The 72,089-nt window shown below is 36.4% G+C and overlaps 1 protein-coding gene across 1 annotated transcript; it reads right to left on the reverse strand.

The window, feature by feature from the left end:
- Positions 1 to 9,718: 9,718 nt before the first annotated feature.
- On the reverse strand, positions 9,719 to 55,365 carry LOC137772152 (ankyrin repeat domain-containing protein 17-like). The gene is given in 21 exon segments (XM_068556055.1): positions 9,719 to 9,734; positions 12,679 to 12,794; positions 16,070 to 16,215; positions 16,348 to 16,459; positions 24,659 to 24,807; positions 29,125 to 29,646; positions 29,649 to 29,876; positions 31,371 to 31,473; positions 32,011 to 32,154; positions 32,408 to 32,535; positions 34,072 to 34,159; positions 36,671 to 36,780; positions 37,158 to 37,349; positions 38,707 to 38,944; positions 40,884 to 40,901; positions 40,903 to 40,979; positions 43,768 to 44,001; positions 45,179 to 45,326; positions 45,589 to 45,736; positions 49,315 to 49,471; positions 55,218 to 55,365. Coding segments are annotated over 21 exon segments (3,186 nt in total). The 5' UTR covers positions 55,330 to 55,365.
- Between the last annotated feature and the right edge of the window lie 16,724 nt (positions 55,366 to 72,089).

Genomic DNA, 72,089 nt, shown 5'->3' on the forward strand with positions numbered 1-72,089 from the left:
CCCCCACCAGGCTCTGGGGGGCTCCCTACTTCACGTTTACATTATCACATGTATTCTTCTCAGTAGTCCTGGAACATATGCGTTGTTGGCGGCATTTCTCAGATGAGGAAGCTACGTCTTAGAAAAATTAAGAAACTTGACCACGGTCACCCAGCTAGCAGAAGTTGGAGGCCAGATTCAATGCCAGGGAAGTTCCCAAAGCCTATGACTTTTCCTTTATATTACACTGAATCAGGTGGCACCTCAGCATCTAAAACCTCAGATTTTCTATAGGTCTGTAAGGCCATCAACCCTTAGTAGGGACCTGAGGGAACAAAGAACGTGACTGGGATGCCCCAGCAAACATTGCTCCAGCACACGGCAGGCTCCGAGTGGAAGATTTCCTTGAGTCACTCCCATGAAGAATGTTCTGTGGGAACACAGCACTACCGATGTCACCGATATATGAAATGGCTGAGCCAGGAGTGAAAGTGTGTTCTTAAAAATAAAGAAAGTCAATGCATCAAAGCCTGCCACCGGGAAGTGGGAGAATGAGAAAGAATTAGATGATCTGCCCCAAACCTTCTTTATCTCATTTGTAAAACGGGCACAGTAAATGCTCACGTTGAGAAAATGTTCTGAGACTGACATAAGCTCACATGTGCAGAGCTCCCAGCGCAGTCTGTGATATGGGGCAGGTGCATGAGTGAGGTTTGCTGGATCCAAGTCCAAAAAGCCATTTTACTGCAAATTAGTAGAACTCAGTGCGTCATCCTTATTTTCAAAATGTCTTTTGCAAGGCTTTCCGGTGTTTATCAGGAGACATTCATCATTGTCTCAGCATGACCTGCAGCAAATCTAGGCCACATGAAGGTAAAATGTATCTTGTATTCCAATGTCACAACCCCTTGTCCGGTTCTAAGGCAAGAAGAAAAATATACATATATTCCTAAATGAACACATCAACCTAACAGAGCCAAACGGTTGCAAGCCAGAAGGTAGTGAAGGAAACGGACTTCTTTGTTCTGCAAGAATAATATTGTGAGCATGAGGAATGCCCAGAGGTGACAAAGGAGAAACAGAACGGGCACTGGGGTCATGTAACAGGGTGACAGCAGGCGTGATTTATGACACAGCTGCACGAGGGTACAGACTCACGGGGCTTTGTAGGACAAAGCAGGGAAGGGAGGCGAGATGCCCTCACACCCCTCGCTGCAGCCAGGGAAGAGATGAAGATAAATGGACCCAGACACAGAAGGAAAGAAATCTGATTAAACATGAGTGATAAAATTTTCAGGATAGAGTTGGGATTTCAGAGAAAAACAAACTGATGTTTTGTGAGATTCTAGCATGTTAACCAAGGAAATCTATCTATCAGGGGAAAAAAATAATTGAGACAGGGAAGATATGTTTGAGATACAGACACCTAAAAAGAGGAGACACAGCAGAAAGGGAGGAGAGAGCTGCAAATCCCAGCTGTCCCGTGCCAGCGAGTCACCTGTGCCTGGAGGCTCTTGTGTACCCATGCTACCTACCCCCAAAAAAGCCAACATAGAAACTAACATTTTAGAGCAACATAGAAACTAACATTTCAGAGCTGAAATCAGCTGGAGAGAGACTATCACAGATCAAACAGCTCTTTGGCAATCTGTGGTCACCAGAATTCTTTAATTCAAACTACCCTAAACAAAAATATCTTTCGATTCATTTTCAAGGGCCCAAGTGGTGTGCAAGGTAAGAAGACACACACTAGGGAATTTGATCCATACCCTTCCAAGTCTTAAGGTCACCCAGGAGGCATTCTCGACCTCTTCACCCCTGAGGCAGCACCAGATTGTCCTCTAGAGAAGGACTTCCTATCATGTCCCTTTTGTCTTATGGCTGAAAGGGGGTTGGGATCTGGGAAGGACATCTACCTCTGTGAGCTGCACACCAACTCCGGCTCACACAGCCTTGATTTCTGGTAAAATAGGATCAAGCCTCCAAAAGCAGACAGGTGAAGGCAGGCAATGCCTAGCAGCAGAGGTGTCCAGTGAGAGGGCAGTAGGGTTTGCCAAGGGGGAAGATGGAGTCAGGACGTGTAGATGGTTATCAGAAGCAACTGCCGGAGGGACCAGCTTGTGCTGTGAGAGCACGCCCTCCAAGGACCTGCCTCTCCCTTTCTTTGGGTTTTTCCTATTTGAATGTGACCCCCATGGGACCAAGAACCTGGTCAAGATTCTTGTGGAAACTGTCCATAACCCTCAGATTTTCTTGAACAAAGCCAATTTCACAAAATATTCTTTTAAAACAAGGCCACTTTGATAGGTGTATAACTAAACTATGATTTCATGGAAATGTTCTAGAAGACTTTCTATGCAAATGATCATTTTTTTATTAAAACTATTGTTTAAAGTCTTAATTGTTTTAAAGAAAAAACAATGGGGCAATAGCTTATTATGAAGATATGAACAATCATTTATGGAACCCGTCTGTGTGAGGTGCTAAGGTACAAAAGGTGAGTAAGCAAAGCCCATGCACTCAAGAAGTCTAAAATCGTGCTCTCTGGGTCCTACCATCTCTGCCTTTTAAACAAAGGAGGAACGGGATGGACCCCCTGGGAATCACTGGACCTAGGTCCCGAGACCACATCTAAACTGTTCCCACCTTTTAAATAATCCAGTCCTCCTGCTAGAGGCGTATCATCCAACTACTGCCAACTTCCGTGTCCCCTCTGGACGCCTGCAATGACTTCCTGCTGGTATCCTTCATTCAGGGTACCGGGGTTCTGGTAACTGTCCTGTCCCCAGCCCCTCCCTTGGTGACTGTCTTGAACTCACTCAACGCACTGTCCTGCCTTTGGATATCAGCACACCAGGAGGGCACCTCTAGCCCGTGCCTCTCTGGGCTCCATGCCCTGGGCTGGCCCCTGGGTGTCCTCACCCTCCATCAGAGAGGTAGAAAGCTTGATTGGGAAGAAGCTCTGAGGACAAAGCCCCCCGGTCCCTCTCCCTTGCTGCCCCATAACCCTTGGCTGGGGGCAAATTCACCTCTACGCCACTTTAGCTCTGCTCAGCCTGGAGCAACATGGACAAAGGGTTTCGGCACGTCCTTCCCTGCTTCTCAGATCTTTCTGCTCTCTGGGTCACAACCTCAAGGTTATTGTGGCGGGGGGGGGGGGGTAGGGTGGAGGTGGGTGGGAGCGGCCACCATCCAGTGGTGTAAGTTCTAAACTTGGAAGTCATTCAGAAACCACCTTCTCTTTCACACCCATTATCCACTTCATCCATTTTTACCTACTTCATTGTCCCTCAGATCTATTTGTTGCTCATTTTTCTCCACTGCCGTCACCCTCATCCAAGGCCATACTCTTTCAGTTGGTAAAAGAAATGTTCACATACTGAGGTATGGGGCAGTCATTCTGGCTTAATTTGAATTTTATGCTAACTAGAACAGCCTGTTTGTGGCTATCAAACCTACTTTATACATCTGCTTTAGTTATTAAAGAAAAGGGTGCACTGACCAGAAGTAAAGAATGTCCATGTTAAAAATAAAGATGAAAAATAAAAAATAAAAAATAAAGATGAAATGCCCCCCCTTCCTGGGACGCCACTTCCATGATAAGACCCCCTTCCCAGGTGCCAAGGTCATACTGACTCGCTGTGTGCGTGCTGATCTGGTTTTTTGAAAACCTAAAGGAATGTATCCCTGACTTGTTTGATGTTCTTTGTTCTGACAAGACATAAAACTGTGCTGAAATCCATGCTTCTCCAGAGCAGTTTCTCAGAGTAACCTAAGAAGCTGTCTTCTGGGCTACAGCCCTCAGTTTGGCTCAAATAAAACTCTTTTCTACTCCTATTATAGACTGTTTATGGATGATTTTCATCAACACAGGAAACAATTGAAAGTCTGATACTTGACAGTTCAAAATAGACGAGACTCTTCTTTCCATCAGTCCATTCTCTGCACCTCACCGCACGGCTTCCAGCCATGCTGGCTTTCTTGTTATTCCTTAAACGCTGTGATTTCTCTGACTGCAGACACTTTGCATATGCTGTTCCATCTGCCTGGAATTCTCCTGTCTCCCCTCACTGCTCTGACTAATCCTTACTCAGAGAAGACTTCCCTGATGCCAAAGACCTTGTGATTTCCCCATTCTCTACTTCTCCATTACGTTCCTTCATTTAGATATTTGTATGATTTTTTAAATTAGTGTCCATTTCCCACACTATCCTGTAAACACTGTAAACAGAAACTGTATCTGTTTCATTTGCTATTAAATTCTCCGTAATTAACACAGCACCTGACTCTTGGTAGACAGCCAATTAATATGAAAGATTAAGTAAATGAAGAATATATAGTAATTCAGAGCTCAGATTCGAGAGCTAAACTGCACTGTGTTTGAACCTTGGCTGTATCACTTACAAGGTGTACGATGTTGGATGAGATACTTGACCTAAGCTTCAGCTTTCACATCTTTTTAAGATGGAGGCAATGAAGATTCCTACTTGCACTTGTAAAGTTCAAATGAAATAAATACCAAGTATTTAGTAAAAGGCCTGACACATAAAAAGGGCTTAATAAGTCATCTGCTAAGGAGAGGATATATCCAATGATAACAATATAATAATGGGATTACAGAGTACAGGAGGAGGCCACAAGGCTTACAGTAATCAAACACCCATGACACTACCTCCACCTTAAAAAAATTACTTTCATAGCTGTCATTTTGGGGAATTCTTTCCTCTCCTCTGAATCAGATTCTAGAAGGAAGTAATGACTATGATATATATTTTTTAGTATAAATGAGCTTCAGAACCAGACTCCCAAGCTACAGATCTTGTCGCAGGCCTAGGAAGTTGTATAAAGCTCAAGTGCCATACTACACATTCATATCTGTTTTTTAATTTAAATTATCATCTGTGTGTTTGTATAACAAAAGTGTTACTCCCCTGTTGGGTACAGTTTGGAGAGGAAATATTAGATTTTTCAGGACATATCATTGATCTGCAGTGACAAGAAAAAATATTCTGCATCAGGGCTGTCTCAGAAAACTCAGGAGTCCTGGTTACCATAAATTCAGTTTGGTGGGAAGATGGCAAAAGAAACAAACCATCCTCATTGTTTCCACAGTGTGGCAGACTTCAAACTGATTCTTACAACATAACCTGTTCATAAATTTCAATCTAATTGAAAGAAACAAAGCAAAATAGCAACAAAGTTCCTGTTCAGGGGTTGGGAATGATACTTCTTATTCCCTACAACCTTCAACCTGCTGGGCCCTAAAAAAACGAAACTCTGGAAATGAACAGAAGACAAGGCAGCTTTAGAGTCTGGAATGTTCCAAAGGGATCATTCCTATGAGTAGGGAGACAGCCACCCAGAGGGATGACAACTCACCTCCTCCTTCACCAGAATCATCCACTTCACACAGGGGTGGGCAAACATTTCCTGTGTGGCGGCCAGAGAGTAAACATTGCAGGCTTCGTGGGACAAAGAGTCCTCCACTGCAACTACTCAATTCTGCTCTGTGATGTGAGGAGAGCTCTAGACAGTATGGAGAGGATTGAGTATGGCTGTGTTCCAATAAGGCTTTATTTATGAGCATTAATTTTTGAACTCCATGTAATTTTCATGTCACGATGTATTATTCTTCTTTTGATTTTTTCCAAACATTTAAAAACGTAAAAACCATTCTTCGCTTGCAGACCTTACAAAATAAGTAGGGGCTGCATTTGGCCGGTGGCTGTGTTCTGACCCCTGGCTTAAGACACATAAATAAATATTAAGTCACACCTACGGATTTCCTAATTGCTCTTCGAGTCTTCTGGATGTGAACAGTAGGCCTGCCCCTAACTGGAAGATAGAAGTTGTATACTGCACTGCAGCGATGAAAGAATGGAACTAATAGACAAATAATTTTTTTTTAATCCCATGAAGGAACATTTTACACACACTTTACAGTTTATTGCACAGCTTCGCAAACAGGAAGCTTCTAAACAAGCAGGGCAGTCATTGTAATCCCTGATTATAAAACCACGGCAGTGAAGGTTTAGAAAGTTCAAAGCAATGCTGTAAAACTACTAGGCAGCTGAGCCAGGGACAGAATCCCCGCTTCTAGCTCTGAATGTGCAACTGGAAGCCAAGGCACCGCATCCTCAGTAGATGCACCCCTCTTGGAGAATTCCCCACGAATTCGGCAGCAGACCAGTCAAGAAAATGGAAAACGTTGACAAAGTAAATGTCAATATTATGCACACTATGGGTCTGTACCTTTGTCTACCATTCAATCCCCACTTTTGTCTCTACTGCTGTGCTGGGAGAATACTGTTCCCCCAAATTGAGGTCCACCTCGGACATGTGACCTTATTTGGAAATAGGGTCTTTTCAGGTGTAATTACGATGATGTCACACTGGATTATAATAAGTGCTGAATCTAATGACTGGGGTCTTTTTTCAGAGAGGAGAGGACACCCAGAGATACACACGGGGAAGAGAGCAGGCTGGCGTGACTCAGCTGCAAGCCAGGGAACAACAAGCGTTCTCAGCAGCCACCAGCAGCGAGGAGAGAAGCGGGGACCTGACTTTCAATCAGAGCCTCCAGAGGGAAGTCCTGCCTACACCTTGACTTCAGATTTGTAGCCTCCAGAACTGTGAGAGAATAAATTTCTATTGTCGTAAGCCAAGCAGTTTGTGGTCATTTGTTACAGAATCCCAAGGAGACGAACACAGCCTCCCGCTACCACTTTGCATCTAGAAAAACCTTTGAATTTTGTTTCCCTGAAGACATCACTCACGTCGAGGCCACACTCAGGAGAGGCCTTTCCCACCCTTCTTCACGGGCACCATCCACATCCCACCCTTCAAGAATCAGCTCAGGGTCACTTTCTCCAGGAAACACTGTCCTGCCCCGTCCTGCCAGGAGAGATCAGGGACCCCTCCCCCGTGCCCAGATGGTAGTGAGAAAAGAAATTTTCACATATTAAGTTATGGGAAAGTCATTCTGGCTTATACAGGAGTTAACTTGAATTTTATGCTAACTAAAACAGCCTGTTTGTGGCCTGTCAAACCTACACTGTACATCTGCTTTAATTATTAAAGAAAAGGGCACAGGGACCAAAAGTAAAGAATGTCCATGTTAAAAATAAAGATGAAATGTCTCCCTTCCTGGGACACCAATGCTCGTGCTCCTTCCATGATAAGACTCACTTCCCAGGCGCCAAGGCCATATTGACTCACTGTGGTATGTGGTGGTGGGTTTTCTTCATTTGTATTTTATTTTTTTCTGAAACCTTGAAGGAAGGTATCCTGATTTGTTTGATGCTCTTAGTTCTGACAAGACATAAAACTGTGCTGAAAACCAAGCTTCTCTGGAGCAGTTCCTCAGAGTTGTCTGAGAGGCTGTCTTCTGGGCTCAAATAAAACTCTTTGCTATTCCTATTATAGATTGTTTATTGATTATTGTTGTTGATGGTAGCCTGGACATATGTTTAGGGTAGTGCCTAGCACGGTGTATGAAAAGACATGATTTGCACATTGAAGCCCCGACTAGATCCTGATTTCTGTTGAGGAAGGTTCCATGCCCTTCCATCTTTGTGCCCCCAGCGCTTAGTAGATGCTCACCACCCGTCTCTGGGAGTGGCACGGTCAGCTAGTTTGCAGGGCCAGAGGGAATTTTATTTTGTTGTGTTTCATGTTTTCCCAGCCTTGTCTCTGCCACTCATCAGCTGCAGGACCAGAGTCAAATGCCTTCATCTCGATTTCAGTGTGCTTCTTGTGGGGATAATGCTAGCTCCTGCCTTACACAGGAGGGGTGAGGATTCAATGTGTTGATGTATATAAAGCATTTAGAACTTAAGTGGGAAGCACCTGATAAGTGCCAGTTACTATTATTACTTTGCCCCAGAACAGCAATATTCTCTGGCTATGGACCCAGCAATGGCTTCCATGACTGCAAATAAGATGCCATTTCAAGATACGTGGAAGAAGCCCAGGAATAGGATTTAGGGAAGCCGGGAGGGTCTTATTCTCAGGCCTGACAAATTTGGACAAGTCATGGTACTTCTTTGGGCCTTATTTTCACCTTTGTAATTATGGGGTGGGAGGCAGGTTATATCAAGTCCTCCCAACCTGAAACCCAGGATATTTAGGGACCTGTGAACGTGATAATGGAGGTTCTCAAGCTGCGCTGAATATTTCAGACCTAAGGGAAACCATATAAATATTTAGGAGTGATAAGTTCTATCACACTAACCAAATGTCAAGTTTCCCCACTTAGAAGAAATGACATTAATTCCATGTAAAAACACTGTTTATTTAATACCAAGGGGCAATTTGGGTTGGCAGTTACTTATCTTTACAGAATGAAAATAAAAGTAAAATTAAATCACCTTTTTAACTTAAAAGTGCTGTTTCCCAAGCAGACAATTTTTTTTTCAAAGCATGTGAGCCGTGAGTGAGAAGATAATAAAAAGGACCATTGGTAGAAAACCGAGGCTCTCGATGGACTAGATAATCTTTAAAGTCCTTTTTGGCTCTAATGCCCGTGGGATTCCTGAACATTTCTCTAAGGCAATCAACTCTAACAATTTATTTCGCATTTAATTGTACTCTGTGGCCTCAAGGGGAAAATGTCTTGCTCTAAAATTTCAGGGAAAAAAACACAGAAGACCCAAATGAGGATTCTTAAAGAGGAAAGCAGGGAATTTAAAAAGCTGGAAAGGCCAGAAGACAGAAATGAATTTAAGTTTTTAAAAAGCAACAACGACAACAAAAGGTCAAATGACCTGGAATAGAAATGGCAATGGCCCTGGGAAAAATAACAGGCACTTCTGTTCATCTGTAGGTAAATTCAGAGTTACTGTGTATTCCCAGGATGCCATTATCCATCAGTTTTAGGGATCACTGTGGGCCCAAGGTTCATGTGTGGTCAGGGTTTGGGAAATCAACAACAAGTTTTCTATTTTCAGAAACACTCCTTTTGTTGGATATTCGGGGCAGCCATAAAAGTGTTCTCGATCAAGTAACACTACGATGCAAACCACAGACCCTGGGAGCAGGGGAGGTGGGAGAATGGGCAAGACTGGAGAGGCAAGTGGACCAAAATATTACATCCTCCCAAGATCACAGGTGCTGGTGGAGAGAGGCTCAGTAATAATAATGCCTGCAGAGGGACTTCCCTGGTGGTCCAGTGGTTAAGAGTCCGCCTTCCAATGCAGGGGGACGCGGGTTCGACCCCTGGTTGGGGAACTAGGATCCCTCATGCCGCGGGGCAACTAAGCCCATGCGCTGCAACTAGAGAGCTCACGTGCCACAACTAGAGAGAAGCCCGTGCACTGCAAGCACCACTAAGACCCAACGCAGCCAAATAAATAAATAAATAAAAAGTAATAATGCCTGCAGAAAGCACTTCGAAAACAAAGTGCTATATAAACGGGTTAGTTCAGTCGAGTCTTAGGATGAACCTGTACTTTAGAGATTCTTCTTCTCATCCCCATTTTACCACCCTGTGGAAATAAACAACAACCAAATGGGAACAAGAAAGGCTATTTATGTAGAGCTTGCTGTAGCAAGACAGCCAGCCAACATCACCTGCATTTGGAGGAGACTCAAAGGCAAGCAGAGAAGTGGAGGAGCTTCATAATGGAAAAGGGGTAGGTTTCATCCGTGCCCTGATTGGAGGCTGTTGGCCTGGGGAAACTGCAGGTGGGCCTCCTAGAATGGGACAGCCTATGTGATTGGTTAGGGGTACATATTTGGCTTATTTCTGGTTGGTCCTAAGTTGGAAACAGGGACAGAAATTACGGAAGCTGTCAGCTATTCATCAAGCCTGGCCATTCGAGGCCTATTGTTACAGGGCTATTTTTTGACTCCCTGGGTTGTCACTAGAGACGGTGGTCTGACTTCCTACAAGTCTGACTCACAGCAGGCAGGCTTCTAGGCCGGTTACTGGATAGCAATGGGTTGGTTTTCTGGACTGGTTGCTGCAGGTTGTGGGTCAAAGTTCTACTTTTAGATACGTTCTGGCCATTGTCGATTTGTGTATTTAGTCTTTCAACCCTTAGGTGTGAGTCTGTACCAGAGAAAATTGGTCCAAATAGTTACCAACATCAACTCTCAGGGCCCTGGAGAGGGGCTGGGGGTACCTTCCACACAGCATCCGATGCATCAAGACGCTTAATGGAAATGATCTATTACTCCTGTGAAATGTCCATACAGCCTGTTAAGGCATCAACCATCTCTTTTAAAAAGTAAGATCATTATGTTGCTTTTCCTACTTACTTATTTGCTTCCAGACAATGATTAACAAGTCATAGAAAATGATTCAATCAACAAATCGCTGGTAGAGCTAAGTTTTCAAAATCCAGGAAAAAGTTCTCAAAGGGGCCTTTGGTAAAGAACCCTTGCAAACACTTCTTTCTGTAAAATCTGAACCTCTTCCCCTCTATCAACTGACCCCAAGGAGTCTGGCAGAACCGGAGCCTGAGTGGTGTGAAACATGGATCTGACCAGAGCAGCAAAGTTCATGTCCTCAAGGTCACAGCTGGAGTCACAGTGCCCCTTTCTGTTTGCTTGTGAAGGGGAGCAGAAATAAGCCCACCCCAAAATAAGCCACTTTGGCATATTGATTTTTTTAATGAAGTTACTTAAGAAACAGCAAGGTCCAAGAAGGATACTCTGACCATCCTTTGTCCCCCTGAAAGCAGGAAATAAATCTCCCATGTAAAAGGCACCTTCCCTGTACCAGGAGGTAGACAGACATCCGTATCACCAAAGATACGGAATTCAGTGGGGGGAGAAGCCTGCATAAACCAACCTTGTTATTCCTTCACTAATTTGCTACCCCAAGTCCAAAAGCCTTTGTCGTGTCAATTCCTCAAAAATTTATTGCTTTGCTTCTTTGTCTAAAAAGCATAAAAGTTGCCTGTTTCGTTCACCTCCTTGAGTCTCCTATCTTTGGGGCTCCCACATGTATGAAATGAAATTTGTTCTTCTTCTGTTCATGTGTTTTATGTCAGTTTAATTATTAGACCAGCCAAGGAACCTAGAAAGGAAAGGTTTTCCTCCCCTACACCTGATGGATCACTCGCTAGGAGCTCAGATATAAGTGCAACATTCATGATTAGAATTTGAGTGGATAGAAAATAATCTGTGTTCAAAGAGCTAACTGTTAAATGTCCGTGAATCCTATTGTTTCTGACTCTTAGGATTAGACACGAAATGGCTATTGAATAAAGGGATACATCGCTGGATAATTTCAAGAGGAAATAAAAAACCTAATTCTGTTCTCTCTGTTAACAGACAGCTGATGGAGGGCGGGACTCCAGCGTGGTTACAGGATTCTGAGATCACATAAAAGCTGACTTAGGCCAACTTTCCTGTGTCTTAATAGGTTCTTTTGCTAGGGATGCACCCAAGAAAACACCTGTCCTCCCCTCACTCTCATGCCTCCATCTGGTACCACCCATCCAAGCCCAAAGAGCCCAGCTCACATGCCAACTCCGCAGTAACACGTTCCCTGGGCGGATGGCCCTGGCATGACTCACCCGCCCTTTGTCTCCATGGGGCTTTGTACAAATGTTAACAAACACCTACACTGTGGCATCAGAGCTATTTTTTATACAATGTTAACCTCTCTCACTATATTTAAGTCTCTTTAAAGCCACAGGTCTGTGGCTTATGTGTCTCTGTTTCCTCAGTGGGCAGTAAAGAAAAATCCACAGCATCCAGATGAGTCTGTACGTGAGCAGCCCATCTTGTGATGCTGAGACCTGGGCTTGGAATCTGTGGACCCTGCCCGCTCCGCTGCTCGCTGCCTCTGGTCACATGCAGTTACCTTTCTCTCTCTGTTTCTTCTGTGACAACAAACAAGTACAGTTTTTGTCCAGTCTCTTTGATGATCACGTATTAATTTTTAATGAGACTGGCATCAATATGGCAGCAGAAGGAAAACAGGATCACAAGCACAGCGAGAGTGTGGGGTGTGAATTCTACATCCTCAGCCTCTCAGCCCGCAAAGGGGGAGGAGTTTCTGTGTTTCATCGGCAGTTTTTATCATGGAGGGTCTCTGCCACGGGTGGATAAGAATATTCCACTCATTAGGAAAAGGGTCCCCTGCTGGGAGGAAGCAGTATTTCTCTCATCAGTCTTGGCCTTGGCCTAGCTAAGGGAACCCCTTTGCTCTGACATTAAACCCTCAAAACAACTTTCTAATTGTCATTTGTCTTCCTAAGTAAACATTCCCTCAGGGAAAAGTGACACTGATCAAAGCCCTGAATATTTTTATTTGCAAGATGTGCACAGCTTTCATTATAAATGAACAAATGGCATTCTGTTTTACACACCAAAGGAAACATACATTATGTAGAAAGCAAAGCATCTGATCTTTCTGACAGGTTTGCCCTTAGGTCATGTCTTCTGAAGGTGCCCGCCTCCCCGCAGCCAGCCTCTGTCTGTCTCAGCCCCTCTGTCTGTTCTTTTCTCTGTGAGGTCCCAGCACAGTATCATCAAAAAGTCTCCCAACCCCATACTGGCAAGTTCTGGCAGGAAAAAAGGAAAAGACTTGCTTACATGTCATATTTTCTGTAATACTTAATGCGAACGATTTCAACTCACTTAGCTTTCCCACTAAGCTGGATATAACTGCAATTCCCAGACCTGCAAATTTTTTAGCAAACAGAACAAATTATCCAAGGATAACACGTGGCATCAGATACTCACATTCTCTGATCGGAGCCTCTTTGCGGGACACCCACCATCCCTGGGGTGAAGCATGTAATATAGTCGGACTTTACTGGCATGTTTTCAACTCTGGGAAGAAAAAGCAGAAGCAGATACTGTGAAAGAGAAGGCATTCTGAATCCTTGGACACATAGCCAGTGACTGCAAATGCCCAAAAGGACTTTGCTTAGAAAACACTTGAAACAACAAGGTCTTCACTGCAGTTGTTGGGATTTTAGTCAACAAATGATACAGGTTATTTACAAACTTGACCTTTTGACAACATATATATTTTTTAAACTTAAAATCAAAAACTAAATGTTAAAAACATTTTTGGAATAAAGCTAACACTTATCTTCCCCCAACATTTTACCACAAAAACTTTTAAGCACACAGAAAAGTTGAAAAAAATTTACATACAATCATCACCTAGATCCTACCATTAACATTCTCCTCTACTTACTTTATCACATTTATTCGTCTGTCCATCATTTTTTGATGCATTTTATTTCTAAGTAAATTGTAGACACCTGCAATTTCCCTTAAACACATCAGCATGTGTACCATGAACTAAACTCTTATTTGTTTTTAGGCTTTTTAGGTTTTTTTTAGGTGAAATTTGTAACTTTCAATAAATGCACAAAACTTAAGTGTATGTTCACTGAGTATCGACAAATGAATAAACCTAATTTAAATCTGTTATTTACTCATGTTCTTTCTCAGTCAATCCTACCCAAAGATTAGTTTCATTTACCATAGATCTTCATATAAATCAATCACACAGTGTTTGAGAGTCATCTGTGTGTATTGCGTAGCATTCCATTATGTGAATATGCTGCTTTATTTATTCTATTGATAAACATCTCTACTGTTTCTAGTTTTGGGCAATTCTGAATAAAGTTGCTATGAACAATTCTTGTGGAAATATATTTTCATTGCTCATGGGCTCCACCTAGTAGCAGAATTTCTGGGTGCATGTTTAGTTAAGAAATTGCCAAACCTGTTCCTAAAGTGGTTGTACTATTTACATGCTCATCAACAAGGAGTTCTGGTTGCTCCACATCCTCAGCAAAACTTGGTATTGTCAATCTTTATAATTTTAGCCATTCTAGTGGATGTGGTTGGTGGTATCTCACTGGGGTCTTAATTTGCATTCCCTGATAGCTGAGAATATTTAGCATTTATTTAAGTGCCATTCATAGATCTTTTGTCCATTATGCCATTTAATGCACAAAACAACTCTTTGACACAGGTACTAGCATCTTCATCTTCATTTTACAAATGAGGCATAAGGAAGTTAAGGATTGTTAAGATCATAGCACTTATCCTTGCTCTTACCGTTATAAATATATCTAACTGGGAAATAAATAAATGTTAATGAACAGTGCTTTGCCTTACTACCAGCTAAAACTTTACTCGTTTGAATAAAGCTATGACCAATTTCATTTTTTTTTGTTTTTTGGGTTTTTTTAAGTTCACATTCATAAGCATTTTCTTTTTTAAATTTCATTAAAAAAATTTTTTTTTGAAGTATAGTTGATTTACAAAGTTGTGTTAGTTTCAGGTGTACAGCAAAGTGATTCAATTATACATACATATACATACTTTTTTTTTTCAGATTCTTTTTCCTTAGAGGTTACTATAAAATATTGAGTCTAGTTCCCTGTGCTGTACAGTAGGTCCTTGTTGCTCATCTATTCCATACACAGCAGTGTGTATACGTTAATCCCAACCTCCTAATTTATCCCTCCCCCACTCCTTTCCCCTTTGGTAACCATAAGTTTGTTTTCTGTGTCTGTGGGTCTATTTCTGTTTTGTATATAAGTTCATTTGTTTTTTTTTTTTAAGATTCCATGTATAAGCGATATGATTCTTATCTTTCTCTGAAGCTATGACTAATCTTAGATGACTTTCTATCACATTTTTGCTTTTAGAGCCAGTAAGACTGACTGGCTTATGTAACAAGATCATAAAAACAAGCCCCCAAATTGGCATTAGGCTATTTTATTTTACAAACAGTCCCTTAAGCAATAAAGTAGAAAACCCTAATCACATTTCTATAGTTTTCTTAATTCCTTTATGCAAAGATAACTGACCCTAGTTATCTCTCAGAGGGAGTGGTCTATTCCCCAAAAGTAATAAACATTCAATATAAAAGAATTATTTTGTGATTTTATAGTAAAATGACTTTCTAATATTTTATTAATTACTTCAAAATACTTTACTGTTCTAATGACACCAAATAAAAGCAAGAGTGTTATAGGCAAAATTATTACCCTAAAAGACTTCTATAATTATTATAACCTCATCTGTTACATTTTAGTAAGAATACATAAAGATTACAGTAGGCTTTACCATTGCTTTGAAAGGAAGAAAATCAACTGATTTCTTTTTGATTCAATATTGAAAAATGCTATGAGACAAGTATTATTTCAAACCACACAGTGATTGAAAATTTCAGTTAAGTCAAAATTTTACTTTCATTATATACCAAAAACAGAACATTTACATTTCTGACTGATAGAATCACCTCCACTGTGGAATACAGAAAATAATTAGAATGGTGAAATAAAAAAGAAAAAGATTTTTAAGCTGAGAGTAGGAAACTCACCTGGAATGACCTAGAGTGCTTCCTAAATATAAGATTCAACAACTCCCTAATTGAGAAGTTACCAATCCAGAGAGATAGCACGACTGGTGAATAGAACTGGATTTAAAAAACTGATTTAAAATGAGGTTATCCAACTAATTATTAAATGCCAGCAGAATGAGGTTATTCAACTGATTATTAAATGTCCGAAGAAGACACACAATGGAGCAAAGCTATGACCTCTTGGGCCTACACCTAAGCACACCAGCTGTTCTACCTAAAGAAACTAAAAGGTCATATAATATAACGGAGAACCTTTCCTCCAGAGTTGAGAAGGGCGGGGGAACAATTAAAAGACAAAAGTACTCAGGACAACTAAAAATTGAACACTCTTAATTCCCTACTAATCTTATACATAGAGAGCAACAGAGGCTGAGCTTAAGTACCTTTCACACTAAGTACTCTGGGACAGGAAAAGATGAGTGAATATAGGCCCCACTTATCAGGAGCTTGCTGATTTGATTTGGGATGTCTTAATCATTCTCTTAGCCTGAATGCAATATAGAGCGATTCCTATGGCAGTTCGTACTTTTACATGAGTAGGATAATAAACAATGTATGATTTTTCTGGCAAGACAGCTTATGCTAACACTAATTCTTATCCTTTTGCTAAAAGATTATAGTTTCAGTTACTGTGATAAATCTTAATGTCTGTCCACTGTTACCACAAAATCATATAAATTGAAGTGCACATCTGTTAAACAGAGAGAGAAAAAAAATTACACTTGGGGACAATAATACCTCCTGTCTTCCCCCAGAACAAGCCAAAGATAGTGGTGTGTCCTTGGTTCTTTCTGACTGGGCTTCAATGTCTGCACCATTGTCCAGCAATATTTCCACAACACCAACATGACCAGCTGTAGCAGCCAAGATGAGCGGAGTAAAACCTGGAGTAAAATAAAGGTCTTCTTAGCTAAGCAAAGAAACAGTGCTGTTTTCCATCAAAATAGGGCTACAAGTAGTATTTCGTCACAGAACACAAATAATTCAGAAGAAAAGTTAACAAAAGTAGGCCTTACCTTTCTTGTCTCTGTGCTCAATACTAGCTCCTCTCTCTAGCAATGTCTGTACCAGTTCCTCATGACCACCAGCACAGGCAAGCGTTAGCGCCGTGTCATGATTACTCTCAGTCTGTAAAAAATTGTTAATTAGCTCATTAGACAATTTAAAATGTTAACATCAATTACATACTATGTACATATACCAAATACACACACACACACACACACACACATATATACCATTCTACTATATCAAACATTTGGATAGTAAGTTTCTTTTTTTTTTTCCACTAATGCTCAACTTGTGATTTTTTTAAAGACTACAAATAATATTTGAACTTTATGGGCAATTCTTAAAGCAAGCAAGAAGAAAAAAAAGTATGATTTTCAACATATGCTATTTTCAACTACATGCTTTAAGAAATACTACTGTGGAAAAAAAAAAAAAAAAAGAAATACTACTGTGGACTCACTTTCCCTTCTACCCATAAATGGAGTAACATAGACAAGATTTATCTTCCTATCCCAAACGACAAAAAAAGACAAACTATTTGAAATGATGTTAGTTAGACAGGCAACACATGACAGTGATCACTGAGGACAGAAATGATTAACTTATTGTATTGCCTGGAGAGTTTCCAGGCTAAAGTGCAGGAAGAGGGTACCCAAACAGAGCCTGGCATTCTCCCTGAGTTGAAAAGAGAGTTTGGAGAAGTGAAGGTGGCTAGAATTCATGGGGTAGACTACTGGAGAGGAAGGCACTACATACAGAGAGTACTCCAGAGATCTGCAGAGGGCTCCCCTTGAGTCTTCAGCTGAGTTCTGATCAACACACGTGCATAAGAAAAATTACTGGAGGCCAGGGAAAGACTACCAGAAGGGACTGAACAACACCTAGAGCTTACACAGAACTGGGAATAGTTTGGTTCCCACAGCCAGAGCAGAAAGACCCTCAAAACACACAGAATATCAAGAAAAATCCTCAGCCATTAGGCCAAATTAGCTACTCTGGACCCATCTAACAAAGCTGAAAAACAAGGCTTGAAATGGAAAAATTATTTCCAAGTAACTTAACTGCATTCGAGGAACAAAGCCCCTAAAAATTTAAAGGAACAAAAAAATATAACATACAATGTATATTGAAAGACAAACACAATTATAATTGAGACATGACACTGTTTATATACAGTTTACTTCTGACTTATGCCAGTGATAGTGACCAATAATAGATTTAACCAGTGGTCACACTCTATCATAGTTTAAATACTTATTTAGTGAACTAAGTCCTCATGCTTTTAGTACTCTAAGCTTGTGCTATACCAAAAAGGTAACTACTAGCTACATGTGGCTATTAGTACTTGAAATATGGCTAGTGTGACTGAGGAACTAAATTTTAAATTTTATTTACTTTTAATTAATTTAAATTTAAAATGTGATACTCGATTTGGTTATTGGAAACCATTCCTGTATGTCTGGAGCAAATTGAGTAATGAAATCTACTTTTTAGCCATACATTTAATCAAATCTAAATACAAAACAAGTATTTCCAATGAAGTCCAAGTTGAGATATATTTTAAACAGGGTGGCAAACCATCTGGATTTGCCCAGGATGGAACGGATTACTGGGATGAGACACTTTTGGTGCTAGAGTCAGGAAAGTCCTGGGAAAACCAGGATGATCTGACCACTCTAACCTGTAACTGTAACATACACACTGAATTTTGAAGACTTTTAGTATGAAATAAAAATGAAAAATACCTTAGTAACTTTTAAGTTTTGATTACATGTTTAAACAATATTATGGATATATTAGGTTAAATAAAATATTCTTTAAATGAATTCCTATTTCTTTTTGCTTTTTATTAAAATAAATTTATTTATTTATTATGGCTGTGTTGGGTCTTCATCGCTATGCGCGGTTATTTCTCTAGTTGCGGTGAGCAGGGGCTACTCTTCGTTGCTGTGCGCGGGCTTCTCATTGCGGTGGCTTCTCTTGTTGCAGAGCACGGGCTCTAGGCACGCGGGCTTCAGCAGTTGTGGTGCATCGGCTCAGTAGTTGTGACTCGCGGGCTCTAGAGCACAGGCTCAGTTGTTGTGGCACACAGGCTTCGATGCTCCGCGGCATGTGGGATCTTCCCGGACCAGGGGTCGAACCTGTATTTCCTGCATTGGCAGGCGGATTCTTAACCACTGAGCCACCAGGGAGGTCCCTCTTTTTGCTTTTTTTAAGGTGGCTACCAGAAAACATAAAATTATATGAGTCTTGCATTATTTTTTTATTGCATAGCTCTGTCTAAGCCATCTTCCCGCTTTTACATATTCACCTCTATTACAGCATTTATCACCAATCTTCCTTATGTTAATGTTACTTATGTGTCTATCACCCTCAGGGGACTATAAATTCCTGGAAGGTAATGAACATGTCTTATTTATGTTTGCATTCTCTACGTATTAGTGATGTCTTGCCTAGGAAACAATAAATGATAGTTAAGTTGAATGAATGATAGTAGCTGTAAGGGTCGTAGAATAAAAGACTATCACTAATAAAACAAAGGATTACATATATGAAATATATATTTACTGTGTTATATAATATTATATTTATTTCAGGTTTATAAGGAAGGAATTATTACGTCTGATTTCAGAGAAAAGGAGACAAAGGTCAGAGAAATAACTTTCCGATGGTCACACATGCTAACAACTGGTAAAGACTGGTGTAAAAAAACCCAAGAGGATCATGGATAACAAAATGCTGCTTACCCTCTTACATCAGAGAGCAGCCCTAAGGCACAGCTGACTGAGGTGAACAGAATGCTAAGTCTATCTGTATTATGTGCTCTCTATGTTAGTGTATAGACAATCAGTAGAAGAGTAATCTTTATGATGAAGAGTCAACTTTATGATGAAGTTTATCAGGTTTCTAGAAGTCTTCTAGGGGTTAAAGAGTAATTTAGGAAACTGGTGCCAATCGTAATAGAGAATGAAGAGACAAACAAAACTTGGAAAAGGTAAGCATGGAAAATTTTAGAGGATCAGTAAAATTTGGGTTTTTTCCACATTATAAAACATCAATTCAATTGACATTTATTAAGCACCTTTTATATTCAAAGTACTCTGCTAGGTACTCTAGGGCTGACAAAGATAAGTAAATATAGTCTCTGCTCACTAGGAGTTTACAGGTTACTGTACAGGGCAAATTTAGGTTGAAACAAAGAGAGAAATACGAACAATGTGAGAGTTGAAGGAAAAGATATTTAAAGCTGAAGAAGAGGGGGAGGTTAGTCAAATTCCCTGGGCAACGTGAAAGTAGGTAACTTCACTATATTTCTGCATTAAGGTGAAATTAAAGCAACTAATATTTTACAACAATCTTTTAAAGACAATAATGAAAGAATTTAAAGATTCTGAAGTGAGACTTTCACCGCCCCCCCCCAAATACATACTACACATTCCCAAAATGGTAAGAAATATCCTGATTTGTAATATATCAAGAAACAACTTAACTGAAGTAGGAGTTTGGGTTAAAATTCACTACTGATAAGATACAGGTAGCTTTGAATTAAAGAAAACAGGTGTTTTGAATATTTCTAATCAAGGAAATGAAATGTAGGTGATGACTTTCTAGAAGGCAAAGTAACACTAAAGTTATGTTATTATACTGGTTACCAAGTCACATTCTTGGTCATATATCTAAGAGAAACCTGGAAAGGAAAAAGATGCCCAGAGCTTTGTTAAGAGCTTTCCAGGTTTATATTCTAAAGAAAATTTCCATTTAGCTCACAATATCATAAAATATACCATTCTGTATCATAACATGTTATGATGATTCAGGCTTATAAAAAATGGTAAAATTATATTCAATGTAAAAATATTCTGTAAATTACCAGTATGACTATTCAATTTTACAAGATAAAAAAACAAGCAAGAATCATAAGACAAATACAATATTAAAGGAAAAGGCAACTTTGAATGAGCTAGAATATAAGTGAAAAAAACATATCTGAACTATAAAAAAGGAAGTATATCTATTAATTTCATTTAAAGTAATTAAATAAATTATTTTGAAAACTATTAGGATTTAAAGGGCTGAATATTTTTAGACCTCCATAGTCCCAAATATCTCATTCTCTAACCATGTTAGGGGTCATATATAAGATTAAAAAGGATGGCACTTTAGGGCATTCAATAAATGAGAAAAATCAGTAAGATAGTAAATAACCTATTTAAAACACTTCATATAAACAAGTAGAATGCATGCATTTTAAAGTAGAATGCTTTAATGGCAGAGTATTTCATATTACTATTATGAGTTAAATAAGTTTTTTCCTGGTCTCCCTAATTTCTCATTAAATCGTGGTGAAACTGTTTTCCACATTGCAAAAACAGAAGAAAAGAGAAATACCAATGATATTTATACCATTAAAGGTAAAACATAATTTTACATACTCTACAATTTCAGTCTTGATATGTAGGTTAAATTTAACATCTACCTTCTTTAAACGATAATGGAGGGCTTCCCTGGTGGCACCGTGGTTGAGAATCCGCCTGCCAATGCGGGGAACACGGGTTCGAGCCCTGGTCTGGGAAGATCCCACATGCCGCGGAGCAACTAGGCCCGTGAGCCACAACTACTGAGCCTGCGCGTCTGGAACCTGTGCTCCACAACGAGAGGCCGCGACAGTGAGAGGCCCGCGCACTGCGATGAAGAGTGGCTCCCGCTTGCCGCAACTAGGGAAAGCCCTTGCACAGAAACGAAGAGCCAACACAGCCAAAAATAAATAGATAAATAAATAAATTTAAAAAAGAAAAGATGACTACTATCTTTAAAAAAAAAAAAAGATAATGGATACATGTTAATTATTAAAAACAGGAAAAAAAGGCAAAATTACATGAGGAGGTATTTATTTTTCTCATTTTTGAGATGTGCTACAATAAGTTACTCCAAGTTCAAGGAAAGCCTTTAGAAATTTGAGAATAAAATGTCAAGCAGTTCAGAACTAGAACACAAGTTCAGTTCATGCCAGAACACAGGTTTTAGAACCTATGAACAGAACAACTAATTCTTTCTCACTTTTAGTGGCTAGTAGAGTTAATAAAAAGTTCACACTATAAAATACAGAAAATATTTAATTAATTCAGGGGATTCAACTCTAACCTTCAACCAGATTTATTGTTTGATATAAAACCACAGTTCTTAAAAATCTATATGTGATTCCTAATTTCCATATCTAGAGTCCCAGGTATAAGTTGTATTACACCACTCAAGCAAAATAAAAATAGAGATTAGAGCTATGTTATCAGAATGTATAGTAAAACAGTCCCAAATAATTACTTCAAACTATCATTTATTGATGTTTCCTAAAATAAATTTTGGTAACAGCACAGTGTGTAGTATTAATCTTAAAAGTTTTGATAGTATCCAGACAAACTTAATTCAATAAAACCATTACATGAGAGGGGGAGAGCCTGTGGCACACAAACCAAGGCTGATTTCTAGTTATAGAACATAAGATTTGAGGAATGTTATAAAGAATGCAAACTCTTATCGTCAGCATTCTTTAAGGGCCAGAAATTACACATATGATTCCAGCTAATCCTTGTTTAAAATATTAGTTCCCTACTATAATGATCAACTAAAGGACCATTTTTCAAGAATCATTAGCATTTTAAAAAAGAGACTTACACACTGAGGCATTAAAAAATCACACTTCTTTTGTTCTTCCTTAAGTTAAGATTTGCGGTAAATATGCCGTATGGCCAAGGCAATATGCTAAACAGATGTAAAGATTAAACACACATGACCCTTTGCTATCTAGGCAGACCCATTTTCTCGATTTTAGACCCAGAGTCTTTTTTTCGTTTGTTTGAAAGCTGGCTCCACTAAAAATTGGCTGTTAGGCAAGGCCTCTTTCCTTACCTGTAAAATGGTAATAGTAACAGTACCTACTTCATGGGATTGTTACAGAGATTAAGTTAAAGTAGTAAGTATCTGTAAAGAGTTAAGAATGTACATGTTAAGTTTTGTTAAATAAACAAATGAAAGATCCAATTATTAGAGGATTTTTAATCTTTCAAAATAGAGGAAGAATCTTAGTATGAACTTTTTCATCATATCACCTGTCTGTAATGGCACAGTATTGTCACACATAAAGCAAAATATCCATTACGTAAAATCTCATGGAATTTGTATTGAGAATCTAGAAAAAACTTCAGCTGGATGAAGCATAAAAGAATCTTTGTATTTATCACTTTAAGTACCTTCTTGGTATCATAAAAACTAGTAAGTTAAAAAAACTAACACTGAAGGTTAATGAAAAAATGGTGAACAATTATTTCCAAATAATTATTTTGTATTATGTGTTCCAAAACAGGAAATTTCTAATTTCTAACTATGCAATTATGGTAAACTCCATGAAAAGTATTGTAACCCATATTAGGCTAACCCAACTGAAAAGCCTCAATGTAAAGACCGGATAAAGAAGCAGCTTTTTAAGGAGCCACAGTCAAATCTTTTTACATAAGTATGTCTACTACATTTAAAATGTACATCATTTTTTCAAATTAACTTTTTAAAAGTATTTATATGTAACTTCTCAGAAATTAATTTATGGTTGGTTGAGTGGTATAGTCAGGTAAAATTTCATTATCATGATAATCTCAAATTCAATAAAATCATGATCATACTTGATGGAACCTTTTCTGTAGCTGATTGATTGATTGATTGATTTAATTTTGGGTGCACCGTGCAGCATGCGGGATCTTAGTTCCCCAACCAGGGATCGAACCTGCCCCACTGCAGTGAAAGTGCAGAGTCTTAACCACTGGACCACCAGGGAAGTCCCTGTGGCTGTTTTATTTTAAAGCATTAAAAAAAAAAAAAAAAAAGAAACCCTTTATATTTTGGTGAAGTTTTACATTTGCTTATGGATCAATTCTTGATCCCACAAAATTAGAAAATATACTTCTGGTTAAAACATTAACAGACTCAGAGCAAAACAGATTAGAGGAAAATAATGCAAATTCAATAAAAAGTTCAATCCAATTCTATAATGCTATCAATATGAAATGTAAACCATTGTGGTTCACCAAATGAATGTCTAATTTTTTTTATGAGACTAAAAATGAAGCTCTATAGTATGGTATTTGGAAGGGTGCCTTTGAAGTCAAACCAACCTAAGTTTGACTCCCAGCCCCACCATTTCTTAGTTAAATGAAGTGATTGTAAGCCAAATGCTTCATCTCTCTCTTAGCCTAGGTTTCTTCATCAGGAAAATGGGTGTTTAAGAGGAGCTACCTTATCTGTGTACTCTGAAGATTGAATAAAGTTATTCCTTAAAAAAAGCCCCTAACTATTTTAGGTGCTCAAAAAAGTTAGCTCATATAAAATAAGGGAAGCAAGTAAGAACAGAAATGAAATTCCTTTTTCATAGTATTACCAAGAAACATCTTAATGAAAAGGAGGCTTTGTTTCAATAGCTTAATAGTACAGGCCCTTAAGGATGCAATAATACAAACACACACACACACACACACACACACACACTCTCTCTCTCTCTCTCTCTCTCTCTCCCCCCATCCCCCCTCCCTAAAATTGATGCTTATAAAGAAGTGATCATTTATAAAACTGCAAGTTTTATAATGTACACCACCACCCTCACACTAGTCTCTCCATCAGGCATTAATCAAAACACAAAACTAAATAAACTGCAAACATTTCTCAGTCCTGAAGAAAGCCATATACCCTTACCTCATTCAGCATTCTTCTAAGCTAAGCTGCTTGGCATTTCTTCAGGACAAAACACAAGCTACCTTCTCTTTTCCAACCTCACTTTGCTCTGACATTTCATGGTAAACTAATTCTTTGAAAAAACCTTTTTTTAAAACTTAACAGTGTTATAGAAACAGACACATAGACTTACTACATATTTCAGTCAGCAAGATCAGAATTTTCAAAGACAATATAAATGCAACTGAGTATATATGCTATATAAATGGAATCCAATATGAATTTTATAACACATCTTCTAATTTAAGTTTAGAAGAAAATACATAATCTTAAATAAGTTCTTTCTTTTTACATCCCTTTTGAAACTAAAGTTTAAGAAAACAAGATTACTTGATGCCATCAGAAACCAGATCTTCACAATAATTATCAGTAATAATCTGTATTTGGCATTTTATTTCTTTAAATGTGGATTCTAATTTATAACTGTGGCTCAGTTCTTTGCCCAGAGACAAAGCAGTCTAAGATGATTTAAATAACTGATTAATGTTTCTAATGATGATATCATTCCAGTTAAAAACTATCACTCCTGAGTTTGGAGCTTGCCTGTGCATCAGTATCAATGGCAGGGTAGATAGGAAGCATGGCTGAAGGAGAGATGATAGGACTTGGAGTTGGAGTCTGAGGTTGGGAAATGGAAGCAGAGATACCGTGGGTAGGAGTGTTTGACATTGCAGATGCTCTTCCACTGACTGCTGCTGAACAAAATAACTGTACTTAATGAGGATGAAAGGTTGTTAGGTAACAGCAAGAAACAGTTGTCAGAAAATATTTAAATATCTTTAAAAACAAAATATCTACAGGTAGACTGCCATAGCACTAATAACTCATTGTCCTGGTTATTTCTGACACTGGACAACAGACCAAAATTTAAATATATATTGAGAGTAACCCATTTGCTAAACAGTCAACCATATGAAAAACAAATTCCCCTCTTACGGTATGTAATCACAAAACCTTAATTCAACAAAACCCTGAAAACAAAAATATTTTTATGAAGTAAAATTAAATATATATGCAAATGGTTACCCATTATATCTTCTTAATCAGAAAAGGAATAAAAGTTAAAATAGTCAAGTTCAGAAGGAGAAAATGTGTCTTTTACCTGCCAATTTCACACCTTATTTTCTAGAACTAATGAAAGTAATATCACTGTTTGGGGACATTCGCTATTGAATATTTAAAATACTTCCTATTCTTTTATTAACTGCACACAGGGGGTGGCCCTCAGTATGACAGCATATATATATAAAAATTGGATCCTCACACAGAAACAGTTTTTCACATACAGAATTATTCTGAAGGGCATAAAATGCTCACCAACCAATCTAGCAATCACACTGACTTAGGAGGACAAAACTAAAACATTAGGGTAGAAATAAATGTATACATGCAATCAGCCTTCAAATATAGATTACTGTTAGTTCTTCTAAGTATAATTTTGCCATGATATTATTTTCACCAAAATAAGCAAATTAAGAAGGGGCTAATTAGGTCAGTACTTGAGATGGGAGAATTCCAAAGGTGGTAGCAGTTGTGGGTACTTTATTCCCTCATCAACTCACTTCTGGAGTTGACATGTGAACATCAATCCTTTTTCCCCCTTATTAAAAATGCTATAGCACTAGAGTCTGGGCATTAATCTTTGAATGATCAACAGTAGTGTGGATGTATGTTACCAACGTAGTTATCAACTACATCAGACAGAAAACAATCACGATTCACAACTGGATCTGAAACCAGGCAAAAGAGGTTATGCTCCTACCAAGAACAAAACTGAAATAGACCTTATCATAACAATTATAAACACAATTGTCAATTAAGAAATCTATTTTAAATGAAATCCTTAGTTCACACACAAACATACACTATACATTATAGCAACACTCATTCTATAATTATACATTTTTAAGTCCACTTAAAAGCCAAAGGAAGAACAAAGGAGGAAACAAAACAAAACAAAACAAAACACACTATTTGAATCCTTAGGGATCCAGATCAATAGAAAAGGGCATGTATTCAACACTAGTATGTTAATCATCTAATGATCTTGATATTGTTACTCCACGTTGATAGTTTTGTATGTTAAGAAAAAGATCAAGACAATTCAAATGTACACATTCTAGATATAAATTTCAAAACCATATAAAATCTATGGCTCTTAAAATGGGTTCCATATTCTCCTCTGATTAGACTGATTTTCACAAATGAAAATGCTAAACACAAAATTAGCTTCAACAGAATGAACACCAATCTGTCCGAAAAACTGAATTTTATTTCATGATACTGAACAAAAAAAAGTCTAAGCTTTATTGTTAAACGACTAAATTATAATTTACATTTCAATTTGAATAAGTTCTTTTAAAGAACATTATTAGTTTTCTTATTTTTGGTCAAACTGGTTGTTCTTATCACCTCTTCTAGAAGGAGATAGGAAAAATCAATTCCCTCATTTAATTCCCTTGGGGTACCTATGAAATTGGTTTACTAAAACTGAATAGCTGCCTGTCACTCATCCATTCTCTACAATTAAAAGTAGCGATTGTAAATATGTAGGTACCTGAAGAAACCATGGTACAGACCAGATCTTTACATGTGGAACTTCATTTTAGGGTTAGATTTCAGAGAGGGAAAACCAGATGCTCAAAGAAGTTTTAACATCAGGTAAGGAAAGAGGGAACTTGACAGCACAGCAAAGGCAAGTTGTTAAGACTGGTTAAATAGGGAACTGATTTTGCTTTGGCTAGTACAGAAAACAAGGAAGATAGAAGATTCTGACCAGCCAAGTACTAGAGAAAAAGAGACTGAATCTTATAAAAGCAGTCTAATAAATGGGGACTAAGGAATAAAGAACAGAAATTATGCTGAAGGAGAGAAGGAAGACTGAGCCTAATGAAGTTGTAAGATATTAAAAAACCCAAAGAAAGAAATGGAAATGGTCATTAGTCAACTGAAATAACAAGTACTACCATAGCAGAAGTTTAAAGGCTGTGGAAGTGAGTGTATATGTGTATGTTTGTGCCCGTACACATGCATGATGCAGGAATGGGTTGCAGGGAGGTAGTTGGATGTTTTTCATCCTGTTCTTTCTTCTGGCCATCTCTCCTCTCCCCATATAAATGAGAATAAACAGGTAAAGTATTTTTATAATATGACAAGTATCTGTCATATTTCCTAAACAGTTATAAGCTTTAAAATATAATTTTATATGAAAACACCTGGAACACATAGGGAGAATTTAATTGTTTTTGTTTGGTAAACAAATCAACAGAAAAACTACTTTACAAACCTCTGATAATTCTGATCAGCATAAAAATTATACAACTGACAAATCATTATTGATAACTATGCCCAAGAACATCAGGTAAATTCTGATAGCATATCAAAATTTTTTAAATATTCATTGGTATGGAATGTCCATTCTTCATTTAACTGAATAAATAACACTTAATTCTACACATTCTTTGGTAGTTCAATTGACATAATATAAAGAACACCATTATGATCTAGATTAATGGCCATGAAGGTAATATCAAATTTGGCATTTGGAGCTACTGTGCTTCAATTTTCATAAGATATCTACTTTTTTTTTTTTTTTTGATATCTACTGTTTTTAAAATTACATTCCCAATTATTATAACCCACTAATGGTGATTAGTAGTAACTTTCAAATCTATAGGACAAATGTATACTTCTTAATATAAGAAGCTTTATAGTTCTTACTAACAATTAATAGCATCTTTTCCGATGTAGTTACTGTACCCTCTAAGATTAGCAGAGACTTTCATTCCACATACTATTGTTGAGGTGATACTAAAAGAGGACTGGGAAACTTTAGAGCAATTTCTAAGTACAAAATCTGTCTCATTAGCTAGTTTCTTAGTTTCTGAATGTTAGCTAAATATCTCAACACTATGCAATTTCATTTTCTTTTATTCTTTTAAAAGATTAAAGTTAAATTATGTATAATCTCATCATAATATATAGTGCTACTTAAACATAGTTTCAAAATAAGAGAAAATTCAATCAACCTTTAAGTACAGACCAAAGAATTAAAAGGGGGGAAGAGAGCAGAAGAAAATTATCAAAATTCACCTATTTACTCCCTTTGTTTTCCCCTGTTCCTTCTTTTTCTGGTTTTTTTTTTTCTTTACGTTTTTTTAAATGAAGAAAATTATTCTTTTCAGTACAGTATTCTCATGGCTTATAATCCTGTAAAATCTCATTCTACTACTTTGTTACAGAACTCACAAAAACTAAGTACCCAAAACTAGAACCATCAAAACCACCCCTAAAATATTTCTTTTTGCCAATGAAACTAATTAAAATGGAAAAAAATTTCTCTGCCTACCCATTTAAAGATATATCATTTATGATACTATCAGGGGACCACACCTTCTCATAATACAATTAGAAAGAAACTATACATTAACATTCACAGGGGATAAATCACTGACATACAGTATAATCAAACCTTATTTGGTTTGGTACTTTATTATTGTTGTAAAAGTATTTACGTTTTTTGTTTCTTTTAAATATCCATCAGGTTTGAAGTCTGATCCATTACAATATAAAGTATTTCTGTTCACAAATAAGCTTTCCGATATATCCTACTAGTTTTGCACTTCAACTTCTATCAGTTTCCCGGTTTATTGGTGTGAATACAGAAGCAAAAAAGCCAAAATTCTATCAGTATTCTGAACTTAAAGGGAAAAAACAAAAACAAAAACAAACAAAAAAATCAAACATCAACCTGACTACTGAAAAACCTAGATTCCCAGCCTACCCACCTAAGTCAGGAAGTTTCAGCCACTTGCATTGAATGAGCTAATCTTTCATTTGACCTGTATCCATCTGAGAACGTCTGAGATTGAACTAATATTTCTAAAGATATACATGGTTCAAGAGTCCAAAAATAGTTCTCAAGTTTGATAACGGCAAAAAATTCTGGCACACTCTTACTCGCCTTAAGTAAATCATATTTGATACCTGCTCATAACAATATAACCCACCTGCCACGATGTCATCCAGCGTGTCATTGAGGGTCTGAGCAGGGCTGGCTACCATTAACCCTTGTTGTGTTTCTGTCAGAACTCCTTGCCCCAGCCCTGCCAACTGTGCTTGGCCCAGTACTGGCTGTCCAACCATCACTCCTTGCAGTTCTGTAAGATTTGCGATGGACCCTGGAGGCAAGCGACCTGCCGCCAGAGGCAAAGCTTGAGGCATGGCCAGAGGCTGGACTGGTGCAAAACCCATCTGAGCAGCAGTTTGCTGGGGTTCATCTTTAAGCAGAACGGGATTCACTTGCTGTAACCGTGCATAGTCTCCCCCGGAAAGCTGTTCTCCAACCCCAACAGGAGTTAGCAGTCCCAGATGTTGGCAAGACTGTTGCTGCTGCTGCTGAAGTTGAATTCTTTGAGCTTTAACCTCTAGATACTGCTTTTTTAGCTGCTGCTGAGTTTTCAGTTGTAATTCTCGTTCTACTTTCTGTAGTTCCTCCAAAATCTTTTGTTTCTTCTGAATTTGCTCCTCGTTGTTTTGTTCAGCTCCTCGATCTTCTCCTTGGTAAGTTGGTCAGCATGAGCCAGTTCCAAGGACTGCAGCTGTGCATTCTTTTCTATGGCTTCTTTTATTCTCTGTTCCACTTCTGTTAACTTGCCCTGAGCCTCTTCTACAATGCTCTCTGGAGACTGATTGGTGATGTAACCCTGTACATCCTGGCTGTTTGCTGGCAAATGGCTGCTGGACTTTTGTTTGGAAGCAGCTGTGTGAAAAAGAAACCCCCTCAGAAGTGCACATGAATGGCATCCTCATTACAGAGTTACTGTTGGGAGGTTTAGTGCCAACAGTTATGCACCAAGTTATTATGTCCACAGAAGGTGAAAATGCACTGTTAAGGAGTTAAAAACAAATCCACCTTCTTTATCATAAATATAAAATGTATGTATTTTATGTGCATAGAGTAATCTTTGGGAAATTAATTTCAGAATTTTAAAAATATCACATGGTTAAAATTAGACAATAGAGGGATGCAGGTTTGTGATATCTAAGTGGTACAATTAAAGTAAAATCTAAGGCTATGTGTAGATAGATACCTCATCTGGTCATAAAGATGTAAAAACTTATCATAAGAACAGAAAAATAATGCTAAATTATTAAGATGTAGGGAAAACTTAAACCTCTAAGTCAAGGTTTTTCTACATTTAATAGTCTGTGCCTTTTAAACACACACACATGCACACAAAGAGTACTCAAACCACTGAGAAGTACCAGGAAATTAAAATCTAACTAAAATATATGTCTTTGTTGGGGCCTACCATCTTCAAGACTGATAAAGGTTAAGATAGAAATTCACATATTCACAAAGCTACCTGGCCAGTAGGGAACTGGGATTCAGTTTCCCTGGAAGAAAAGATGCTGAACTATGACATCCACTGTATCTTCTGACAGCCAGGTGAATAAACATATCTGCCTATCGGTATAGCAATCATTTGCTTGCTATACCAACTGAAAAAGGGGCCAAGGCTCTAGATTGGTAGTGGTGATTGAAAAGAACTGGTGGAAATACTTAGTATTCTTGTTGGTAAAATAATATAGGTAGCCAAAAACCAAAAACTTAAAAACACATTGGTTCCTCAGGTAAAACTTTCTAAAAGGAAAAACTGATTCAAACTGGTAGCTGTAATCTTTTGGGACATAACTTATGAACATGCATGATGTAACTTCCACAAATCAAATATGGACCTCAGAGTTCTAGAGCAACAAACAACTATATCTGAAGTAACTTTGAATTCTTGGTTGAGAAAAGGTATTCCAGATATAAAATCTACATTAAAACCAGTTATTCTAAAATAAAATTTAATTTTGACCTAGCTTATTAATCTTATGCCTCATCTCACTACAGAAATTTTAGTAATTTACAAAAATGTCACCCAATTATACGCAGCCTAACATTTTAACATGAATAGAAATGACTAGTTATTAGAGGAAATCATGGATAATCGGAATTGCATCAAAGATGAGCATCTGAATTTCTACTGCTAATACTTCTGATTCCAGCACAAATTAGTGTTCTTAACTATGTTCTCTCCCAATAACATGCTTTTTTCATTGTTTAAAAAAAAATCTTCAATTATGCCGACCTAGTAAAATTCAATTTTTGTGGAATAATAATTTTAAATGGCTAGTTTTGGGGTTTTTTTTGCAATCTTATCATTTTTACTTGGACAACTTGTAAGTCTTTAGAAGTATAACTGACCTTTATTCCTGATGGGAAGAGTAGTGGCAACATTGGCAGGTGGTTTGTCAGGCTCCTGAGGTGGGACAACCATGGGCAGTGCTTGAACCGGTACACGAGGAGCCTAAGACAAATGAAACTGATTCTATATCTGCTTTTCCTACACCTCCCATTATATAATTTGCTTTAAATGAAGAATAAGTTACAAAGATCCATTCAAAATATTTTTTCATATGACAATCTCAGGTGACATATTTACTTAAAATGTGCTGGTATCAAATTATTTTCCATGACTTTTTTTTTCGGCCATGCCGCACAGCTTGCGCGATGGGATCTTAGTTCCCCGACCAAGGATTGAACCCGGGACCCAGCAGTGAAAGCGCTGAGTCCCAACCACTGGACGCCAGGGAATTCCCTCCATGACATTTTTTTAATGAACTTTGAAATCAAAAGATTATTCTGGACACAGTAAGAAAGCAAAGCAAAATCATATCAATCTAGAATCTGAATATTACACCAGATGTTCATTAACCATATCAAGCATGTTATCTATAAAAAGAACTACATATTATAACGAAAAACAATCTAGTTTAATCTTGAACTATGACCGAAAAAGGGAAAAAGATGATATAACATAAAATGCTTTAGTTTAGAAGCTTACCCTATTTAAATCGTGGGATGGGGGCGTTAACTGAGTGACATCTGGTGGAGGGGCTGAAAGCAAGTTATTAGGATAGTCCAAAAGATAGCAAACAACGCTTGTATGACCACCTTTTGCTGCTTCTATCAACATAGTCGAGCCATCCTAAAAGAGTGAATATGGAAGGGGAAAAAATTTTTTTTTAAAGTTAATTTACAGAAACATAAGGAAGATATAGCCAACAGGCCCCAGACACACTAAAGTTTTAGGTTTAGTAAAGAACACTTTCCTCTAAAAACAGAAGAAAATGAACACATTTAGAATGCCAATATACAAGTGGAACTTACAGATAATAATTTGTTATGCTCAAGAGTGAAGATTAATTCACAATGTTACCTGAAACATTTGAGTTACATACTTTTAAACGGTGAGTAGGATCTGCCCCATGAGCCAAAAGTAGTTCCACCACTGCCAGATGACCCCCTGCACAAGCCAGGGACAGTACAGTATGGTCATTGTTAGCTGTGGTTCTATTCACATTTGCTCCTAAGACAGACAAGGCATGAAAAATCATGTTAATAGAGTGTTGTTTCTTAAATTATGGTAAACTTCAAAATCGAAGAGTAGAGAGAACAGTATAATGAAGCCCCACATACCCATTACCCAGCTTCAATCATTATAAACATGGCCAATCTCATTTCACATATACCCACATCCATTCTCCTCTCCCATCTTGAATTATTCTAAAACAAATCCCAGACAAACATGATATAATTTTATCCATAAATGTTTCAGTATGTACCATTAAAAGATAATGATAAAAGTATATATTATTCCTAATATAATCACTGTTTTAAAAAAGTAAAATATAAAATTTTATCTACATTTTAATATCTTCAGTGGGAAAGATGACTGAAAACCAATAAAAAATAAACCACACTGCCCTCTATGGGCCAAATATGGAAGGAATTAACAAAAAATAGTAAGTAATAGTAGTATAATCTTTTTTCATTGGGAAATATCTGAGAATGAAAACAGGTACATTTTCCCCTTAATATGAATTCATCCCTGATTTGGAGCACTGTGCTATGCATGTGGGAAATGGAAGTAAAATACCAGGAAGAAACTGGAATCAGATTCATTAAAATTAACCAAAGAAGAGAGAAGATAATAACGGAAAATAATTTCATTCTTGAGAATACTATGTCTTATTTATAAACATATAACACAAGGAAGCGTTAAAATTGCCTAAAATAATTTGACCAGTAAGTTATTTCTGATTTATTTTCTTTACCTACAAATGATTTCAAACTTTAGTATTTTTGGTAAGAAGGAAATGGCACATTTTGCCTTTTTAATTGTATATGGTCTACACAGTCTCACTTTTACTAATGTTGAATCAAAAGTAAAATCTTTAATCTCCTATACTTAAGAATATAATGAAATCTCTAATCTTCTATACTTAAGTTCATGAAAAACTTTCAACTTGAACTTATACAGTGAATACCTAAAAAGTCATTTAAAGGAAGTAATAATATGCTACTTTTGCTATTAAGGATTTTGGTATTCAAAGTAGAATAAATGACCATGAATGAAAATGCATTTTTGGCATATTTGTTCCATTTCAATTTTGATTTTTTTGGGGGGTGCTATATTTATGACCACCTCTCTATATTTTACAAAGAAGGAAACTTAGGCCCAAGGAAATATAAAGAAGAAAAGTGACTTGCCCTCAAATTAATCAGTGGCAGAAACAACATAAAAATCCAGGTTTCAAGATATATTATTACATGAACAGAAAAGACTTCAAGGTATCTAAACCCTCAAAGTTTTTTACAGAGAGAAATTTTTCTGTATTGAAATGGTTTTTAACAAGGGTGGTATTCGGTATCAGAACTCCTCACAGTTTGGAATGGTTCTATGTGTTGCAGGATGTTTATCAACTACCCACTCACAAAAATCTCAGTAGCATCCCTCTACCACGTGACACCTCCAAAATGTCCTTTACCTGTAAATCTCTTAATACGCAAGGGCAGGGGATAGATACCTGTGGAAAAAAATTACTGCCTTACACAAACCTACCTTTACTAATTAGGAACTGAACGGTACAAACATGACCAGCTCTTGCAGCTTTCATTAAAGGAGTTCTTCCACCTTCAGATTCATGCTCCTGTTTAAAAAACACAGACTTACTTGATATTTAATTTCTAATGAACAATTTTTCTTTTTCATGAAAATCAAAAGGAAGAGAACTGAACAAATTTCAGAATCTAAATATATTAAATAACATGCTTTGAAGTAAATCAAGGAATATATTCTTTAATTTAAACAATCTCAAATTAGAAACATGTTCTATGGAAATATAGATAAATTAAGAACTGGGGTTATATTCATGTGATTGTTACACCCTCATCGAAATCCATCTGGGTAATTTTTCCTTCTCTCTACGAAAAGGACTGTGGAACTTGAACAATGAATGGCACTCTAGCACAGCCCTCTCCAAACAATCAACATTATCCTAATCCACTACAAGTGATTTTCTTTTCATAAGTTTGTATCCTACGTGTATGAATTTCTCTAAATATATCACTCTCTGCCTTTACAGACTTCCCATTATCTCTATTTTACCGTACATAAAAATAACAAGGCTAGTGACATTTAATACCATCAATTATAAGATATTACTAGAGATTTCTGGGTTTCAAAAGGATGGCAAACCAGCTGTATTTTTGCAATTCAGAATATCAGCATAGGAAAAATTTTCAGATCTTACAGTATAATGGTTTGAGAAAAAAACACCTTTTATAAAGCATTTTATATGTCAATATTTTTTACACTTACATCTGATGATTTTTCTCTTAAGTCATACACTAAGTTGTTTTTTTTTTTTAACTTATTTATTTATTTATTTATTTATGGCTGTGTTGGGTCTTCGTTTCTGTGCGAGGGCTTCCCCTAGCCGTGGCAAGCGGGGGCCACTCTTCATCGCGGTGCGCGGGCCTCTCACTATCGCGGCCTCTCTTGTTGCTGGAGCACAGGCTCCAGACGCGCAGGCTCAGTAATTGTGGCTCACGGGCTTAGTTGCTCCGCGGCATGTGGGATCTTCCCAGACCAGGGCTCGAACCTGTGTCCCCTGCATTGGCAGGCAGATTCTCAACCACTGCGCCACCAGGGAAGCCCCACTAAGTTGTTTTAATTGCAATTCACTAAGCAAGATTACATTGCTGTATGTTTCACAGTCACTGTAGTAAACACTGGAAATTTAGTTCCTAAGCTGAAGAAGCTCAAAACCTAATAAGAGGAATATGCACATGACTAGCTAGAATATAATGTGCGTCATAAGTTCTCCAAGCGTTGTACCAACACAGACAGAGCTGAAGGAGGCCACAACAGTAATCTAATTTAACCCTCTCCTTTCATAAATGAGGAAAGAGAAGTTAAGTAAATTTTAAGTTAAGAAACCAGTTAATTGAGGAGCCTGTTTCTGCCTGCATGTGAGTTTCTGTCATAAACTATGAACTTCTACAGGAAAACACATTTACTTATTAATCTCAGCACCATGAACACACGGGTGCTTATGTTTTAACTAAAACCTACCTTTCTTACTCCCTCACAGGCTAAACTGGAAGAATGACTATTTTCCCCACACACAATTGCTTTATTCTTCCCTACCTCTCAGGCTGTACTCATACTATTTCTTCCAAGTGGAGTATCTCTTTTGTAACAAGAGCACAGTATCTACCTTTCTAAACGTTACCCAGCCCCAAACATAACATCTCAGATGACGTCTTCACCTCTTCTGAGCTTTTTGACTGTCTGTCCTTTCCCTATGACATCTCTTTGTAATCTACCTTAAAATGACCTCAGTAGGGACTTCCCTGGTGGCGCAGTGGCTAACAATCCGCCTGCCAATGCAGGGGACACGGGTTCGAGCCCTGGTCCGGGAAGATCCCACATGCCGTGGAGCAACTAAGCCCGTGTGCCACAACTACTGAGCCTGAGTGCCACAACTACTGAAGCCCATGCACCTAGAGCCCATGCTCCACAACAAGAGAAACCACTGCAATGAGAAGCCTGCGCACCACAACGAAGAGTAGCCCCCGCTCACCGCAACTAGAGAAAGCCCGACCCAACGCGGCCCAAAATAAATAAATAAATAAATAAATATTTTAAAAAAATGATCTCAGTATTTTATCCTTCTCACTAAATAAAAAGTTATTTGAGGGAAAAATATTATTTACTGAATACTTATCTTTTTAACTCCTTTATTTAATAATGCTTTGAATGGTATAGGTACAATTTATTTCCTAAACAACAGTGAAATGCCGCCTCTAAGCCATATTTGCCTTTTTATGACAAATCAGAAAAGCTTCTAAAAATAGCTAAGTACTTAAGGGAAAATTTGTATTAATTATTACGATTAATTATTAACATATCAAACACAAAATTTTCCCTTTTTTGTAGGGGAAAAGGGGTAGTACACTGGATAGTCCTGCTAACAAGGAAAATAAGAATGGACACCAAACAGCATAGGAAAAAAATATGACTAAATGAGATAAAGAATGGCAAAAAGGCCAACATAAAATTAGAAGTAAAGAAATACCTTTTGTCTATAATCTCCTTTCAATTAATTTCTTGCCTTAGCTTTAAATATTAAGATTTAGAAAGTGACATAGCTTACCAGATCTGCTCCTGCCTGAAGTAAGACATCTGCTACATCAGTATGACCATTTTCACAGGCGTATGTTTGTGCTGTATCCCCTGTTGCTGTTGTTGCATGAACATTAGCTCCTGCAGTAGTGTTAGATACACAGCCTTAATAAAAGAATCATAAGACACAAATGTGGATACTGAAATTTCTTCTAGATAAGCCATATCTCCTCAAATTAGACAAAACAGCCTTATCCATTTCTAGAAATAGAGAATATTGTCAGCATCTTTAAAAGCAAAAAAGAAAAAAAAATTAGAAGTAGATTACTGCTTAAACTTAAAACTGCAGATATTTCAAACAGCAATAAGGTAAATTATTCAGAATACACTAAAAAATTTATCACATGATTTTTCTATACACATTCAGTGCATCATACATCAAAAAAAAGCTATCTGCATTGTAATATTTTTACTTAAAGAAATCATGTAAAAAAACTCCCAAATGCAAAAATGCCTACCTGCGGCTAATGAGTATTTAACTAACTCCAAATGACCCTCTTGAGCAGCTTCCATTAAAGGGGTAGAACACCCTAGTTCTATATCAGCTCCTGCCTTAATTAGAAAGTCTGCCACTTCCAGAAAGCCTCCACAGCAAGCCAAAGTCAAGGCAGTTTCTTGAGTTTCTTCTGTCTGTGCATTGATATTTGCTCCTAAAATAAAGATTCTAATTATTTAAAGAAAGTCATTAACTTATTCCAGAGATAAGCAAAACATGATTATTTCCTAGTAAACTATACTTCAAAAAATGAACATTTATATTAATTTACTAAATGATGAAGTACCTCTCTCCTATTCTAGGAGGCAGTTAAAAATAAAACTATCAACACCACATCCACTAGTCCATATTTGATGTACACTGCTGGAATAAGATTTATTCAGCCAGAAGGTACAAGTCATGTGATTTAAGGCCTTAGAAAATAAACCACATTCCCTCGTTAGAAAGATTCAAAATAATGATGATAAAGATGTTGATGAAAATGATAATAGATAATATTTAATATGCTGTTATTTGTCAGGCAATATTTAAAGCATTTTACATATTTTTGTTAGCTCCATCTTTACAGCTATGGAAATTGAGATTAACTAACTTGCCCAAGGTCACAACAACATTATCATCATCACTACTACCACCATCACCACAGTTAACACTTAACAGGCACTATATGACAGTGTTCGAAAAGCTTCATACACATCTATAAACTGTCACAACAACCCTACAGACAACAAAATTGAGGCTCAGAAGGTTAGAAACTTGCCTAAAGTTACAAAATCGGCAAGCAGTGGATTTGTGATTCAAACAGAAGAAGTCTGCTCCGAAAACTATGCTTTTAAAATTCTAGTCAATATTACCTCTCAGTAAAACGTTTTTGAAGAATGTGCCATTCCTCTTAAATTTGTACAAACAAAACCTTTATTAGTAAAAGAGATATAAAACCAGGCTACCAATATGGATAGAGATGCGAGATTACTTCTAAACTTAAGGTATCTTAATACAGTCAAGTAACTGTTTCACTTTCCCCAAAAGAGAAGCCCACTGTGTACCGAGCTCCCTGACAGCTTCTTATACGTGCATTCTTGCATTCTCATCAAGTTAGTCCTTATGGCAAGATTTCCCATAGCATACTTTATGAAACACTAGAAACATCTAGAAAATATTTATTAATAGGTATTCTGCCCTACGAGGCATTCTCTCAATATATTAGCTGCAGAAATGCTGAATCTCATACATGCCCCCACATAACCTACAACCCTATCCCACCCCCACTTCTTTCTATTTTTATTAACACAGCACAAAATGGCTTGAAAGCTCTTAAATACTAAAGAAGTCCATCTGATTTTATTGAGTACAGTATGAGAGCTGTTTTCAAAGAAAATATTTCATCTTTAGTTTTTGTGATAGCACCTCATTACAAATCTACTAGAAAAATGAAATAAATTCAATTTTATAAAATCATAATCTTACATTTTACACATTTATGCGTTAGTGTCTTGATTGGTATTGGTTACCTTGGCCTAAAAGTAATGCCACCATTTCTTCATGTCCTTCACGAGCAGCTTCCATCAATGGTGTATAATCTTCATCGTTGACCTCTTCCAGGCTAGCTCCTCTTTCAATAAGTAAAGCCGCAAGTTCCACGTGCCCACCACATGCAGCCAAAGTCAATGGTGATTCAAATGAATCAGCAGGCATGTTCACTTGGGCACCACTGTCACGAAGTAACCTAGCTACTTCAGTGTGGCCATCCTGATTACAATGCAAGTAAAAAAACTGAATCAGCACCATTAAAAAATCTTTAAAAATACTTCTCAATTGCTATACAATGAAGTTTACTGATCTCAATTCAAATAAGAATTAATAAATCTACATTTAACAGGTGAGTAAGCAAGCATTAATTAAGACATATCTACAGTTTACTCTAGTAGTAAATAGCAATTGAGGATATAAAATATGTAGAAAAATACCTTCAATCAAAAAGCTTATTAACCATCAGAAAAAAAAAAAACCAGTAAGCACATAAAATAAGAGATTACTGTGAGATAACATCAACACTGCATAGTATAAGCTTACATGCTAAAAGCATAAAGTTTAGAAAGGGAAAGCAGGATTTTCATAGAAACCTTAAGGATAAGCAAAGTTTTGGCTAGGTAGAAAAAGAAAAATCCAATACTTTTTAGAGGAGTGGGGGAATTGAGCATGATGTGTTAGGGAAAAGGGAACACAATATGTACATGACAATTCCTTTGTTGCTCGACAATCAAATGCCAGTGAAAATTAAGAAAAAGAAAAAGAAGTTCTCTCTTAATATCTTCCGTCTTCTTTACCGGTCTCCCTTTCTCACAGTTTCCCTAAATACTGGCAACCCCAAGGCTCACTTTTCCATTCTTTCTTCCTTTGACACAATTTTTCCTTCTGTATTACCTCACAGACATTTCATCTTCTTTTGAACATGTCATGCCCATTTTTGCCTTGGTACTTGCCATATTACACAACTTTAAAGTCTTATCACTGTGGTTACTTTGCTGTTCCTTTAGCTCAGAATTTTCTCCCTCCATAAGTAGTCAACTCCTACATTTCCTTTAAAGTCCAGTTTAAAACCTCATTCTCTTAGCAAGTCTCCAAACGTATGGCCCCTACTAGTATCTTTCATCTACTTATAACACTTTCATTGCATGCAGAGTAGGTCTACAGAATATTCCACTTTAATTTTTTAATCTACATATAGTTTGTTTCTCATGGGGGTGGCAAGGATGTTTTAAGTTCCTTAGACACATTATGTCATTTAATCCTCACAACAACCCTAGAGAAGGATATTACTATCACAGATGGGGAACTCAAAACCCTCCCAGAAAACTTGTTTAATCAAAAGAATAAGTTACTAAAGCAAACACTGGTATGGCAATAAGAAAAACAAAAAATAACTCAAGTCTTAAATGGCTACTTAATTTTTTTTTAATTAGTAATTAAAATTTAACATCCTTTCAATAATCATTCTCTGAAGGGAAGTTGAGACAAGAAACTTAAAGTTAATTTGGGGTCTGTTTTATCTTTGGTGTGTTTTTCTCATAAATCTGTCTATAATGTTATTCTGACTCATTTCTGTGCCACAAGTCATAGACTGAGATACAAAAGTTTAAGAGTACTATAATTACGCATTCTCAAGTACAAATTTTAAAAAAAGTTCTTAAAAAAAGGAATTCAGGGCTGAGAAAAGACCACGATAGAGGATCTTTGGGAAGGGAGAATCTTTGGAAAGGGATCCTTGGGAAAGGAGAATGACAGAGGGGGAATTATGTAATGCAAATAATATTCTAATTTCAAATTTTTCATAAATTTTACATTACGGGTTTGATGAACATGTTTTACTTAGTAGTATTATGTGCATACTCTGTGGATTATGTTCTCATTTTTAATATCCTTGATCCATCTTTTAAAAAGTCACTTTTTGTGCCAATTACATAAAACCAGAAAATGAAGGTAGTGCTACAAAGCTTCAGAAAGCACCTCTGATAGAAGTTAATATTGCACAACTGGCTCTTATAACTCAGATAGCTGAGGTTCTGATCCACAAGTCATGATAAACAGAATCTTTGAACCCAAGGAAACGGCACTCACTCACTATACACTGGCTCTGTCTCTACCTAATATATAAATATATTTCATGTATGTATTTCACCAATCTTACCATGCAAGCCTCCATTAAAAGCAGTGTGCATTTCATCTGTTTTATGCTCTTGATCTGCGCCTGCTTCCAAAAGAAATCGCACCATCTCTAGATGTCCTAAACCAAAAGTTTATAAGATTTCTTAAAAATATTTTATTATTCCCCAAAAATAAAATTACAATATTTTGAAAAGTTATATTTCACTTATAGCAATACATTTATTACCATAATACTAAAGTCAGCTACAAGCCACCCTCAACTGCCCAACACAAATTATACAAGTGATCTGTGCTGTTCTACTCCTTACCCTGTTACCCTAGAAACTGCTATTACTAAAATCCTTGCTGTAGGTGAGCAAAGGTGGCCCTAAAATGCAACACCCAGAATATCCCCTCTACAACCTTTTTAGGGCCCAGGCATGCCATAGTTATTTTACTTATACTGTAGACTAAATTAGATTTTGTGACCTAGTAGCCTGGGATGATAATCATCACTGAAGTTATTTCTATGAGGAAATGAGCTTTAAGTTTCAACAACTACATCACAGACATTTTAGGAACAACCTGCTTGTAAGTTGGAAACCGTATATATAAAAATATTCTTGAAACAACACCATTTATATTTATTCATTTATTTAGATATAAATATATATATACACATACATATATATACACACACACATATATTTATGGAGTTTCAAATAAACCATATGCTTCAGTTCAGATAAAGATTACCTTGTGAGTAGTTACAATGAACATAAATTATATTTTAAAAAGGACTTCAGATACTATGTAAGAAACAGTAGAAAAGTGACTAATTTTTTTCCAACTTCATCTGGAATGAGCTGCAGTCAATTTTCAGTCAACTGGGAATGGAGGAAGGAGTGGATGGCGGAATCATGAACAGTTCAAATTAACTCTGGTGAATAAGTGTAGCACCTGCCATGCCTTGTTTTTGTTAACAAACGATCTCTCCTTCCTCTCTGTCATTCTCCCTTCCCAAAGATCCACATCAGTGCTTAGTCTCAGCCTGAATTCTATCCCTTCCCCATCTCCTCCTTGTCAATCTGTATCCTAAGAGACCTCACCAGAAATAGAGGAAAGTAAGAGTGTCCATGGATCCTTGGAAGTAGTAGAGATGTTCTCCACCAGCTCAGTTCTATATCCAGTTTCTCTAACAAAAGCCTGCAAGCCCCAACCTCAGCATGGTGGGGCTACAAGCATAGGACAGAGGGAAGAGTAGTTATACATAGCCCCATCTCAAAGCTCATTGGCCAGCTGGGTCTCAGTAGCAAAATGGAGCTAGTTCCGGTTTCAAAAGTATTTGATGGAAAGGTGAGACAGAGCCACCCAATCAGCCTGCCCTGGAGAGGCTGCCCCAAGGCTTAATTCCTCCCCTCCCAATGAAGATCAACCTCTGCGTAACTACTAAACACAACTGGAGCAGTAAGAGACCTCAGGTGTGCTTCCTAAGTACCCTTAATCTGAATTATCTGTAACACGAGATAATCAAAAGTCCTTTAGAGCACATTTTTACATTTAACTTAAATTTTAGTCATTTATGTGGCTAAGGAGTATTTTAGCCATGTTTTTTAAGTGAAGTGATTCCAAAAGACCTAACAAAACCCTGGCCACTCTGAAGTACTGATAGAATGAAACAAAACAACAGGAGGGCCAACACAAGGGGGAAGGAATCAAAGCCCTGGGTGCAAAATTTAAGGAGACATTCACTCACAAGCTAGTGTACGTGAAGATTCAGCCATTGAGAGTGAGTGCCTCCTTCACTTTTGTACCTTGCCTTGCAAGAGCTTTTTCTTGATGCCTCTGGGTCAAAAATGTATCACTTATTTTATGATACAATCATGACACAGCTGCAGATGGTAGAAAACATTGAAGTGAATGGCTATGCAGGTATAAAATTTCATGAAATTTTCTTTTCAAAAAGTTTCTTAGTTTATAGCAATTTATCTGTCAAAAAGGTTGATTCCGAAAAACGGCTGGCTCTGTGGCTGTCTTTTTAGAATCTAGAATCTAGATTAACTAGCTGAAGACCAAGTATCTTTCCAGACAATTATCTTGCCCCCCCCAAAAGAAGATATTTGACTCTATTATCAATATTTTCAGGTTGATTGACATCATTTAGAACACTATGTACCCCCTTTGTACAGCTATATATTGGTAGGTATTCTCAATTTCTACCAGCTCTTCCTTCTAACTTTATTAAACGTGTTGATGATACTCTAAAATTGTTCTTTGGAATACAAACTCCCTCCACACCACTCTTTATTTTTCTTTTCATATATCCTCCTTTCTCTTCAATTTTTTTCCTTTCTTCTTGGTATCATGAGAAATAGCTTAAGCACCTTCTTGTTAATAAATCACTCTAGCTTCTATTTCTTTCCTTCTTTACTGGCCGTATCGCGCAGCACGTGGGATCTTAGTTCCCCTACCAGGGATCTAACCCACGCCCCCTGCGGTGGAAGCGCGGAGTCTTAACCACTGGACCGCCAGGGAAGCCCCTCATTCTAGCTTTTATTGCATTTACTTTACATTTACAGCGAAATACTTCTGGATTCTTTTCTGTAAACCAGGCAAGATACTCTGACAAACAAAAGCATTAAAAAATACAGTGCATATTAAAATTAAATAACTGTTTCTAATAAAACAACTGGATCAACAGTCATTTTTCATTGACAATATTTATAATATTGAGTGTATATTTTAAAAGTTTAATATATAAAGTTTATATATTAAACTTTTAAATTCTAAAACACTTTAAACACTTATTTATAATGTACTATTACCATATTTATTTTTTATTTTAAGTGACTAACCATTCTATATGAAGTAACTGTCATTGCATGAGTTTAAAAACTTTGTTTAAAAAAACAAGTTCTTTACTGTACCTTTGTAACAAGCTAACGTAAGGGCACACTCTTTAAATTCATTGGAATGCGTATTAATGCCAGCCCCATTTTCTAGCAGCAATCTGGCTACTTCCACATGTCCAGCACTTCCAGCTTCCATAAGAGGAGTATGACCATTTTCATTACGGTCCTCAATACTAGCACCGGATTCCAAGAGCAACTTTACAACATCTACATAACCTCCAGCACAAGCATATGTAAGTGCTGTATTGCCTATTTGAATGAAGAAAAACAAAGACATTAACATAAAATACCAAAATAAAACAGAGGTTTATCTAGTATCAAAGACAAAACTGAAATGAGAGACTATAATCTTAATAAATTTAGCTATTACACTTATGTATATAATTCTTTTCTTCATTACATTTTATCTTACTGAAATCAACTCCCTATTCTTTCCATTTAAAAATCAGGGTCAAACACATGTGGAAAATCAGATACACTTATCACAATTGTAGAGTTATAAAAGCACTGAGCAATTCTGAAACTAACTTGAGGAAAGTTTTTTCCACATGAGGAAAAAGTTACACTGATTCTAACTTTAATCAGAGAAATGTTTCCCAAGCTTTATTTTTTCTTTGGATTATAATTATTCATCATATATAGATATACCTCATACCGTTACTTTTAATCACGTACTGTTTTCACTGCAAATTTACACATCAGTTAACTGGTGGCCAAAGTTAAAATAATTTCAAAAACATTCCCTCATAATGATAAAAATCTCCCACGTTACACGGGAAAAAAAGTTAACTTCTGGGTAAAATAAGAATTCCTAAAACCCCCTCAAACCAGAACATGCAGACCTTTAAAATGATTTAAAATATTTAATAAATTTAAAAATCTTGCATGAAGGAAGTATACAAAATATATTTTCATATATTTTAGAGCTTTTACACAAATCCATCTATGCCCAAATTTGAAAGGAAAAAAAAACTGATTTAGGTTAACATTGTCTCTTGTGTAACACAATGTTTTCATAATACTTTCTTTTTCTATAGGCCGCAATTTATTAACACTAGGCAATGACAGACCTGCCTTCTGTTGCATATCCTTCTTATTCTCCCTACCTTCCCTTCCATTTTCCCCTGATAAATAGGAAACTTGGGTTTGAGAGGTGGAGACCATCCTCTCCACTTCCAAGAGGATGGTCCTTTTAACTGGGCCAGTGTTTAATAGAAAAGAACCAAGGCCAGTTAATAGCACTCATACACAAAACAGGAGAAATTTCATTCAAAATATATTCTATGTACTTTAAGGCTAATGCACAGATATATACAAATGTGCAGCACTGATAACTGCAAAAGCATCACTAATGATCACTTTCATGTGAATTAATTACTATCAGAGGGTGTTAATATTTAAAAACTGAAAAAGAAGTATGCATAACCTGTTGAAAACTGTGCACTGACATCAGCTTTATGAGCTAGCAGCAACTTCACAATTTTGACATGTCCTCCATTAGCAGCAGCCATTAAAGGTGGAATGTCACCTTTGATCCACCTATCTTCCACATTGGCATGCATTGCCAACAAAACCTTATGAAAGAAAAAGTTGAAAGGATATTAGAAAATGATATTTTCATCAAAATTTTTTGAACATATATTTATGTTAACACCTACCTAGTCATACTACAGAGCCAATAAGCAAAAGAGCCAACAAACAAAAAAAATGTATCTAACAAAACTATTTCTTGAAATGAGCCTGATGGTTGATTTTATTTTATTATTTCCTTAATACACAGTCCAAATTAACACAAAACAATCAAAAAACTGTCAGCTTTATTTTGATAATACAAACCTGTGCAAGCTCATAATATTCAGCAGGACCAGCTAAACAAAGGAGGCTCTCCCCTTCCTCAGTGTGTTCATTTACACTTCGCCCTTCAATGAGTAACTTTCGCACAGCATTTACATCTCCTTCTGAACAGGCTTCTGCCAAGCTGCGGCTATTGGGGGAAGAATATTGTAATATCAGGATATAAGAATATAAAATATTGCCCAGCATAAGTGTTGATTTTTGAAATTAATCTGGACAGTAGTGCTAAAAAGAATCATTATTTCAATATGACTCATAACAAAAAGAAAATAAAATGATTCAGTTCACTGAGTTTTTAAAATCTACATATAAAAGTCACTGAATTAAAATTATCCACATTACAAAATGTTTTCGGTCATGTAACTGAAAGATAAAGTCTAATTTACTATAAGTAGGGGAAAAATACAGAATTTTAAAATATAAAATTGTATAGAAAAATCACATGAAGGAAATACAAGTTATAATTACACTTCTGTTTGTTTAGTCACTAGAACAATTTTATAAGATTTAATGAAATGGGTAAAACTTTTACTAATTATAAACACCTATCTGAGTTCTTCAATCAAGTAAAGGGAAATCAGATAGGAAAGTTGTGAGCATGTAATTTTGACTAATCTATGAATAACTGAGAAGGAGATTCTTTTTTTGAAGTATTTACTTATGCCATCATGTTTTGGGGAAGTATGAAAAATATCCAGGTAAGGCAAAGGCTTAATTCAAGCAAAAGGAGAGTGGAAAAAGTGGTGGAACAACAGAAAGTTATATTTAGAGTAAAGCATTTGCCCTGTAAATCTTCCAAAAGAATTTCAACTATGGACATTTCTAAAGATTCCTTCACTTGCGGCTACAATTCATTCTTAGAAAAACACTAAATCCAAGTCTCTTCATTAATAATCTCTTTATTTCAAATATACCTCAATTCTTACAACCTCCTCTTAAAATGTGGCCCTGTCACTTCAGGTACTAAAGCCATCATCCATGGATAACCTGTTTTCTACACCCATATTATCACTACCACCCAGTTTTAAGAACATCATCCTTAGCCAAAATTATGGAGAAGTCTCCTAAGCAGTCTCCCTGCTTTTACCCTTGCTCTCCTTCAGGCTCTTTTCAGTGAAGGAGCCAGAGAGATCTTGCTTAAAAGGAAGTAGACCTGTCACTCCTCTGCTCAGAATCCTCCACTGGCCTTTAACCTTACCCACAGTAAAAGTCAGAATCCTTGTAAGACCTGTCCAGTGGTAGGATCTCAAACTCCTCCTTTTACTTCTCTGGTTTCATCACCTACTATTCTCACTTACTCTTTCTGCTTTAGCCAAATTGGCTTTCCCGTTTTTCATGAAAAATGCTAATTAAGCTGCAACTCCAAGATTTATGTATCTGCTATCCCTCTGACAAAAAAGCTTCTCCCAGGCGCAGCTCACTGCCTTATCTCTTTCAGGTCTTTGCTAAAAAGCCACCTTTTAAAGGAGGGTTTCCCTGACTACCCTCTTAAAAATGCAACATGATCCCCAACCCCAAACACTGCCTTAGCACTTCCCCATTCAGTTTCTTCTGCCCATAATCGTTATCATTGTATGCCATACTATATATTTTGTCTACCTGTTAACTGTACTGTCCCCTGGCAAAGTGAAAGTCTCAAATAGCACTTAATAAGTTTGTCTCTTAATTTCCCATTTTATAGGCAATGACAGTCTCTAGACTCAATGTTCTCTATCACCTTTAAGTAAGTTCAGGACAAATCCCTCCCACAAGACATTTCATGTAGAAGAACATACTTTTTCTCCCTTTCGGGTGGTCTCTCATTCTCTCTCTCCCCCTCAGGCACACATCCTCCTTTATTTTCCCATTTGAACTTTCATTCAATTTCCTTAGGTGTGTTAGCTTTAAAAGAGCCTTTCAGGAACTACTCTAGCAACAGTTGAACTTCACAACTTCTGAGCAAAGGGTATGTGAAATCTGGCACATGACACCACACTTAACTAATGTAAAACCTGGCACATAACACCCACTGCGCACCACTGTTTCTCAAGCTTTGCTGAACAAATATGACCGTCACAAACATGGTCTAGTGTTTTGCTGATCACTTTTAGTAGTGTCAGTGCCAAAGAATCTATGACTCTTTATTTTTCTATTCTATTTCCTGCTTGAACTAGCTTTAATATACTCTTCAAGGTGTCTTGCCAGTCCCAGAAGGCACATGAAAAAATATCTGGAGAATATCAATAATATCGTAGGCTAGAAAAACTGAACGTTAACTAAGGAATAGAACTGGAAGTTAACTAAAGAAGGAGAGTCAATCTATGTGAAGGATGGTAAAATAAATTAATAAAAACAGAAAACTTAGATGAATGAAGACAAACAGTTAAGAGAAACAGCAAATTCTCACTCTTGTTAATACTAAAAGATGTTGCATAAAAACACTATTATATAAAAGACAATTCTTGAATGCTATTTTTTATTCTCTAAACTCATATATAAGAGTATTCTCATTTTTTCAACTATTTAAAGGGAACTGCTAAAATACAGTTGACCCTTGAACGACACAGGGGTTAGGGGTAACCACACTCCACTCAGCTGAAAATCTGCAAATAACTTAATCAGTCTGCCCTCCATAAATGCAGTTCCTCCATATCTCTATATCCACGTTTCTGCATCCATGGATTCAACCAACCACAGACTGTGCAGCAATGTAGTATTCACCACTGAAAAAAACCTGTGCTGGGAGTTCCCTGGTAGTCTAGTGGTTAGGATTCGGCTTTCACTGCCGTGGCCTGGGTTTAATCCCTGGTCGGGAAACAGATCCACAAGCCACGTGGCGTGGACAAAAGAAAAAAAAAAAAAGAAAGAAGAAAAGAAAGAAAAAAAACCTGTGTATAAGTGGACCTGTGCAGTTCAGACCTGTGTTGTTCAAGAGTCAACTGTAAATAAAATGGCTTAATGGCTTCTTTTCAGTTAAAGGGAAAAAAAAGAAGCCTCTGAAGGGTGAAGACAGTAACATGTATTAATGGTTCTTTTCCAGCTGCTTCCTTGGCATTGTATTTTTCATTATACTATCCATAATTATTTTATATACAAGATGGTGTGATTGTTTTTTCTTGCTTAACATCATCAGAAAAACTTTAAAGGCCAAGTCAGAAAATATTTACTGAGTTCTTACTAAACGTGAAATATTATATAAAAGGAATTATAGGACAAATAAAAATAACATCCCTGGAACTCACTTACATTAAGTTACGGAAACTAGATCTTTGACGTTTTTGAACATTCATAAAGCAAATAAACAAATAAAAGCCCTGCCCTTTAAAATGGTCAGAACTATGCACATGAAGTAGAAAATGGCATGACTAATTAGAAATCATTTACTTCTTTGTCACCAAAACATTAAAAGAAAACAAAATCTAAATAAGCAAAAGGTCTTTTATAACATATTGGCTAAGAAGTCAGCCTTGTAGTCAGACAGACACTGGTGTCCTGCCTCTGCTACTTGTTACCTATTCAATCTTAAGTTACTTCTTTTCAGCTGTTCATGAGTAAAATGGGAATAAAAACAAAATCCATGCCTAAGGCTTTTCGTGAGTATAAGTAAGATATCACAGGTAAAGTGGTTAGCATAGTGCCAGGCACAAAATACATGCTCAGTAAATGTTAGCTATTTTAATTATTTTTAAGAAAATGTTTTTATACTGATCACAGTGGAAACCCACTTACTTGTCCGACTGCCCTGCGTTTGCTGTGCTTTCAGCTCTCATACGGGGAAGCGCAGCAGCAGCTTCATCCAACGCACAACTAACAGATGATGTCAACCTCCGAAGCACTTCAGGATCTGCAAAGGCTTTACCATCAGCCGTAGATAATTTGCCTATTCCTATTCTATTATTTTCACACCAATTCAGATATACCCAAAAGGAGAAACAAAGCAAAATTCAAGTTACTTAACTCTATTTATGTTAAACTCCAAATGATACACTGGACATATATATTGCCTGGCCAGAATCTTCTGGGAAATCCCTGTTCTCCAGTTTTCTAGTAGTCTTATTCCTTCCATGTGGTCCGTAAGTGCTCAACTCTGTGACTCTCTGCTTCTAGAAATGGGTCGTTGGTCTATGCTGGCACAATCGGGTGTCCTCGCTCAGACTTCTGCCGTACGTTTGCAAGAAGAACCTATGCTCAAAGGTTGCTAAATTGGGAGTCATGAGCTATTTGGTCACTTTTATCACCACAAAGAGAAAAAGACTACCCAAAATAAGTCAACATAGAGGAGAGGAGAGCAGAGAAATAGGAAGGAGACAGTTCTGATCAAGTTATATTTGACTCATTGACACTAGTACTGCCAGAAGCCAGCACCATCCCCATACCTTTGGTAAATGCCCATTTTCGTTTAAGAATGTTTAGTTGGGCTACTACCACTTGTGACCAAAAAATGGCCATATAAGACATTATAGGTTATAGAAAAGATCACCTATCTATGAGTACCTATTTGCTTCAAATTACGACTACAATTTACTACATACACCCAAAATCATGTCTAAAAACACCATATCTAAAAAATAATCAGAATAGACAAATTTTTTTAAAATTTCAAAAGCAGAAATGGTTAGTCACCATGTACATGAAACACAACTTGTTGCTATTCTACATATCACTATAAAGCAAGCTGATCTCTAACCTTTATTATTCTAAACTCAGTGCTGCTAATCCAGGCTGCCCATCAGTGGAGCCTTTCAAAAGTACAGATGCTGAACTCTCCTATATCTAAAGATAGAATTCAGTAAGTAAAAGGAAGGCCTAGGGATCTACATACTTTAAAGGCTCTAAGGAGATTCTGAAGCACAGCCAGGATTAAGAACCTTTGCTCTAACTTGAAGATAAAACATCTAATGTTATAATGGATATTACAGAACCCCACTACTCAACATGTAGTTCATGAACTACTGATAGAAGCATTACTGTCACTTGCGAGGGCTTGTTAGAAATACAGAATCTGAGACCCTAAAATTTACTGATCAATAACCTACATTTTTAAAAAAGATCCCCAAGTGATTCAAATGCAATTAAGGTTTAAGAAACACTATTAGAGGTTTTAAAACAAACTATTTAACTAAGACAAAGACCAAAAAGATCTCCCAAGTGATAATAAACATATCTGCACGGATTTCTTTTGATAGTGGAAGGACTCAATAATATCATATAAGTTTGTGTTTGAAGTTTATTTTAAAAAAACTTTATACGCGTTTGCTGTTCCTTCTGACAAATCCAAGATATGAAATATTACATCTTATGGAATAAATATGGCAAAAAGCATTTCTGATTTTAGATATTTAGATATAACAAATGTTCAGAGCAGTCAAATTTAGTGTCTGCTACAATCAAGATGTACAAAGGATAAAAACAGTCTTAATCTGTGGTAAGACTGATACCTACTGCATAATTTGTGTCACTAATATTAAAAGGCAACTGTAGTCTGAACATGCTACAGTAGTATTTATTCAATGAGATATCTGTGGTTAGTTAAGTATCCTTACATTATTTTATTATTATTTTTTTTTAAAGAGATTTTCTGGCTTTATTTATTTATTTATTTATTTATTTTTGGCTGTGTTGGGTCTTCGTTTCTGCGCGAGGGCTCTCTCTAGTTGCGGCAAGCAGGGGCCACTCTTCATCGCGGTGCGCGGGCCTCTCATTATCGCGGCCTCTCTTGTTGCGGAGCACAGGCTCCAGACGCGCAGGCTCAGTAGTTGTGGCTCACGGGCCTAGTTGCTCCACGGTATGTGGGATCTTCCCAGACCAGGGCTCGAACCCGTGTCCCCTGCATTGGCAGGCAGACTCTCAACCACCGTGCCACCAGGGAAGCCCCTATCCTAACATTATTGAGACCAATATCACAGATGCATTCTCACATGAGAGAATTAGCTCCAATATTTTAGCCAACTCAGATGGGCTATATAACAACTATTTGTCAGTGACAAAAAAGAACTAAACAAGAGGATACGTCCAGATCAGAAGAAAGTAATCCCTGTTTTAAAAAAATAACATTTAAAATAAAATATTCCATATTAAATTTTTATGAACTTCTCATATCTTCATAAGTAAAGATAACTAGCTTAGTAAAAATAACTAGGAAGTAACTAAGAAATACATAGTAACCTTTCAAATAAATAAACAGTGCTTGGAAATGAATTTATCTAGCTACTCTGGATTATGGTGATCTTTTTTACTGGTCTTATTCAATTATTAGATATTAATCAGTAAAGATCAATAACAGAAAAGATACACGATGACCAAATTATTCTTTCCAAGTTATGACATTTAATCAATTGAACAGAACCATATAATTTCAGAGAAAAGGTGTATTAAATGATTATCTAGATTTTTGATTTCAAGATGATTTTAAGACAATTATTTCCCCCCTTTTTCTTCTCAGAACTTACTCAAAGGAGAACTAAAATACAACAGGAACTCCATCTTTGATAAAACTAGAAGAAATTTGTGAATCAAAGCTAATATTCATGAAGACATAGTAAAGAGGAGACTAACTGACTTAGCAGAACAGAATAAGCAGAAACATAGAAATCAGTGAGAAACAAAGTGATCAGCCCAATAGGACTCAGGAGGACTACAGGTTCCAGGTTCAGGGTGAGGCTTGGGTTGGAAAACAGAGAGACTGGCTGAACACCTGTGAGGAGCAGTCAGACATTTAAGACTCCATCCCAAACTGCACAGCCAGATAATTATTCTCTAAAGAGACTAAGCCAGAAAGACCCTGGGCTAGAAGATATTGGCTATAGATGAGGAAGAGATAATACTAAATTGAAAATGAGGATTAAGTGAACATATGCATGATAAACAGTGAGATCCTTAGCCCCTTTTCTACTCTCAGCTCCCCAAATGCTGGCAGCCAGCATTTATAATTCACTAGACAAAAACAGGCAGATGTGTCTCTCAAGAAATTAAACAGCCACAGAGAAAAGACTTAAAGATATTGACATTTGGGGGTTCTCAAAGAAATGGAGAGGCTTCTGTCCAATCACTGGTAAACTAGGAATTCCAAAATGTTCCCAAGATTACCCAGCTCTGGTATACACACTCTATATAATCTTTGGGACTGTGAATTTGATAGATTTTATCCCCATGGTTAGGTTATGCTATATGGCATAGTTGACCTGAAGATAAGAAGGTTATCTGGGTGGGCCTGACCTTATCACATGACCGCAGGAAGACCAAAGAGATTTCTTTGGCTGGTTGGAGAAAAGGAAATCAGAGATTCAAAGCACAAGGATTCCACATGCCATGCTGATGTGAAGATGGGGGGAATGTGGGCGACCTCAAAGAGGTGAGAGCAGTTTCAGCTGACAGTCTGTACGAATATCAGGATCTCAGTCCCACAATTCCAAGGAATTAAATTCTGCTGCCAACAATAATAAACTTGGAAATGGATTTTCTTGTACAGCCTACAGATGAGAACTCAGCTTAGCTGACACCTTGATTGATTGTTAGCTATTATAAAGAAAACGGGAAAAAAAAGGGAATAAACACAGAAGTGAGAAAAATGAAGCAACTATTAGCATCCTATAAAAAGGAACTCTACCTCCAAAAGTAGCTCCTTTCAGCTGAAATCTACCTTCATGTAGCCTCTTTAAACCTGGTTCTGCCTCTTCGAACCACAGAAAACAAATATCCCTCTTATATTCAACTTGAGCCTTCTCATCTTCAGGAGAAACATTCCCTGTTCCTCTTATGACATGGTTTCAAATAATTTCACAGTCCTCATTTCTCTCAGGTAAACTCCTAAAGCAACATCAAATCTCAGGCAAATGCTAAATTATATCACTGCTACCCTGTACAGTTTTCCATACTCAAGGAAAGAACCTTGCATGTGCCCCTACCATGTTTTCATCTGCATTTGGTCAAGATTCCCTTAATAATCCATTCTAGAATTTTACCCAGGATAGAAATCAAACTTAACCATGAGTCCTTCAAATATTTAGAGGCTGTGTTCTGAGATATTTATTGAAAGGATTATCAAACAGCAATAGGTCAGTTTTATGCTATAATGAAATATCAGTTTATATGCATTGAATGTACAGAATCTAGCATTGGTTCAGGGTGCTCAAGCCATGAACAATTAATGTTCACCATATATTTATGTCCACTTTAGGAAAGTTAAGAAAATATGGTTGTTTTAAATGATCATAGAGATTTAGAGTTACTGTTCCCTTATATTTAAGGCATATTACATATCATGATGCTTACTCTTGGTTATGTATATAAACTCTAATTAAAACACTTCCTATGAGGACAATATAATGATGATTCACTTTACAAAAATATAATGATGATTCACTTTACAAGGTTTTAAAAGACAATCTATGACAAAAAAGTGGAAGGAATTATACACAGTCGATTCTTATTATTCATGGTAGTTATGTTCTGTAAAGTCACTGGGAACACTGAACTAATGAATACTGAACCACTGCTCCAAGGGGAAATACAGGGCTAGGTGCCTGCAAGTCTCTGGCCACAGCATTTGCATTCACCAGTCAATACATAAGCTTGTTTTATGTGTGTTTTTGTTTAAATACAATCTTATTTAATATATTATACTTGATTTATTAACATTGAACTCACAGCCAACAGCACTATAACTCATGCTGAAGAGGCTTATCTAATACACGTATATTCTACAAAAGGCAAATCACAGCCTTCTCACATTTAGTAACACTAGATAGCACTTCAGCATTATACTTGGAGGCCATTTGAAATCACCAACAAAAGGCACAAAACTGTGGAAAATGTGGCACTAAGTAGACCATGGAAAGGACACTTGTTTACAGTATGAGAGCTGAAACAAGAAGGCAGAGAGCATCACTTCAGCAGAAAACATGCACGCAGAACAACTCAAAATTTTCACCATTCTGTGCATTTCTAAGAAAGACTGAGAAAGCACTATAATTTGGGGGTATAAATACATTTTATAAAGTAGGTGAATTTGCAAAAATGGAATTCAGGACTAATGAAAACTAACTGTATAAGAAGTCTCTGTTTGCACTTCCCTGGTGGTGCAGTGGTTAAGAATCCGCCTGCCAATGCAGGGGACACAGGTTCGAGCCCTGGTCCAGGAAGATCCCACATGCCACGGAGCAACTAAGCCTGTGCACCACAACTACTGAGCCTGTGCTCTAGAGTCCATGAGCCACAACTACTGAGCCCATGTGCCACAACTACTGAAGCCCGCGCGCCTAGAGCCCGTGCTCCACAACAAGAGAAGCCACCGCAGTGAGGAGCCCGCACACCGCAACACAGTAGCCCTGCTCGCCGCAACTAGAGAAAGCCCACGCGGAGCAACGGAGACCCAGCACAGACAAAATAAATAAAATTAACAAAGAAGTCTCTGTTTATAAGGTTTACAACAACCTGTCAATTTTATTCTGGTAATGAAACTATGCTTATATGAAATGTTGCATGTAATGCTCTAGAAAGTAATCCACTAAGCTTTATGAATAGTCTTACACTAAATATACAACATCATACATTTATAAGAACCAGAGTTTTTAAGAGTTATGTAGAACTTTGGAAAATTAGGCTTATTATATATGTAGAGTTTGCAGGCTTACCTGCAGCTTCTAGTAAAGCTTCCAGGCTAGCTTGTGTTTCTGGATCTACTGTCCTGAGGTCTGCACCATCAGCAGCACCTGACAAGAGGAACTTGGAAGCCGTTTCCAGCATTGGATTTTCCAAATCCTCCTGATCCAAAATGAAAGACTCCACCTAGAAAACAAATACCAAAAAAAGAAGAAGGGGAGGAATGAAAGGAGAAAAGGAAACTTGGAAGAGAAATAAACAGAAGAAAAAGGAAGAGAAGAGAAAAATATTTTAACATCAAAATCAATGATAAATACAATGCAATCCTGAATAATTTCAATGGGATAGATAAGCCCACAGTTTAAAGGAGAAAATTACATTTGTAGAATAATTTAAGAATGTATTATTCATATCATATGTAGTCTATTTTCTTTTCTTACTGAAATCATATGTATTCTTTTCTATTCTAATTTCATGGGGGAAGGGTAGTGGATGGGAGAGGTTATGAGGTTAATACTTAGACATGAAACCTTTGACTTTGGTAGAGGACCTAAATTAGCTGTTCTTAAATCTTTTGTTCTCAGGACACCTTTATACACCTATAAAGTACTGTGCTGCTCCCAAGGACTTCATATAAGGGTTATATTTATTAATATTTACCGTATTTGAAATCAAACTACAGTATCACAAAATCAAAACATTAATATCACTACTGGCTTCATTACAAAAGTTTTTAAGTACTGGAACGCTGTCAAGCCCAGGCAAATAAAATTTCCAAAATTCTAGTTTGTGCTTGAAAGCTTAATTTTATCACTGGTGACAAATACTGTTGATTGTTTCCCTTAAAGGAATAGGCTCACTTCGATCATTTCTGAGAACATTTGCCAAATACCCAAGTTTGACAGGCATAGTATGTCTGTCTTTTATATTTTTCCAGCAAAAAAGACATTTCATAAAAAAAAAAGTGGACTATTCACCTCACATCTCAAAAAAGCTCAAGTGCTTTTCCCTCAAACACCACCATACTTTTATATGCATAAGTGCTTTATGTGTACTTCCCATTTTGTCACACAATAACATTAAAAGGACATGTATTCCAAAGTGGAAATTTCAAAAAATTAATATTTCTTGCTCTATCCAGATTATTCTTCAGGTGAAACTGGCCTTTCATTTTATTTTTTTAACTGTGAGTATATGGCAGTGATAACTACAATGATACTGGCACAATTTGGTGCCATGGCCTTAAGAGGCCAGCAGTTTTACCTACCATTGCTTTTGTATCATCAGTGCAAATATCAACCCAGTCAAAAGGCAAATAACATATTAGTATTGGGATGAAAACATTTTTGACCTCTTGAACATCCTGAAATGATTTCTGGGAACTTGAGAGGGCTGCAGACCATACACTGAGAACCACTGATAAACAGTAACATAGACCAGATTCAATTAAAAGAAATGTAAAGAATTAGAAAAGAGCAACTCTTAAGACGGGGAAAAGTTTTGTTTTGACATCCCTTGTCATGGTGCTACTTACCAATAGGTATAAAGATATAATTCTTTACAGTTTGCTGATCAAAAGTTGATAAGTATTATATAAAAATCACTAACACGATCAGGTGAAATTTATTTCACAAGTCTAAAGTACTTCTAACACTGTAATAACTAAAATAGATATAAAAGTTACTAACAACCTAGAACACAATTACCCTCATGCCTAGTATCTAGCTGTCAGAAATAAGATTTTAAAACTTCGGAAATAAAATTCTTAACCAACGTAACATCAGAAACTCTATTGTTCCATCTTTAAAAGTCACCTGTCTAGCAACCAGGCATAAATCCTATATTTAATCAATACATATTTAATATTGAATGTTAAATTTAGGGGGAAATAATATGCTTCTTTCTAAATTTCCGTTAAGCTAATGCAGTTTAATATGAAATAACATTTCAGATTTCTAGTATTTCAAATATAAATAGACACAGAACACTCTGAAAATAATCTCCGTAAATATTTGAAAATTTTCAAAAATTTTGCTATGTATTAACCTTAAATACCTATATGATAGGAGGGAGTTAAGAAAAAGACAATAATTTTTTTTTTGGACTTGAAAAAAAATTATTCCAATCAGAAATACCAAAAGAAACACGTTAACTCTGCTTAAGATCTTCTTCGGGAAGGATTTTTTTAACCAAGTTTCCAATTTCAGTACTATCTTCATGTCAAGTTCAGGTGTCAATGTTCCACTGGCTTTGTAAAAGAAATCTGACATTTTTCCTTCTTTAAGCTGGTGAACAATTTAAATCTTATCATTATCTTTTTCTTGAAAGTTAAAAGAATTCACCTGAAACACCATCTGGGACTGGTGTTTTGGGGGATGGTAGCTTTTTGATAACTTTCTCAATTTCTTCCATTGTTAGGTCTGTTAGGTTCTCTCTTCTGGAGTCAACTTTGATAACTGGATTTCCGCTCTCCAGGCGTCCATTTCCCCGGTCTGTGGTAAGGGGGAGGGGAGGGTGGCGGACGGGGTCGACCAGGCCCCTTCCGTCCCGGACATTCAACGGAGCCAGGGGTCCCGGAATCCCAGACCCCGAGGGGGCAGGCGCCCTTCCGCGGTCCCAACGCCGCTCTCCCGGGCCGCAGGCAAAGCCCGGCCCCTCCCCGCCCCGCTCTCGATGCGCGCCGGGAGGCACCTTCCTTCCCGGGGCGCGCCCAAATGAACGCACTGCCTCCTCAGCCGGAAAGGCTCGTTCCGGCAGTCGGACGGCTCTCCCGGCCCAGCGAAGCCCGGCAGCGGGCGGCAGAGCTGGGAGGCAGGAGGTGGGCCCTGCGGCTGCAGGTCCCACCCGGGATGGCGCGCGCGGGAACGGCGGGGCGCACCGTGGGGGGGGGGGGCGCACTGCGCGCGCGCGGAGGGCGGGGGGGGGGGGGTGAGTCCTCAACGGCCGCGCCAGAGGGCCGTGCAGGCGGCCTCCTCAGACCCTCCTTCGTGCTTCCACTCACTCCACACGGAGGCCGGGGGAACCCCGTGCTGTCCTCTCGGCCGCTTCCTGTACTCACCCATCGCCCCGGGCGCCCGGCTCCACGCCCGGTAGCGACCCGCCTGCAGGCTGGCGAGCTCGCGAGACAATCATTTTTTTTTGACTTTTATTTTTAAATGCAGTAGTGAAAGCATAAGTGTTATACATTAGGAAGGGGACTTTTCAGCATGGTTTGGTCATAGACACATGTGATTCAATATTATAGAGTGGTAAAAACTATGTCCTCCTATCTTTAACCATGGTCCAGACAATGAGTCTTTCTAGAGAAAAAGTTGCATCCCAATGAAATTTTCTCTGTTAAAATATCTACAATTTTTCAATCCAATGGGAGAAGACAAAAAAAAAAAAAAAGGAAATAATCATGGAAAAATGAACACAGGTTAAAATGAACAGGTGAAAAATTAAATAATGTTTCAGATTAAGGTTTTAGAAAACAAAAGATATCAAAGAGCGGTGCAAAGTGCCAAACCAAAAGTATAGATCAAAGGTACTAAAACTCTTTAAAGGAGACAATGCATGCAGAAAGAATATGAAAGGATTTTGACCAAAATAACTAATTGGTATAAGAAAAAAAGAGAAGAAGGAGTGTAGCACTGGTAGACAAGCATAAAATTTCTATATGCTAGAATACAGGGTTTACGATAGGAAAAGTCAAAGCTACAAGTTAGATCACAGAAGGTATTAAATTTCAATCAAAAGTGCTTTTCTGACACAGGGTCCCCTTATGCCACATTGTATCTTAACTAAGTTTGGTGAAAATTTACTAAGAAAAATGCATCTCAATCTTTTCATGAGGGATACTAAGTGCAGAAGAAATATGTTTTCTTATTGATTTAAAACGTCTCCATAAAAGTTCTTTTTCTTTGGCCGCGCAGCACAACTTGTGGGATCTTAGATCTCTGACCAGGGATCCAACTCGTGCCCTCAGCAGTGAAAGCCCGGAGTCCTAACCACTGGACCGCCAGGGAATTCCCATCCATAAAAGTTTTCATAAATTGAGTCATTTGTTGAGACGTGGATGGATCTAGAGACTGTCATACAGAGTGAAGTAAGTCAGAAAGAGAAAAACAAATATCGTATATTAATGCATGTATGTGGAACCTAGAAAAATGGTACAGATGAGCCAGTTTGCAGGGCAGAAGTTGAGACACAGATGTAGAGAATGGACATATGGACACCAAGGGGGGAAAACTGCAGTGAGGTGGGGATGGTGGTGTGCTGAATTGGGCGATTGGGATTGACATGTATACACTGATGTGTATAAAATTGATGCCTAATAAGAACCTGCAGTATAAAAAAACAAACAAAACAACTAATACTAAACTTTCATTGGGTTATTTGTATGGAAATATGTTAATATAAATGTTTCAGACATTACATGAAATTTCTAAAAATCTTGTATTTGTATGGAAATATGTATGGAAATATATTAATATAAATGTTTCAGACATTACATGAAATTTCTAAAAATCTTATATTTGTATTTGTATGGAAATATGTATGGAAATATGTTAATATAAATGTTTCAGACATTACATGAAATTTCTAAAAATCTTATATGTTCTGGTATAATGTTATAAGTAATAATCCTAGTTATTACTTTAAAATGTATATCTCAGAAATAACTAATTTTCTTGTCAACTGCATTATTATGAACTTTCATCAAATCTTTAACCGTGGTCATTTTTAAGTCTTTTGTCATTTACAGACAGTTCTGGGTGTACTCTGATGATTTTGCAAATATGTTCCTATAAAAGGGTTTCATCTTCAAGAAATTCATGGAAAAGACTCTGACAAGTACAGGTTTCTGATAACTGACTGTACTGCTGAACTGAATGAATAAGCATTTTCAGAACTCTAATGAAAAACGGATGAACTCATAAAAGTGCTAACAAAAGATCAAGATGAAAAAAAAATTAATTACATGGGACTGAGTGAACTGATAAAAAAAAAAAGAAGTTTTCATATTGAATTTTAAAGCCCACTATTCTTGCTATGTGAAAAACTTGGTAACTTAAAAATCAGTAGATTCAAGTGACTATGAAATTCTATATATAGATTTTTAAAAAGACATTAGGATGAAAGAAAAGAATAGGAAAGGATGTCTATTATATTCTCTCCCACCCCCCAGTTTAAGATTAATGAAGAATAAACTAATTTCAAGGATACTGTTAGGATCTAAAGACCTAGGTACCATTACTGCTTCATCTGCTACCTGTGAGACCTAAGCAAGTCTCTCAGCCATCTCTAGATGCTTATTCTGCGTAATTTTTTCATGAATTTTTCACATGACTTATTATACATATTTACTGTCTTTCTAAACTCCATGGAAATAGGCACTTTGTTTGGAGCACTGATATATATACAGCAACTAGAACTATGCTCATCACATTGTCAGGACTCAAATAACTCTTGAATAAATAAAAAGATGGTTTGGGGACCCTTCCCTTTCAGATTCTAAAAGGTTGCAGTGTATTTGGAGAAGGGAGAGGTAGTTACAAAAAATAAATTTAAAGGTATATTTTATAGATAGATAAAAATCAAATATTAGGTAGCAGGTTAGGGCAAAATGCTATCTTCATTGATTTATTAAACACACTTTTATTACAAACAGTCTTTGTACAAGAGATATTGCTGTTTACTACTATGAGATGTGTAAAATTAAGCCTACTACCTAGGAGCTTATTTCTTTAATGTGAGAGTAAAAGTATACAATAACAATAATACAAGGTAGAAAGTGCATAAGATGAAGAGAGGGGAAAAAAAGAGCCATAGGAGTTCTGAAGAGGAAGCAGAAGAGGACTTCCTCCTTTAACACCAATTCCTCTTTTCCCACCTGGAAAAATTCTTGCGCTACATTACAGAACAAGTAGAGAGACTGATATAAGGGGATGCAGTCTCATAAAAATACAAAAATAAGTAACCCTTTATTCAAATGTCAACTAAGTTATGGGCATATACCTCTTTAACATATCCTTAGTTGAGGAAGTTCAGATGAAAAACTAAAATGCATTTTCCCATTGAAACCTAACTCATTGTTATCATATTATTTCTATAGAAAAAAATTCATTTTGAATAATGGCCAAGTTCTGGAACATTAAAAATGGTCTGAATAAGGAAGTCACATAAATATTCTGAAACATTTTCCTTAAATGAAATGTATAAATAACTTTCCTGAAGAGGGGAGAGACAGAAGGAAAGGGATGTCCTTACTAAGTTTATTCATCCCTAAGGGAAATAATCTGTCAAAGTTATCAATATTCAAAGCATGACAATTTAAGTTATATCTAAGCTATTTTGGATGTGCTGTTTTGACTAGCTGGATATTTTATGAAATGGTATTTGTGCATCAAATTCTTGTCTAATACAAAGAACCATCAAAATGCAAGGGTCTTAGAAATCACCATGTTCAATTCATTGCTACAGATGAGAAAACAGAAGCACAGGATCCTTATATAGATAGCAAGTTTCTAAAGATCTAACACCAAGAGATCAGTTATCCAATTAACAAGTTCAATATTCTTTCCACCAGAAAAAGAGGCTGTTGTTTGACTCTGCTCTAGAGAAGCTGACTTTAAATTCTATATTTAAGGGATAAAGCTGTCAACACCTGAACCCAATGTTTAATTACTAAAAGTGAGACAACTAAACATTATATGCCCCTGATGTATGCAACATAAAATACACAGTACCTCCTATGAAGTACTCTTGCCTCCCTGAAATAACTTGCAGTTTATAAAAATTATTAAGGCAAATATCAGGAAAAAGTTAAATCAGGGCTCCTCAATCTTGGCACCACTGACATTTTGAGCCAGATAATTCTTTGTTGTTGGGAGCTGTCCTATATATACACTTCAAGACGTTTAGCAGCATCCCTGGCCTCTACCCACTACATGCCAGTAGCAACCCTATCACAGGTTGTGATACTAAAAATATCTCCAGACATTGCCAAATGTCCCCCTGGAGGAAAAATCAAAAAAAACCCCTGGGGGTGGGAAACTGGGAACCACTGAATTAAACAGAAGCACACAGACTAAACTAAAATCTAGACCATGTTTTAAAAGAGAGAGAGAGACAGTAAAAGGGAAGAACTGTTCTAAATTAAAGAAATTCCAGAGACATAACCATCAAAATAATATAGACCTTATTTGAAATGTTCAAGGAAAATGAAGAGATCTGAATATGAACTGTACATTAAATGGTATAAAGGAATTACTCTGGTTGGGTAAGAAAATGCCCTTATCTTTTAGAGATGCATATTGTAGTATACAGAAATATTGTCAGGAATTTAAAACAAAGTGGTGTGGCAAATTTTTGATAATGGTGATCTGAAAAAGAGATTTATAGAGGCTTTATTTTATTAGTCTCTATACTTTTGTGCACATTAAATCCTTTTAGTTTTTAAAGATTAAAGGTGATGTTTTACTGCAGAGGTTGCTTTTGTTTAAAAAAATTATTTAACGGTAATACTATTCGATTAACAAAGTATTTTTTAACCGGTTTGCAGGGCAGAAATAGAGACACAGATGTAGAGAACAAACGTATGGACACCAAGGGGGGAAAGTGGGGGTGGGGTGGTGGTGTGATGAACTGGGAGATTGGGATTGACATGTATACACTAATATATATAAAACAGATAACTAATAAGAACCTGCTGTATAAAAAAATAATAAAATTCAAAACAAGTATTTTTTACTTTCTCCCCAAAATAAACTTAACACAAATGCTTAACAATAAAAAGCAAGGTCTTTTAACAATGGTCAGAGCTGAATGAAGTTGTTTATGCTATTAATGGTATTCCCAATCCTTGTATACTCAAAACACAAAGTCACATGAAAATGTGGAAATGTAGCGTCATTTGGACCAACTGTGAAAATTAGCATAACATTTCAAACTAACTCCTCTTCAGAACAAATGTATTATCACTGCTATATAAGAGAAGAGCAGTCCATTTGGTAGTGTAATAAACTGGTATTCGCTCCAAAGAATAAGGATACAGTATATTCTGATTAACTAGACATCATATATACAAACTCCATTCAATTTAATGAATACATTCACTGCCAATTACATACTATGTGCAAAGCAGCAGGACAGCCACAGGAGAATGGTAATACAAAATGATTTTTTTTTAATAATCAATGCCTTCCACAAATATAAATATAGAAAGGCAACTCTATGTACAAACAGCTAACTATATCAAACAAGATTGGAAAATAGTACAAAATAGATACTAATACAGTGATTGTACAGAGGAAGGAAAAGACAATTCTGCATGAAAATAGTCAAAAGAATAACGCTTAAGTAAGATGGGGGTCTTTCAGTATCTTGCTGAGAAGTTCAGAATTTATATGGGAGCTTACTGAAGGGTTTAAGCATTAAAATAAATACTCAGTGTTCTAGAAAGATAGAGGCCACGTGAAAGATGGTTTTGGATAGACAGGACAACAGAGACAAAGAAACCAATTAGGAATTATCAATCATTTGATCAATATATCAAATGAAAGATTATGCAAGGTGGGGATAGGAAAAAGGGTCAGTCTTCGAGAGTAAACATACTTTAAAAAACGAGAATGCGGGCTTCCCTCGTGGCGCAGTGGTTGAGAATCTGCCTGCCAATGCAGGGGACACGGGTTCGAGCCCTGGTCTGGGAAGATCCCACATGCCGCGGAGCAACTAAGCCCGTGAGCCACAACTACTGAGCCTGCGCGTCTGGAGCCTGTGCTCCGCAACAAGAGAGGCCGCGATAGTGAGAGTCCCACGCAGCGCGATGAAGAGTGGCCCCAGCTTGCCGCAACTAGAGAAAGCCCTCACACAGAAACGAAGACCCAACACAGCCAAAAATAAATAAATACATTTAGAAAAAAAAAAAAGGAAAAAACTCAACTATATGCTATTACAAGAGAGAGATCTAAATTTTTTTGTCATAAAAGTTGAAAACAGAGGTGTGAAAAAGCAATCCCAGTCAAAGGTGCCATTATTAATATCAGTCAAAGAAGAATTCAAGGCAAAAAGCATTATACAGAAAAAAACATTTCATAATAATAATAGATACAATACACCAGGAGTGGGTGCTAGCTCAACTTCTATGTACCCTAACAATATAACAGAAACATGTAAAGTAAAAATACTAGAAATTTAAGCAACTTGAAAATTCACACAACTTAGGGGGAACCTTTCCACACAGCTTTCTCAGAAAATGAGGAAAGCAAGTAGATTATGCAAAGATATGGACAATTCAGAAATAGAATTAAGGAACTACACTTATATTTCATAGTAAAATAGACCTGATCATATCTTAAGCAAAGGAAAGTCTCAACAGATTTTTTTTTAATTAATACATTTTAAAAAGTAATTACATTCTTGGTCCATTAAGCTAAAAGAAACTAAAAATTATCAATAAAAGAATAACACTGTACTTGAAAATTTAAAAAGAAAAGAAAAAAAGCCTCCTCATGAACTCTCAGAATATGGAGGAAAAGAAAATTAAAATTGTGAGCATATTATTTCCAATGGAATTTGGTCATAGCAATCCTTAAAGAAAAATTTAGAGCATAAATGTATTCAGAAGAGCACAAGAAAGGTTTAAAATACATAAAAAGCTTCAAAAATAAAATACAAATCAAAATATATCAATATAATTTATAGTGATAAATATAGAAATGAAGAAATTCAGAGAGATACAAAAGTAATTAATACAACCAAAAATTCCTTCTTGGGTAAGTCTAACAAGAAAGAAACAAGCCTTTGACAAGTCTGATTACAGAAAATCAGAGAAAGAAAAAAATATAAGGAGAAAACTGAGCACAACTATACATCAATAAATGTGAAAGTCTAAACAAAATGGATGGTTTTCTAAGAAAAGAAATCATCAAAATTACCTCAAGGAAAGGTAGAAATGGAATAGAATATATCCATAGAAGAAATCTTAAGGGTAGTCCTTTCAGAAGGAACAGAACATTACTATCTTATTTACGAAGTCCAGAAATCAGATGGTGAAACTCCCTAGCTCATAAGCATAAATAACCCTATTAGCAAACCTAAACAGAAAAAAAAAACCTAAATAAAACAAAAACTTAAATAAAACACCACTAGAAAATTCAGCAGTTGTGTAAAAAGTAGAGCACACACACACATAGGAAAGGGGATCAAGAAGACATTAAGAAATCCAATTAATGTGTGATCTTCCCCTACCTGGAATGTTTTTCCCAATGCTTTCATCATTCTTCAGGTCTTAGTTTATATTTTACCTTCTCAGATGATAATACCAAAGGAGGTACTCTCCTCATCTCTCTACCATATCATTCTCTTTATTTCCTCCACAGTACTACCACAGTCTGAAATTATCTTGTCCTTGGGTACTTGCTTATTATCTCTCTTCTCCATATAAAAAAGAGAGGAACCATTCAGACTTAGCACTATCACCAGTTTGTGGCAAAGTTCCTGGCACAACGCAATATCCGATATTGCAAGTATCCAAATACTCACTGAATAAATACTAAAAGTGAGAAACACCATTACCAATATTAGGTCAATGTATTCATGTAATTCACTACATTAAAATGTTAGAGGTGAAAAGAATATGTATCATCTCAACAAAAACACATGATAAAACACAGTATCTATTACCATGGAAAAACCTGGTAAGCCAAGAAGGACACTTTTGTTCTTGACAATGTATTCTATCAGAAATCTAAGGCATATATAAAGTAGGAGTTTAAAAATTAGAAGCATTCCATTTAAATCAGAAAAGATGCCCAAATCAGAACTAGTAGGGAACAGATCTGGAAACCTAACCAATGCAACAAGACCAGAAAACAAAATAAAACAAACAAAACAACAAAATAGAGAAGTAAATACTGAAAAAAAGGAAACAACAAAATGCCATCATTTGCAGAAAACATAATAATCCTTCTAGAAATTTCAAGAGAATCAATTGAAAATTAAGTAAATGGTAAGATCAACATACAAAAATCAATAGATTTCCTAAACAGTAGCAATAACCAATTGAAAAATAAAGTGCAAAATGGAAGAAAAGATGTAATTCACAATAACAACAAAAACTACAAAATACCCAGGAGTACACCTAACAAGAAAAATGTAAGACCTACATGAAAAAAAACGATAAAACTTTACTAAAGGACATAAAAGAACACCTGAAGAAATGCAGAGGCATACCATGCTCCTGGATGGGAAGATTCAATAGTGTAAAGATGTCAATTCTCCCCAAATTAATCTGTAAATTCAATGCACTTCCAATCAAAATCCCAAAGGGATTTTTAATGGAACTTGACATGTTGATTCTAAAGTTCATGTGGAAGAGAAAATACACAGAAATTGCCAAAATTTTTTGGAAAAAGACAATGGGGAGGGGTGCCCTACCAGATGTCAAACATAAAATGACAATCATCAAAACAATGGAGTATTAAATCCAGAACAAATATATTTTGGACTTTTAAAATATGATAGAGATTGTATATCAAGTCAGTGGGAAAAAAAGACATATTGTCCAATAAATTATTTGGGGAGAAGGGTTACAAAACTGAAAAAATTAGGTCCCAACCACAGAATATATATTCTAAAAATTCCAGATGAATTAAAATCTATTAGAAACATAAATAAAACTAAGAAGTAGTAGAAGAAAATATAAGAGACTAAATTACTGTAAGAAGGCTTTTCTGGAAAGACACAAAACCTAGAAGCTAGGAAGGAAAAGACTGATAGATTTTGACAGTATAAAAATGAAAAATCCAAAGATTCCATAAAGTAAGACAATTGACAGGTTAGGATAAAATGTTATAAAATATGATGAGTATATTATAAACAGAATTATAAAGAAATCCTAAAATTTCAGTAAGAAAAAGGCAAATCCCGCAATGGGCAAAATGATATGAGTAGGCAATTTATACAAGACATAACAAATGACCAATAAATATGCTCAACTTCACTGGGAATCAGGTAAATACAAATTAAAATGTGGTATTATTTTTTATCCATTGACGGATAATGCCTATTTTGGAGATTTGGCAGAATCTATAATCGACATTTAAAAATGCAGTTTTCCTTCTAAGAATTTAGTGTACAGAAATACTTGTACATGTAAGCAAAAAAATATGTACAAGGATGTTCATTAAAGTATTGATTATAACAAAAAAAAATCTAAGTAATCCATATGCCCATCAACAGAATAAGTTAAATAAATTATACTGTGAAATAATAAATAACCATCTAAAGAATAAAGTAGGTCTACATATAAAAGCCTACACCACGACTATCTAAGGTGCGTATCCTGCTCATTCTGTCCCTTCACTTTTCATCTCTTTACACTTCATTATTTATCTTTATGAAACTTAACAATATAGTGACATTTTCCCCCCAACTTGTTTATTATCTTCTTCTTACTTGAATAAAATTCACTTAGGCAAGGACCATATTTTGTTCCTTGCTCTGTCCTTTGCAACTAGAACAGAGCCGTAAACATAAAAATATTTCCTGAATAGATACATGCATACTGATGTAGAAAGATATCAACATTACATCAGGTGAAAAATGCCTCAGTAAAGCAGGCATGGTATGTGTCTGCTTAAGTTGATTTTAAAAACAAAATGTATGTGTACAAGAACACAAGCAAAAAATTTCAAGATATATAAACCCAAGCTATTAACAGTGTAATCAAAGAGTGAAATCAATGAGAGAATTTTACATTTTTACTTGTCTGTACCCTTCTATATTGCTTACCTTTAAAAACAACAACAACAAAAAAGACCACGTAGTTTCCTATTGTGTAATCTTCGCAAATAATTTTTAAAAAAACCTTTAGATCTTCAAAGAAAAATATCAAGAATAACTTACTTATTTCCATATTTCTAACAAAAATTCCAAAAGAACTACCATAATAATTTGTATTATTTTGAGGTATACAGGATTAACTTGCTGGTATATGTAATTCAGTCTGAAATGCACATGCAACCCAATAATTTTTAAATGAATGCAAAAAGTCTTGGCATCAAAATCAGTCATTGTAAGATTCAGTTAAAGCAACTGCTTGGTTTCCCAAGAGAAGAAAAATCAGGAGAATATTATATTCTTTCCCTTCATTCTTTTTCCTTCTGTATCCAATTAAATTTTTTTGAGAGTCAGGTTTATTGAAGTATAACTTCGAATATATTCACCCATTTTTAGTTGTAGAAATCTGTGAATTTTGACAACTATATAGTTACGTAATTGCCACCATAAACAAGATAGACAATATTTCTTATATTCAAAAATTTCTCTTGTTCCTTTATAGGCAATCTCTTACCACTACCCTCTGCCCCTAGCAATCATGTTTTCTGTTACTTTCATTTTCTCTTTCACAGAATGAAATGGAATCATCCAGAGTTTTGAGTGCAGCTTCTTTCACAAATGCACAATGCCTTTAAGATTCATCCACCCTACAGCATGCGTTAGCAGTTCATTCCTTTTTATTGCTGAATATTACCTGACTAGGATCTCTAGTAGTATGTTGAGTAGGAATGATAAGAATGGGCAACTCTGCCTTGTTCTCAACCTTAGGGAGAAAACATTCATTCTCACCATTAAGTATGACATTCGTTCCAGGTTTTTCATAAATACCCTTTATGAGGTTAAAAAAATTCTCAGCAAACACAAGAATTCTCTGAAAATTTTGCCGAAAATTTTTGCTGAAAATTTTTTCAACAATGCATGTTGAATTTTGCCAAATTCTTTCTGTATATATAGTGAGATTATAAAATAATTTTTCTTGAGTATATAAATGTAGTGAATTACACTGAGTGATTAGCAAATGTTAAATCAACTTTGCATTCCTAGAATATACACCATTTGTTCATGATGTATAATCTTGTTTATATATTGCTAGATTCTGTTTGCTAATATTTTGTTAGGATTTTACATCTAGGTTCATTGCATATTGGTCTATAGTTTTCTTTTCTTATAATATCTTTGCTTGGGTTTTGGTATTAGGGTAATAATGCAGGTCTTATGAGTTGGGAAGTGACTCCTCATCATCTATTTTCTGGAAAAGTTTCTGCAGAATTTGAATTATGTCTTCCTTTAATGTTTCATATAATTCACAGATGAAGCCATTCAGATGTGGAGTTTTCTTTGCTGAAGGGTTTTTAATTAGAAATACTATTTCTCTGTTAGATATAATATTATTCTGGTTATTTATTTATCTTGAGTGAAATTTGATATTTTGTGTTTTTCACAGAATTGTTCATTTCATCTAAGTTAAATTAGCTGGCAAAGTAATTCATAATACTCCCTTATTAACCTTTTATTGTATATGGCTGGGATAGCTTGTCTTTTCTCTCTCTTTCTCTCAATCACTTTTAATGATTCTTTCAAAGAACCTACTTCCAACTTTCAGTTTTATTTTCTTTGTTGTTTTTATTTTTCAATTTCATTAATTCCTAGTTATGTTTATTTTTGTTAATTTATATTCTACTGTTAGGTTTATTATTGCTTGCATTCTGCCTGCTTTGGTTTAATTTGCTCTTCTTTTTCCAATTTCTTTTTTTTTTTAATTTATTTTTAATTAATTATTTATTTATTTCTGGTTGCATTGGGTCTTCATTGCTGCGTGCGGACTTTCTCTAGTTGCGTCGAGTGGGGGCTGTTCTTTGCTGTGGTGTGCGGGCTTCTCATTGTGATGGCTTCTCTTGTTTCGGAGCATGGGCTCCAAGCGCGTGGGTTTCAGTAGTTATGGCATGCGGGCTCAGTAGTTGTGGCTCGCAGGCTCTAGAGAACAGGCTCAGTAGTTGTGGTGCATGGGCTTAGTTGCTCCACGGCATGTGGGATCTTCCCAGGCCAGGGCTCGAACCCATGTCCCCTGCATTGGCAGGTGGATTCTTAACCACTGCGCCACCAGGGAAGTCCTTCCATTTCTTAATGTAGAGCTTGAGGTCACTGACTTTAGTCTTTTTTAGTATAAGCATTTAATGTTATAAATTTCCCTCTAAGCATTGCTTTAGCTGCATACCACAAATTCTGATATATTTCATTCAATTCAAAATATTTTCTAATTTTCCATGTGGCTTCCTCTTTGACCTATGTATTATTTTTAAGGTATGTTATTTAATTTCTAGATATTTGGGGGTTTTCCAGAGATCTTTCCATTTTTTATTTTTAGTTTAATTCCATTAGTCAGAGAACACAGAATCTTTTCATCAGAGTCAAAATATTTTTGAAGTTTTATAGGAATTTTAAATAAAGTTAATGGAATGATAATTGACAGAAAGTCATACTGTACCAAAGCTGTATGCTTAAAAATGATAAAATTTTACTACTCAATAAACATCAAATATGAGAAGGTTAAAAGTCAATTAAAAAGAAAGATTTCTAGTATCAATATTTCTTTGCTATTTAACAACAAAAAAAATGAATGCTCCATTCTAAGAATCCTAAATTTTTGAAGGTGGAAAGGATCTTAAACATCACCTAATCAATGATAACCTATTCTCATGGTTATACATTGAACATTTACACCTTTTTCTAACTCTGAAGTTTTACGTTTTAATATCTAGCCTCTATCATTCTATCATTTTGTTATTATCTATTAAATCTTATTTAACTGCATTCTAGGATCCTAAACCTTTCCTCTTTCGTTCAGTCTATCCGTTCCCTTCTGGATCGTTTCCTTCCCGACCAATTCACAAATAAATGTGCCCACCATCTCAAGTATTTTATAATCACGCCCTTCTGAGCTTCTCTTCCTGGACTAAGTCATTTAAATACTAATATGTCCCCTTTGTTTCATCTTGAGTCTTTTTGTCTGTTTAAGTTATGTTTAAGTTAGGTAAGTTAACAAGGTAACGTCATCCATAAACACGTTTTAACTGATAATTTAAAATATCAGTTTCCACTGATAAGTTTCAAATATTTCTCTCTCCCAAATAGACTTCTCTGCTGAGCTTCAGTTCTATTTTATCTAAACTGTTTGATATCTCTTCCTGGATGTGCTATAGACACCTCAATGAAACATATCTTAAATTGATATCTTTCTGTACTCTTTTCCCCATCTCCAAGAAGAGAAAGCTCTTCTTCCTCCTGTATTTCTTCTCAGAGGAACGTACAGAGCCTTGCCTTTACTATCTTCACTGTCTCCCTGGCTCCACTGCTCAGAGATAATACTATACAATGGACAGCAACAGAGGAGGGGATAGACTATCATCCAAATAAATGATTGAACCCTATCTAAATTATATATGTTTTAGGTTTTATATATATATAAATAAATAATATATATATATAAAACCTAAAACTTAATCAAGCACAAATAATTAAAAGTCAGATTTCTAAGTATTCCAATTCCTTTTAAAATGTAAATAAGATTTATGACTCTTTTGTTAAAAACTGGCCAATGGCTCCCATTTCACTTAAAGCAATGCCAAAGTCTTTACAGTGTCCTAAGGTAGGAAAAATTATTATATTTCAGTGACTCATGTAACCAAAGCTCTAAGAACACAATAGGTACTCAATGAAATAATTGCTGAATGAATAATTTCCAATATTTGGGTAAGATCTAAAAAAAAGAATATTCTTGGCATATCAAACAATGGTGAGCAGCAGCAACATTAGGACACTAGATACTTGCTCACTTAAATTCCTAAGTATTTATGTACCATATTTGATAAATTTCAGTAATAACTGGAACAGGTCACTGCTACCTATTATAAAAAATACTTTTCTTTATCCATTAATTTTACTTTATTTGAGTCGAGGTAGTATTTAAAAGGAGGTACATTTTTTATGCCATGTAATAAGAATAAAGACACTACTTCTGCTCGCTTGTGACTTTCACTCAATTTTTAAATCCTGAAACTAGAAAAAATGGTAACCCTTTT

The sequence above is a fragment of the Eschrichtius robustus genome, chromosome 11, assembly GCF_028021215.1.
Source record: "Eschrichtius robustus isolate mEscRob2 chromosome 11, mEscRob2.pri, whole genome shotgun sequence".
Classification (NCBI taxonomy): domain Eukaryota; kingdom Metazoa; phylum Chordata; class Mammalia; order Artiodactyla; family Eschrichtiidae; genus Eschrichtius; species Eschrichtius robustus.